The sequence below is a fragment of the Glycine max genome, chromosome 13 (genome assembly GCF_000004515.6).
Source record: "Glycine max cultivar Williams 82 chromosome 13, Glycine_max_v4.0, whole genome shotgun sequence".
Classification (NCBI taxonomy): domain Eukaryota; kingdom Viridiplantae; phylum Streptophyta; class Magnoliopsida; order Fabales; family Fabaceae; genus Glycine; species Glycine max.
Genome location: NC_038249.2, coordinates 2,646,855 through 2,718,943, shown reverse-complemented (window position 1 = coordinate 2,718,943; position 72,089 = coordinate 2,646,855). Strand labels below are relative to the sequence as shown.

Below are 72,089 nucleotides of genomic sequence, written 5' to 3'. Positions count from 1 at the left end.
TCTGTCATGCTTGAATTTCTGCATAGATTTTTCACAACATAATTCATGAAATAATTGGTAACATTAGCTACAACTAACATCAACACTTTGTTCTTCGTAATGTGATCATCATCATTAGATGAAGAGTCATTTGATGTTGATAATGAAAACATCATATAGAAGGAAAACTAAGATCCATAACATAAACAAGGTTCATAACCAAGCAAAACTAGTAAGTGTCGATGATATTCGATAGAGGAAAAACTAAGGAACTTATGCTCAAGTGTCAAACTTGATCCATCTAAGTTATAGTTTAGGCTCTTCTAAAGCAGCAAAGGTAATCATGTTTGCCCTTTTTTTCATAAGTCTAGTAGCTTTGTAAAATAGTTCACTCTCACGCTCAAGTTCTAATAGATCTTTCAACTTTGCTACACATGCAGTAATGCTAGTTGGGTCTTGAGTAGATACACTAGATCCAAATGTTTGAATAACACGATCTAATTGTGAGGAAAGCTTGGTAGAAATCCTAATTATTTTGTCACCCTCTCTTCCTCTCTCCACTTTCCTTTGCCGTAGATGTTGTCTAAGTTGTCATGTCTATCTCAAGCTCATTCACTTCAATCTCAATGTTATCATCAATGTTATCGTTTATCTCTTATGTTCTTGTGTTGAATCCTTCATTTTGTCTTGAATCTTCAGATGGTGCATATGCTGCAAAACCAGCAGCGATAGTACCCTTAAAGAGGAATTCCATTTCAGGTAAAATTTGAGACCTTGCTCTTTTAACTTTGCTACTTCAGGATCCTCCTATAAAATTAAAATAAGAATTATCATATATATATATATATATTTGACATGGGAGCAAAGAAATAAAAATCGAAACAAACGATAAGAGTAAAGAATGGTAACAAAAATGATTGGGAAAAGAATAAAACTTGTTTAAAAAATATAGTTTAAAATTGAAAATTTCCCAAACTAATTCATTTTGAGAAATAAGTTTAGTATTGTATATAGATCATGAAAAAAGAGAGGGAATTATCTCAATAGAATTGAGGTTAAAGCACAACATCTCACATTAATTAGCACGATGTTGTAGCTTAAAATCCTATATTATATGATGACTGATAGATCAAGAATTAGAAAAAAGGTTTGTGTATGACTAAACTCTAGAAAAAACTCCAAGAAAGGATTAAAAAAATATTGCAGAGCAAGGATACACAACACAAGAATTAAAAATTCAATACAATACAAGTACTAAAGTTCTAAACCCCTGCAACCTGCAGTTCTAATATACTGCAAATTGATAGCGACATTGCTATTGGACTTTAATTGGTTGCAAAATTAATGCAATTATAATTCTCTTAAACTATATGGCCTGGCTAGTGAAGCTACGCATAATCAGGATGTCTGATAAACCAATTTAGTTTTTAGGGAAGTTTTAGGTTTTACTAACAGTGGTAATGAGTTAATTGAATATGAGGTTATCTTAAGATCAGGGTGACTTGTTAAAATTGAATGCTCTTTTAGTTTCAGGACTATGATTGTGGAGGTTTAAGGCTAGGATTTAAGCATGAACAATTAGTGCTTTCATACAGAGAAATATAATTATTAGAATTTCTTGATAACAAAACACATCTGGGCAAGTTATTGTTAACAAGTGGATTCAATACCAAAAGAATAGGGGTTGATAAACAACAAAACCGCTCATCAAAAACTAGTCCAAGGTCCTAGGACACACCTTCCATTTTCTAAAGGTGCCAAACAAAGAATTTCATGAAGAAATAACTACAGATCCAGTTCAGTGTCAACTTTGATGCGGAACTAACCTGGAGCTTGTAACACAACTGTCACATGCTTTGAAATAACTTGTAACCTAGTAACTCACTTGTCATTGGTGTGCTATTAATTCTATTATGGACAGCTGTTCGAATAAAGGACTTGGCCTTAGAGGGATGGACTTCCAAATAGGTTGTTCAAGATGGAGTAAAACTGATAACCAAATGAAAAAAAAGATGGAGTAAAGTTGTATTCAAAGAATGATTTTCCCTTGACACCCTAGAAGGCTCGAGACCAAATCCTTCTATCTTGACCAAATGATAACATAACAAAGCAAGAAGACCCAAAATGGACTCTAACTCAAAGGATCCAATATAATTTAAGCAACAAAAAAGTGAAATTCCAAGAAATCGTTGAATCTTGAATTGAGCACTAAATTGTGGACAAGAGTTTTGTTGGGATGAAAGAAGATAAAGTCATGAGAACCCAAACTTAAAGAGGATTCTCCTATTCAATTATTCTTTCTTATATATTATGATCGACCATTAGATTTTCTTGTGTCATTAAGACTTAACTGAATTATGCAAGCACATCCAAATTTAACAGAAGAAGATTGAATAGATGTTTGTAGAGTCCTAGACTACCATAGACTGTCATGTGAAGCACGTCAACATGTGATACAAAATGCAAGTTGCCCTTGAAATTAACTACAAAATTTGTGCTTCTAGAAAAAGTGAACATGGCAATGTCAATGACAAAGAATGGATCAAATTACCAAAGGACAGATACTAAGACAATTAAAGAGATGCATTTGTTGAAATTAAAGAGTGTTACATAAGACTCTACCATCTAGCAGCTAGTAAAAACTACTAGTGTATCAACCTGCATAATATTAGCAAAATAACAACACCAGAAAAATACTACCACCATTAACAACAGAAAGTCAATTTCAGAACACAAATCCCCAAATACAGTAGCATAATCTACTCTATAAACTTTGCATCCAGATCAAGGGATGTAAGGACCAATCGTACAACTAGTACTCACTTTATTTTAGTTGAATAGTACACACCTGAATTTTGGCTTCCCACCATTTATCACTAGTATCAATGGTTTTCTTCTCTCCATCCTAGTCAACACTAGTGTTCTTCCCAATAAGTTTAGTTCATAATTGTCATTCATTTTTTAAAGAATCCCACCTATTTCTAAATTTTTTATATCTATATGTAAAATTTGTTGCCTTATTGAACTTTTCTGCACTATTTGCTCAACTAAGGTTAGTGAAGTGGTTGTGAGGTTTATTTTTAGCATTCACCTCTTCTTCTATGCACACTTTCAGCAGAATCTCAATATTTCATCATACCATTCTACTTTCTTTCTTTTCACAAGAACTTGATTGAGAGACATTTCACTAGCTTAAGAAATAGAAACAATGATAAACATTTATATCTAACATTAATAAATATTTATCATTTAAAATCACATATGCAACACATCATTTATATTTATGCACAATATAAACATTTTAAAATTTCAAAATAAGATTTCATAGAAAAATTTCAAAATAGGACAATGAAACAAAAAACTGATTTGCTTTCAATTAACTTTCAAGAATATTTACTTCCACCTTACAATCTCCACAAGAATATGTTCAAGGGGTCAAAATTCATAATAATTAATGGGACAGACAAAAGCATAATCCTAATCCATAATAATTCAAAATTTAATGAGAATAAAAAAAAATTAATGAAGAATTAGTTAGCCTGTGATGTTAACGAAGAAGAAGAGATGAAAAAGGATGATCCAAAGAGAAATAAAAAAACAAGAAATTGAGGAAGAGAGGATGGAGACACATAACTTGTGAGGAACAAGAGAGAGAAACCAAGACTTGCGCCTTAAGGGTTTAGAAAATGTGGAGGACATGCTTTGTTATTTTAAAATTTTTTGAGGACATTATTGTCCAAGTATAATTTAGGGAACATATTCACAAAAAATAACAATTTCATAAGCTGAAAATTTGAGGTTTAAGAAAAGGTCTACTAAGAGCTTTTACTTTCATAAAAGCTAAAAAAAATTAATTAAACAAACACTCTTAAAAAATAAAAAATACCTTTTTCTAGCAGATAAGATGCTAGAAGGTCTTTTGTTTTGCATCAAAACGGGCCCATATATGAGAATTGTATAATTGCAATGCAAAGAAAACAAAAATTCTGAAAGAGATGCCAAAAAAATGAAAGAAAATAAGGTAAATGCCTGTGGAACATGAGAACCGCACGGGATGGCATGAACCATGCATAGAATGGAACATGGGAGAAGGAGAGTATGGATGTGGGAGAAGAAGAGGATTCCAGGGTGAGATAGATGGTAAGCGAGAGAGACGTGATTGTGTGACTAATGAGACTTTTTCAAATGTTATTATTCAATCCAGAGGAAATTGGTCAATTATACCGTGGTTGTTTATAGAGTATGCAATGATTTTCGTTTAAAGGAAGAGGAAAGAGTATGTATATGTTCGAATAGGATAAAACGTGAAAAACAATTTTGAGGTGAGTGGGCAGTTACACTTTTACCAGTTTAGCTTTTTGTGTATATTTTCTTCTCTTTATTTTATCCTTTAATAGATACGCATAAACATAGACACGGTTGTGCTTGTATGTAAACACAGACATTATCATGTATTTATTTTATTGTTGGAAAAATAATTCTTATATATTTTTTTAAAAACACATTTCAAGTTTTTTGGAATAAAAAAAAATTAAAGGAAGTAGCCAGATAGTTTGGAATTTTAAAACAAAATGAAATGACAATATTTAAGTAATATTGATATATTAAAAAAAAGTTAAGAAAATAGTAAGATGGTGTGAAATCTTAAATTTAAAAAGATATTATTCTTTCTAAATAACAATAGTTAGTTTATGTGGATGATTAAAAGTGTTAGAAAATCTACTTTATCCAATACAGTCATGAATAAATATGAATTTCATAATAGTTGTTTATAATAAAGAAGGAATAAAAGAGAAATTTTAAGAGATATGGAGAGAAAAATAAAAACAAATTTACAACTATTAAATTATCCGTATTAATTAGTAGTTAATACATATAAATCTAAGAATACGAAAACAAAGAAACAATATAAACAAAATTATATTTTAGAAAAAAAATTGATTTCAATTCTAGATAGTATTTGTTAATATAATTGTATAAATAAAAGAGTGGAGAATAGTTAGTAGGTGGTTATTCTTGTTTTACTTGAGGGGGTAAAATAATAAAATGAACATGTAAATCAAAATTTATTTAAAATTTTGTATTCCTCATTTATACATGACTTGTTTTATTTTAGTTTAATTATGGGAAGGTTGTTGAGTGTATTTTTCAATGATAAAATGATCTAACGGTTACCAAAAGTGGTATCCTTTTTATTTATTGTTATAGATGTTGAAGGAAGGAATTGTAGTATTGTGTAAAAGTGAAGACTAAAACAATTATCAAAAGGATATCCCTTTTATATAATGGTATAGACATACAAAGCTCATATATTTTTGTAAAATAATATCATATATAATTTAATATGCATAAATATATTCAATATATTATATAATATGTGTGTATTTCTTAACCTTTTTCTCCGATTTATTTCATATAAATATGTGACGTTTTTCATTACATATGACATGGAATTTAGAAGAAAAAAATATATTATAGATGGCTGATCCTACAATGGGTCCTAATTTGGTAATAGGGGGTTGGGTAATTTAAAAATGGAGTTCAAATTTTATTGTTATTGTAAAAAAAAAAATCTTAATTTGATTTTTTATTTTTCACTACAAATTAATTAAAAATAAAATAACTAACAAAAACTAATTTGTATTATTTAAATACAAACACTATTAGAAAATAAGTTTTTAATGTTGTTATTTTAACATTAGTTATATAAAAATCGATGTTAAAAATAACATCGTGGCATTATTATAAATAAGATGAGTTCCTTAAAATCAGTTTTTAAGAAACCGATGGTTTTTTTAAAAAATGATGTTGTGTGTATATGTTAACACCGATTTTTAAAAAATGGATGTTGTTTTATCAATTATTAACATCAGTTTTTATTAAAATCGATGTTGTATTATTTCTCAAATTAAAAGCCCTAATTCCCTTTTCCTCTTTCACACCTTCAGCTTCCATAACGAACACAGTCCTTTTCTATGGCAAATGTCTGGAAAAGAAATAAGCCCACGAGACTTCTCTCTCCACTGTTCCTTCTCTTCTCCTCGACTCTCATCATCATTTTCTTCTTCACATTCCTCACCTCACACCCCTCAAACCCTTCAAACCCCGCCACCACCCTCACCGCTTTCAACACCAGCCTCTTCTTCAATGCAATCTCACCTTTCAACTGCGTCGCCTCCCCTTAGGCCCACCTCGTCATCGCCAACACTATCGAGGGCGTCCTTTTCTTGCTTAAGCCCCCCAAGAACATCTTGAGATGCTCGAGAAGGCTAGGAGTGAGGGTAAAGATTAATAGTATTTGCTACTTCGATAATGCTAACCCCGAGCTTCTCCGCTACTTTGACAAACTTGACGTCCCTCTCAACTAGCAGAAGTGCCTCACTAGTGACGTCATCCTCAACAACATTTATCACCACAACCCACCATAAAACCCTAAAAAAAGTCGGCATCATTTTCTACTGCATCTCTGAGGCCATTAAGGAGTATCCTGATTTGGTGAGAAAGTATTTGGGAAGAGTTGTCCCCCCCTCTATCTCCATCTATATATATAAACATACATACACCCACATATATATGCTTTATTTATTCTATTTAATGGAATATAGTCTATAAGATCAAATTTTACTACTACACTTATATTTTAACTTGTGCAATACACATGATAAGTTGCTTTTTGTCTTTTCATTTTTTTTTCATAACTGCAAAACACAATATGGCTAATATATCTTCATTTGGGTTGTTGTCAGCATGATTATGACATGTTCTTTTAACATATATGTTCTTGCTCCAGTTAAGGAATTTCGTTTTGAATTTGAAATAAATTTATCATTGTTATTTTCTAAATCTATAGAAAGAAGGATCAAGGATGGTCCACCAAGAAGTAGCTATACCATTTGTCCTTACTCCAGATAAGGAAAGATATAAGCTTTTGTCTGTTACGATTTTTTGGTATGATGGTTTTTTTATTATTATTATTTTTCAATTTGTTGCTTATAGCTTCTGCCAATAGAAGAGCTACAGGAGAGACGTCTTACTAACCCTGGTTTACCAATGTAAGATTTATTGCAAAGAAAAACTTGGTTGATCTAAAAAGGAGGATCTAGAAGGTAAAGCCTTAAATAAATTATTTGTCTTTTTAATGCCTTAGTTTAATTAATTCAGAATATTATGTGTTTTTAATTAGAATAAAATGTTGTTTCTTTTTAGGGTGCATTAATATATTTAAGAAACACTTTTTTTTTAGCTTATAAGTTTATGATAGGGTTATCTCCATAAAATAAGGGAATAGAATTAATATATAATTCAATATATTAAACTGTGCAATTTATTATTTTTAAATTTTTTCCAAAAAACATCGGTTGGTCTAAAACTGATGTTGTATACGACTTTCAACATCAGTTTTTTTAGAACCGATGTAGAAAGAACTTTAGAATACACAATATTGATACCATTTCTACATAAGTTTCGGCCAAAACCAAAATAGATAATGATTTTCAACATCAGTTTTTAAAATCGACATTGAAAATGCATACTTTCAATGACGACCGTTTCAACATCGGTTTTAGAACTGATGTTGAAACTCCTCCAACACCGATGTTAAAGCCCTTTTATGTAGTACTAAAGATGATAAATCACTTTTGCAATGATATTTTGTGTCATTTGCAGGCATTTTCTTGGCAATAGCCATGTTTGGATGCTAGTTTTGTCTTGCAGAAGCAAAGTCGCTTAATTAAATGAAAAAAGTAGAATTTTGTACTTTTATCTAATGATTTGAAGAGTCTGTCACTTGACCACAACTATAATGTGAGTGTATGAATACATGATTTTGATGATGCCAAAGAATAATCAAACAAGGTTGCATTCAAGATTACTTCAACAAACATTCAAAGGTTAAGCATTGCTTAAAAAATAATACAAGGTTGTTTCAACAAACAAGCATTGCTTCAAGATTAATTCAAGATCAAGCTTTGCCTCAAAACAAAGTGTTTCCGAGACATTCAAGGCTCTGGTAATCGATTACTAAGCAGTGTAATCGATAACCAGAAGACAATTTTGAAAAACAACTTTTAAAAAGGATTTTGCATTTGAATTTTTGAACCTATAATTGATTACCAATAACGAAACTTTTGAAATTCAATTTGAAAAGTCATGACCCTTCAAAATATAACTGTGTAATCTATTACTAGAAACCTATAATCGATTACCCGTGAAGAATTTCAGAAAATGCTTTTTGAAAAGACACATCTCTTCAAACTATTTTGAAAAGGCACGAAGGACCTATTTATATGTGTGTCTGACTTCGAAAAGCACGAGAGAGATATTCTAAGAGAACTTCATTGTCAAATGCTCTCTCAACAACTCTTGGGCAAACACTTACAAATCTATTGAGAGTTCATCCAGGAACACCAAATTGTATTATCCACTCTAAAGGAAAGAAATCTTTATGTTCATCTCAGAAAGTAAGTTGTAATCAAGAGACTGGTTGTCTCTTGAATTGTGACTTTCCTGAACACAAGGGAAAAAGATTCCTTTGGTGTTCAGAAGTTGTAAAAAGTTTTTTTACAAAGTTAGTGGAAATCTCAAGTGGATTGCTTGAGGACTGGACGTAGGCACGAGAAGTGGCTGAACCAGTATAAATCGAGTTTGCATTTCTCTCTTCCCTTATCTCGTTTATTTTATTGCAATAATTTTTCCTTGCACATTTAAAAGAACATTGTTAAATTGATTGTTTTATGTTCTTCTTCTGCATTCTAAGCCAATCATTTAAGAAGGGGAGGGGTTAAAAGTTTGTTAGTGAGAATTTTGAAACTTAATTCACCCCTCCCCTCTTAAGTTATTGAGGCCACTTGTCCAACATGTAATACATCCAACATGACCACGATGAGCATGACGACCATGGTAATATGATGACAACCATATATAAATAGCTTTAGCCTTGCCATGATGACTGTAGTGAACTCACTACGGTCATAGTCACATCATGGCGGTCTTAGTGAGCTCATCACACCTCAAAGCTTCAATGTCATAGTTTCTGACTACAATCATGGTGGGTTTTAGCACAACCGTAGTACGCCTCAGATAAGTTTGTATTCTTAGAAAGCTATAAATAAGGGAATTGAAGTTTGTAAATGGACCTTTTTGTCATTTTTACAAATTAGATAACACTTTTGAGGGGTTTAAGGGTTGTAAAGGGTAAGCAACATCACGAGGACACATCATGATCATCGTTCTTCCCTTGTGGTGTATGTTTATGCTAATTTCTTATAGGCTTTCTAATTTTGCCTTAATCATGAGCAACTAGTCACCCTAGTTCGAGGGTTAAGGTGTAACTGTCCAATTGTACCCTTTCTCTGTTCTTAATGAAATTATTTAGTGTTTTATGTTAATTAATTTGTTTCCTTATTTTTATTGTTTATTTGGGAATTGATCAACCCTATACTCAATCCAGCGTACTATGATGATCATCTGTGTATGTTTGGTAGACCTAGGTAAAGAATTTTTTATACCAAATTACATGATTAAACTATTTGGGTAATCTCTAATAGATTAATTAATCTTTAACTGGTCATTCTTGAATTTGATTATATCCTTTGACTTGAATTAGTGTGTTTGTGTGTGTATGGAAATTTATGAGGTTAAGATTGGAGGAAAATTGGTACTAATAAATCATAATTCCTGATTGCTTTCAATATCACTTAAATATTTTTTCTGCAATAGTTTAATTGTTTTTCTACTGAAAACCAAAAACCACAAAAATAATTCAATATTCTTTTAAATTATCTCAAATTTTTAGTTTAATAATTTTGACTATTTGATAATACAACTGGTCTTTAGGTTTGATAATTAAACTTTTAGTCCATTATTATTACTACATAGAATACACTTGTTCGAACACTATTTTTATGCATGTTTAGAATGATTAAATTCTATTAACTTGACTAGATTGAATTTGGATAAAACTATTAAAATGAAAACAATTTAACTTGTATAATTATATGTTTTTAATCATCTTGAACAATTAAGCGTGTTATATCAAATTCATTACTCTCTAACACATGTACTAGTGCAATTTAACAACTGAGAACATGTCTAAGTACATATTCAAATCATAGTTGCAATTGCTATCATTTTCTCAATTCTGGGTGTCCTGCAATATATTAATATCCGAACTACCGCTTGGAAATGAAGCGACAACTGATGATAATTGATAACCAACGGGCAACAAGTGGCAATCACAGAGTTAGACCTAGTGGGGAGAGCACGACTACAAATTACAATTTTTTTTTATAAAAAAATACCCTAAGAAACTGTTAGTGTAGATAAGGCATTTTTTTGTTTTTTTGGCAATTTAAAAATCAAACAATGACCACTCAATCGACAATGAAAAGACACGTGAGATCCAACCCCACCATCACAAAAAAGTATAATCTTTTTCGTGAATTCTCCAAAAGGATCTTCCATCTCGCACTATTTACAAATTCATGCCACTTGCTATTAGATTCTCTCTCTCACACTATGCCTACATCAACAAACTATAGAGTAACGTGTTCACGCGTGGGGCAATTGAACTTTCTCAGACCACCATTAGTTAATTCTATCCAGTTATGAGTTCAACTATGTTTTAATCGATAAAATTATGTTAACTTTTAAAAAAATAACGATTCCAGTAGATAAAAATGAAATTCTTGACTCATGAAAACATGAGTTTGAATTTTGTCTTTAATGTGTGTGATTTGATGGTGAGCAATTTATAAGTAAGTTTAGTGAGTCTTAAAACATATCCAATTTCACATCTATTTTTTTAAAAATGAATTGAATCAATAAGTAGTTATTAAATTTACTTAGATTTGATATAAAGAGATAGCCATAAAGCATACATTTTGATAGTTTATACCACAAAAGACAATGCACAATCGGCCAGACTCGAGCAATTTTAAAAACAGAAAAATAAGTTGTTATTATTTATATGAATATAAAAAGAACAAAAAAAAATTCGTTTCAAAGTTTGATAAAGTCTAAAAGAAATACGCAGCTATTAATTTTATCCTTTGTAGTTGAAATATTTTAAAACAAACCCGATGGTGTTCCGCTAGGTTAAAAGTCTGATGAATACTATAGTTTAAATAATTGATTCAATCTTATTTTTTCTACTATTATGGCAATAAAAATGAAAAAAAAAACACAGTTTTAAACAGTTTTTTACAACTTTAAATAGCTTCTTAAGAAAACTTTATTTTTTCTAAAATAAAAACAGTATATAGTAAACTAATGTTGAAAAACTATGCATTTAAGACCTACAAAATATCCTTTTTTTTACATAAGGACAAAAGCCCAAAAAACAGAAAGGAAAACAACTAGATTGCAGACAAAATGCCTACTACATCAGAAACTAAAGCAACAAAAATACAATGAGAAAGATTATTAAGTAAAAAAATATTTATGTCTTAAGATGAATCACGACTCTTAATTATTTTAATTAGATGTAAACAAATACAAATGTTAAAATGTGTGTCTTATGCTATATCAGAACATGTTTCATAAAGTTTGCATATGATGTTTCAAACAATAGCAAGATGGAATCATAATTTGATATGACATTAAATTAAAGATGACATTTGGGATTTCATTTAATACACTATGTCTAAGATCTATTTTGCAAAGATAGTATCCTAGGATATGTCAAATCCTATGAAAAATAAATGAAGTCAAGCTTTGAAATTCCTTAATCATCATCAAAAGAAGAACTCTACTACACAGACTTGCTCTGACAAAAAAGGAAGTAATTTTTTGTTGTAGTGTTCAATACGTCAGCGACAAAGAGTGGTTTCTCAGCATGACGAAGTACGTGCATTTAATGTTCCAACGACCACATTCTTTAGACACAAGCTTAAGAGATGAAATATGTCCGTTTAGAAACAACGAATACTTGATTGAAGAAGGTCTATATATACTAGAAGCTTTGAAGATATGTATCTTTTTTGTTGATAAGCTCCAATTGCATCATAGGAATTACAAAAAAAAAGGTTTTTTTTGTATACTTATAGTTATTATTTTGAATTCTTTCATTTTTAAGATTTATAAAATTTCTAACATTAGATGGTAACAAGTCTCAAATGTATGTAACTAGAATAAAATTCCAACATTAGATGTAGTGTTCATTCCTCCAAAATAAAACTAGTTACACTCCTAATTCTTCAATCATTGGATGTAGTATTCATTCCTCCAAGTAGGTCGTAAGGGCATTTCCCATCATATCACTTGCATTATCACTTGTATAAACCACAAACCAAAATTTTAAAATAAAGAAGAAATTGATCATTTAAAAATTTACATGCTTATATGGCATATACCTTCTTCATTTGAAGCTATCTCATTAACCAAAGTACTACTTTGTGCAAGAATTTTAGATTTCAAAATACCTGTATCAAATATAACATAATGTAAACAATTAATTATTAAATTAGAAATAAATAGTCATTTAATAGGATAACTAAATTAAGTATTCAAGACATTACCATCAGTTTCAACACTCAATAACCAACTTCTAGTGCACATTAATGTCTCTAAAGTAGTCCAATGAAATCGACTATGATGAGGACTTAAAATCTGGCCACTGGTACTAAAAGCATATTCAAAAGCTACTGTTGATACAAGAATAGCTAAGATATCCTTTGCAATAACTTGAAGTATTGGATACTTGAGACCGTCCAACCTCCACCACCACAAAATATTAAAATTAGTGGATCTTGGTAAAACATCCTCTTCTAAATCCAACTTTGTTTTATCATGAGAACTTTTGGCCTTTTTTTCCTCGAAATATACTTATCAAATTCACATAATTCATCACCTTCAACATTACCACCTTCAGGTATTGGATGGCTATGGAAGGAGTCATCATTCATCTTGAATTGATAATAAGAAAACAAGTCATAACACAACTGCCTAACCTTACTAACTTGAGCAAAATAGTCATGTTCATACAATTTTTCAAAATAATATTGCAACAACTCCATTTTATACCTTGGATCCAAAACAGTAGCAACTCCCATTATATCATGAATCACAATCCAATATTTATCAAATTTGATCAATATCTTTTTTGCCATTTTATGAATCAGTCCATTAGGAGAAGTAACCCACTGCTCGATTGCCAGTTTGATCTCACAAATATTTGAAAAGTATGTTAGTTGTTGGTTGTTTAGTAGCAGAAAATATTTTCGTTACAACATTAAACACTTTCTGTTAGACTAAAATCTCTAACATGTGATGTTACAAACTACAAAACGAAACACGGGTCATTAACAAATATGAAAAACAAAAATCAAAATATATCTCTAGCCATTGCCATGAAGGAGTTGCCTTGTTTTGGTTCTTCGAAGCTCTGACTCTCTTTGAAGATGGTGTATCGGATGAAAATTGAAAGATGTGAGCTCAAAGACCAAACACATGTGCTATATATAGGCATTCTACCATCAAAAATGCATCTAGTAGTCATTACCAGTAATTAGTAGCCGTTACCACCCATTAGTAGTCATTCAATATTTGGCTTTTCAACTCCAAAATTGATGGAACATTGATTTTTCAAAACATACATTCCAAAAATTATTACATTTTCCCACTTGGTCTGAAAGTTTTGACTCATTAATTAAAATAAGTCAATGCTTGATCTTCTTAAGAAATAAACATACGAATCATAGCGATAATTCCTATTATAACGAGTAATATCATCCATGTATTATAACATGCTCAATTTCCCAAGTAGCATACTCAAGGTGGTAATAAAACTTAATGAATAAACCCAATGTTTATTCTTGGTCCATCACATAATTTTTCTCAAATGAATCAATGTGCACCTGAATATGAGAAAATATCCCAATATAAAAGTTTCAACCCTAACCTGTATGTATACAATCATAAAGTGGAACCAAGTCACATTTTTTCTACATGATCCTTGAATTTAAACGGTGGCATGCCCTTAGTCATAGGATCAGCGATCATCAACTTAGTACTTATATGCTCAATGACCACTTTCTTGTCTTTTACTCTTTCTCTAATGGCTAAGTACTTAATGTCGATGTGCTTATTTCGACTTCCTCTTTTGTTATTTTTAGCCATAAAGACAAAAATTGAGTTACCGCAGAAAATTCTCAAAGGCCTTAAAATAGAATCACTTATCTTCAGCCCAAAAATGAAACTCTTAAGCCATACACCATGTGATGTAGGCTCAAAGCAAGAGACAAACTCAGCTTCCAGGGTAGAAGTAGTAGTCAAAGTCTTCTTAACACTTCTCCACAAAATAGCTCCACCAACCATCACGAAAATGTACCCAGATGTTGATTTGCGAGAGTCAACTCAACTAGCAAAGTTTGAGTCTAAATATCCAATCACATCTAGATTGTCTGTCTGTCTACATGAGCATGTAATCTTTGGACCCTTGAAGGTACCTGATCACTTTCTTTTCATGTCTCTCATGGTCAATACCTGGATTACTCTAATATCTTCCTAACATTCCAACTACAAAAGCAATGTCATGCCTTGTGCATACTTGAGCATACTTGAGGCTTCCAACAACTAAAGCATAAGGAATTTTTTCATTTGTTCCCTCTCAAAGTAATTCTTTGGGCATTGGTTCAAATTAAAATGATCACCCTTCACAATGGGAGCGACACTTGGTGAGCAATCTTTCATCCTAAATCTCTCTAAAATTTTGTTAATATAGATTTCATGTGATAGACCTAAAATACCTCGAGGTTTATCTCTATGAATATTAATGTCAATGACATAAGATACATCACCCATATCCTTCATGTCAAAATTCTTAGAGAGAAATTGTTTCACCTCATTTAGCAAACCCTGATTATTGACTGCAAGTAAAATATCATCTACATATGAAACAAGAAAACATATTTTACTCTCATTGACCTTGTGGTATATGCATTGATCCATGGGGTTTTCATCATAACCAAATGAAGAAATTATCCAATGAAACTTAAGGTACCACTGATGGGAGGCTTATTTTAAACCATGTATAGATTTATTAAGCTTGCAAACCAAATGCTCACCACTGCTACAAGAAAAGTCTTTAGGTTGTTTCATATAAAACTCCTCCTCTAAATTACCATTAAGAAAGGTTGTTTTCACATCTATTTGTTGCAAATCAAGGTCAAAATGAGCAACTAATGTCAAGATGACATGAAGAGAATCTTTCTTAGATACAAGAGAAAAATTCTTCATGTAGTCAATTCCTTCTTTTTGAGTAAATCCCTTAGCAACGAGTCTTGTCTTGTATGTCTCAATGTTGCCTAATGAATCCATTTTGGTCTTAAAGATCCATTTACGATCAATGACCTTTGCCCCATTAGGCAACTCTACAAGGTTCCAAACTCCGTTACTCTACATGGAATTCATCTCATCTTTCGTGGCATCATATCATAAATTTGACTCTTTACAACTCATGGCTTGATCAAAAGTTTCAAGATCATTTTTAGCTCCAATATTATAGTCAAATTCTTGCAAATATATAATATAATCACTAGGAATAACTAATTTTCTTACTTTAGTAGACCTCCTTAATGCTACATCAACATTTTCTTGGCGATCATGTTGTTCAACTGGTTGTTCATCATTATCAGGAATTTGATGATCAACTTGATCTACTGGATTATCAGGAATAGGTTGTGGAATACCAGTCATGTGTTGTTCATCATCCCTTTGAACTTGAGGGATATGAATTACAACCAATCTTTCACTTGATGTGGAAGGTTGAGACTCTAATTTCAAAACCTAAGTCCCTCAATTGATCACTCCCACTGATCAAGTCATTTTCAAGAAACTTGGCATTTCTTGATTCCACAGTCCTAGTAATATGATATGGATAGTAAAACCTATAACCTTTAGACCTTTCGACATATCCAATGAAATACCCACTAATAGTCCTCAGGTCAAGTTTCTTATCTTGTGGGTTATATATTCTCACCTTAGACAGACAACCCTAAATGTGCATATGTTTTAAACTCAGTTTCCAACCTTTAAACAATTCAAAAGGTGTCTTTGGGAAAATCTTGGTTGGAACTCGGTTTAATATATACACAGTCATCTTTAGTGCTTTAGCCTACAAGGATTTTGGAAGATTGGAGTTGCTAAGCATACTCCGTATCATGTCCAATAATGCTCGGTTTCTTCTTTCTACCACACCATTATGATTTGGAGAACCAGGCATAGTGTACTAGGCAATAATCCCAAGTTCTTGAAGAAACTTTGCAAAAGGACTAGGTGCTTGTCCATTCTCAATGTATCTACCATAATATTCTCCACCTCTATTTGATCTCACTATTTTTGTTTGCTTGCCAGATTGATTCTCAACTTCAGCCTTAAAGACTTTGAAGGTATCCAATGCTTCATTTTTGTTATGAAGCAAATAAACATTCATATATCGTGAATAATCATCTATAAAGGTGATAACATATTTCTGACCACGTGCATCCATATCTAGACAACAAATATCAGTATGAATTATTTCTAATATGCTTGAACTTCTGTTAGCACCTTTCTTAGACATGTTGGTCTGCTTACCCTTAATGCAGTCCACACAAGTCTTGAAGTCAGCAAAATCTAGAGTATTGAGTACCCCATCTTTCACTAGCCTTTTAATCCTCTCAATGGAGATATGTCCTAATCTACATTGCCATAACATAAAGGAGTTCTCATTAATATTACACCTTTTAATACCAGTTTGAACATGCATTGAACTATAAGTGGCATAATTTTGTAAACCATGAAGATAAAGACCATCAGACAATATATCATTCCCAACACATTCATAATTATAAACGATGTGTCTTTAAAATTAAAGGAATATCCAAAAGGTACAAGTTTGGAAATAGAAATCAAGTTTCGAGAAAAACTTGGCACATAAAAGGTCTTTTATAATTTCAAAATAAAGTTACTACTTAAAGTTAAAATGCAACTTCCAATAACCTCCACAGGTGAGCCTAGCTTATTGCTTGATAAAATGCTTTGCTCACTTCCCACTGGTTTCCTTAGGTTTTGCATACCCTGTAAAGAATTTGCAATATGGATTGTAGATGCAGAATCAATCCACTAGGTATTAATATTAACACTAGCCATATTAGATTCATAACTTACTAATGAGATACATTTCTTCTCAAGCCATTTCTAGAATGTGGGGCAATTCTTCTTCATGTGTCCCTTCTTCTCACTTTGCCACCTTCATAATATTAGCTTGAGGTGGTATTTTACCATTCCCCTTCTAATTAGCTTGAGACTTAGTTGTTTTGTTCTTCCAACAAGCAGTTGCCAGCAATGTACTGTCACCCATCTACATTACAAGCCTTTCTTTTTCCTCAACACACATGGACATTAATTCATTGATAGATCATTTGTCCTTATGTGTGTTGTGGGAAATCTTAAATGATCCATATTCCGGTGGAAGGGTGTTCAAAATGAAGTGCACTAGGAAGAACTCAAACATGTCAACCTCTTGTTTCTTAAGTTGAGCTGAAATATCTCGCATTTGCATTATGTACTCACGCACACCTTTCACACTGGTGAGTCGAAGAAAGGAGAACTTCATGATCAGGGTGCATGCTAAACCCTTGTCTGAAGTGATGAACTGGTCATCAATAGCCTTAAGCAAGTCTCAGACCTTTTCATCTTGGTCGATAGAACCATGTATCTTATCCGAGATTTTGGTTTTAATGAACATCACGTTGAGCTAGTTGGATCATTCCCACTGCTTATATAGCGCAATAGTAGCTGAGCTACTTTCATCAATGATTGCAGGTGGTTTATCTTTCCTTATAGCATAGTCTATGTCCATCCACCCCAATTGCAGAAGAATTTTCTCCTTCCATATCTTATAGGTATCTCCTTTGAGTTAAGGAACATCACATTGAATATAAGAAAAACTAACAGTGTGAGAAGCTACAAAAATGCAAAGGCTTATGTCAAAATTTGAGGCATATTAATATGAATTGTATGTTTTACCGATGTAAACATACTAGAAAATTAAATCTTGTGACATAAAAATTGCCTGTGGGCTAAATTTTTAATTCAATAAGAAACAATTAAACTTTATGATAGAATAATCAAATTACATACTCAAATTCATGTTTTATGGGTACAACATGAAAATAATTTGATTTCCTACCGCAAATATTTACTTTATGATAAAACTGAAAAATTATACATACCTCATGATTCATGTGGGTAATCCATGAAAAATAATGTCATTTTATCCCAATTAATTATACAAATATAATAAGAGTTCATGTGGGATAAAATTCATTATATAAAGTTCAATTAATCACAATATCATGTCTAATTCCTTATATGATCTTTAAACAACTTAATATATAATTTTAATCAAATTATAGATGTCTTGGCTAGTCCATAATTAATCAAAATTATAGAGATCACTTAGACATAAAACTTAATCATACGAGAATAAATCATATTATGCCCTTCAAGATCAAGATATGATACAATGATGAATAAAATTCTCATATATTTTCATAATTGAAACATAATATTATACATTTCATTTCATAATTGATATATATATATATATGCACAAAATGATTTTTTTCCAGAATATATTCATGCATAAAATAAATCAAAACTCCATAAATTGCAAAGGTAAATAGAAACGCATAAGCATATAACATATGAAAAACGAATAAATATCAAAGAATCTTAAACGACCTAGTGGCTCGCGCGAATTCTAGTAACCTATAAGTGGTGCATTTTTTTAACAAACAAAAATACTATTCATCATCTTCAACCTCGGCGGGTCAAACCCAACCCATATATAGACCCAGTCGCTTCTCACTCATTTGGGCACCGTTTTACACGATACCAAATGTTAGACTAAAATCTTTAACTTTTGATGTTACAAACTACAAAATGAAGCACATGTCATTAACAAATACATAAAACAAAAATCAAAATATACCTCTAGCCATTGCCATGAAAGAGCTGTCTTGTTTTGGTTCTTTCAAGCTCTCACTCTCTCTGTAGATGGTGTATCAGACGAAAATTGAAAGATGTGAGCTCAGATACCTAAGCATTCTACCATCAAGAATGCATTTAGTGGTCATTACTATCCATTAGTAGGCATTCAATATTTGACTTTTCAACTCCAAAATTAATGGAGCATTGATTTTTCAAAACATACAGACCAAAAATTATTACACTTTCAACCTCCCACACACATCCTTGGCAAATTGCCACTGTGAAGAACTTGGCAAACAAGTATATTGCGACTCCCGCTGCTTCAACCGAGTAAACACAACTTTATATGATATAGCAATTTGAAGCATTTTATAAGTTGAGTTCCACTTAGTTGGACAATCTAAAACCAAAATCTTAGTGCATGGGATCCTTAATTGTTTCGCTATCTCAAATTTTTCCTTCCTTTTTGGTGTGGCTATCCAAAATGCTACACTATCCCTAATCTTCTCTATCCCATCTTTCACAATTTCCAACCCATCCTTTACAATCAAGTTCAATATGTGTGCACAACAATGCATATGAAGTAAAGTCTCATCCCTTAATAAGTTTCCTAAGTGCAACTTATCTTTAATTTTGTCAATTATTTTTTCATTTGTGCTACGATTATCCAGAGTGATAGTGGACAACTTTGTATCAATGTTCTAATCCATCAAACAGTCAACTAACACATTACAAAGCTTTTTACTTGAGTGAGGAACAGGAACATAAATGAACCTAAACTAATATATAAATAATTTAATCATAATCATACAAAAGTGCAAATAATATATAAATAGTTTAACAGTTTTATCATGCAACAATTCAACAATAATATAAAAATAATTCAAATTTTTTAACATACCTCAAAATTTGACTTTTTAAGTTCCAAGAGGCATCTATATAATGAGCAGTGACGACCATATAACCCATTTTCTTATACAAAGTGCATGACATTTGTTTAAGAAAGAATGACATTTACATGTATATATAATTGGATTTACCTTGTGAAATTTAATTTACTATGAGTGTGACCATGTATTGCATTTGAGTGAATTATTATATGTATTCTTTTTATATTTATATTTTTATATAATCATAGATAGGTAGAATTCATTGTTCATACAAATAACTTATGCTTACAAGGACACAGTAAAATATTGATATATATGGCAAGAAATCAATAACTGTGATACATCCAAAGTGTTTGAAAAATTATTTGATAATTATTTAGAATGATAGTTGATAGTTATGTGTAGGTTGGACATTATTTTCTAGGAAGTGGTGACTATGTATTATATTATGAGAATTGAACATGAGATACCTCCATCTGGAATGAGGATGAGATTTATCATAGATACCTTCATCTAATATGGAGAAGAGATTTGGGATACCTCCATCTATGATGGGGAAGGCAGTGGGATGCCATTGCATGAAATATGACCTCATAGATCCTTTGAAGAATATGAGATCTACAATGGTTCCGGGAACAAAAGAATTGAGTCTTGTGATTTTGGGAATCACTAAGCTGTGTTTGTTATATTTAATTGGATGCGTTGAGGCGTTGCCATTTATTTAAATATTTTTTTATTCAAAATTTCATGAATTATGATTGTTTTTAATGTGATTTTTATTGGTGTGTAAATATATATACATATATAATCTTATTTTCAATTAACTGCGGATACCATGATTGATTTTCCAGATTACTGTGCCGGTTGAAACATTATTTGCGAACTCCTTTTTAGTTGTTTTATTCACTAAGACTATCATCTCATTATAAGTGTTATTTTTAGAGCATGAGAAAAAAGTTGTTAAGTTTTGAGCAGACTTAAAGACATAATTTTCTTAATTACATTTATTTTAGTTTAGTTGGTACTTCAGAATAAGACGTCGGATGCGACTACTTTCGTTATACTTTTAGTATTCATTTAGTTTAGATGCCCATGTTTGGAGGATAATGTTTTCTTTTTGTAAAGACTCATGTATTTGACTTATTTTAATATGCATAAGGCATTTTCAGACTATTATAATTTTGGAATTTCATATTCTTTTTGGTATATTTTACTACCGGTTGTTATTGTAACAAAAGGCATTACATGTAACATGTTTGGGGTAGAGCTTGAGTTAAGGATCCATAAGTGACAATGATAAATACTTGTAACTTGTTGAAGTTAGTGGAATTTGTTGGTTTTCCAATAATTGGACGCAGTCTCGGTGGTTAAGATGAACTAGTATAAATTTCTTGTGCCTTATTTTCTCTTCTATTATTTGAATTGACTTAAAGTTTGAATTTGATCTTTGCTTTCGAAAACTCTATTTGTTTTCTTAAGTTTATTTCATCAGACAATATATTTGTTGTATTCGAAAAAGTTTTTAAGTTGTAATAATCACAATTCAATCCATCTTCTTGTGATATTTGTCTTTACAAGTATCTTCCAACGTAATAATGACCTAAACTGACCGCAAGACATCCTTAACAAGAGAGTCAACTACTTTATTTTGACTTCTAAGAATATGCCTACACTACTAAAAAAAATGTTTTTTATGACAATTCTAAGGGGCTTTTTACGACGGTTTTCAACCGTCTTTGAAACCGCCATTGTGAAAAGTCAAGATTTTCCATGACAGTTCTCAAACCATATTCGAAGGTTCAATTTCTAAGACAATTTTGTCAAGAACCATCTTAGAAATTGTTTTCTTTTAAAAAAATGGATGTTTCTAAACGATTTCTAGGAAAAACCTTCCTAGAAAGTGAACCTTCTTAGACCGTGTTTCGTAGAAACCGTCTAAAAATGTCTTTTTTTAAAATAAAAAATTGAGGATTTTAAGATGATTTTTCAAAAAATTGTCTTAAAATGTTGACATTCTAAAATAATTTTTCAAAGAACCATCTTATAATTTTTTTAAAAATTAAAATAATGAATTATCAGTGGTGGCCTCACAGAAATTACAAAAAAAAATTGAAGTTGAGATTTGGAGATAAAGAGAAAAACGTAATGTATATAAAAGGAAAAAGAAATATAGAATATATGAAAACTTATACTTATCTTAAAATGGATAATGTTGACTTGAAAAAAAATAAAAGCAATTAATAATTTAATATTTTAATTTTTCTTTGATAAATACAAATAACTTTTAACAATAAAATTTACTTTTTATTAAACTTTAAGATGACCAGTATAGCACATGTAAGTGACCTGAAACACATCATAAGATAAATAACATAGAAATTATATATGTATACATAAATTAATCCAACTCTAACCTTGTCTCTTTTGAGAAATTCTTCAAAATGAAATATACATGCAATTTTAATGCTTCTTATTACATTGCGACGGAGCTTAACTGTGTCAAGCTGCAAGACATTCACATAATAAAAATCAAACTTTGATCTCAACCAAATATATTGTTAAGACTTAAAACAAGTGATAATACATTAGGTTATACTATAGATTTTTAAAACACAAAAATTGTGAAATTGAAGGCCCCATCATGGTCCTGCCAAGTGTGAAAGAGGAGAAAATATTATGTTCTAACATGATGTGTTTCAAATAGTAGAAACTTGCCTGAATTGTTCATGTCATACAATGAATCTACTGAAAAAAATTCTTACAAAACTTTATTTAAAGGAAAGATGATATTTGAATACAACATGTCAAATAGTTTTGAAAGTATCAAGTACCCCATTTCTGAGGTAATAAAGAAGTTCCTACAGCTACAAGTAACCAACGCATTCCTTTTCAATACAAGGAACATAAATAATATAAGCTAAATTCTTATAACTAAATAATTATTGCATAGTACAAAAATATAATATAGAAAGAAGAGACCTCATAGACAAACTGGTTCACAGATAAATTATTGGGTACAGAATCGCACCCCATGCATTGAATCTAGATCACAACAATGATATTCAAACATAAGGACAAGAAAGAGGTGTCATAGTTTTAAAGACAAAAATAGCATAGCGTTGAGTTTGTGAGTAAAATTTAGCTACTGCAAACTTAACATGCTCGAAGCACTCCTTTTTTAAATTTGACACAGGATATTATTGAGTGGTATTTGTCAAATCAATCACCACACCAAGCTGCAATCTGAGAGAAAAAAATGTAAAAAGCAATAAAGTTTATGCAAAAAGTCTTTTTGTATGAAACATAACATTTAAATTCTCTAAATTGTTCAGCTAAGGACAAGCAACATAAATTCTAACAGGTAAACAACCAAAAATACGGATCCTTTTTATTATTTTTCCTTGTTTGCTAAAAATCTAGAAATTCCTTTCATTTAGATTACTATTGTTCTTAAAATAAAATTTGAAGAAAATTCAATGATAAAGAAGAACAAAAAACAAAAACAAAAATTTAAATGGAGTATTACATTTTATGAATAAATTCTACTTACTTTTCTCCCTAAAACTCTTTGTTGATGTATCACTTGTTTAAATGAGTATCTTTTACCAGGAGGAATGCAGTCATTGAACGATTCACCAAGTGTAACCTTAGAAGGTATCATGCAAAAAATTTCCTGGCCATATGAAGGGCAATCCAACCACCCTACATGTACATGTACAACCATTGTAATTTGTGACACAAAATGTACTTCAATAATCTTATATATGACTGACACAAAATGCACTTCAATAATCTTGATTTTAACCTTGTCCAGTGTTTGGGTGGTAAGAACATAAAGTGGGGGAGCAACAAGTTAATTTTGACGGGGCAACCATCATTTCTCGTAATAAAGACCTTAATGTGAAAAACTCCATTAAATTGAAAACATTTCATTTTAATATTTGCCCTAATTTTCAAGGGTTGGGGTCATTTGTCTTCTAGTATTCTTCACAACATAATCCTTCACTTCTTCTGATACAGTTGGCACCACCTTAGTCACCTATAGGCAACAATAAAAAATATTTAGTCAAATTATTAGATATCAACTTAAAACCAATTGGTGTTAAGTAAAGTTGTCCAACAAATATATAAGTTGCACCCCAAGAACTGAGACAGGCGATGTGAGACTTCCTAACACCCCCCTCCACAGATGTCTGCCAATACAGGCGAGCCTACTAGAATAGGCAAGAACTGAGTTGGGCTATAGGCCCAGAGATATATACAAAATTAGGGGGGTGAGACTTCCTAACACCCCCATCTACATATATATACCACTCCTAGTCGTGGTCTCTTCTTTCCTGTAGATGAACCAATACAACTTCATGCCTATAGTGATGCTAATTAGGCTGGATCTCCCAACATAAGGAAGTCTACTACTGGTTGGTGTATGTTTTTAGGAGATGCCCCTATCTCCTGGAAATGCAAGAAACATGAATCGATCTCTAAATCCTCTACTGAAGCAGAATATTGATCCATGTATGCTGCATGCTTTGAGATTATTTGGTTACGAGACCTTTTTTCAGAACTTGGTTATTCAAAAGTAACAACAACTCCATTGTATGTTGATAATACAAGTGCCATACAAATTGCAACAAATCCTATATACCATGAAAGAACAAAGCACATAGAGGTCAATTGCCATTCAATTAGAGAAGCCTATGACTGCAGAATCATCACTCTGCCTCATGTCTCAACATTTGTTAAACTAGTCAACATCCTCACCAAATCTTTGACACGTCAACGACATAATTTCCTAGTCAGCAAATTGATGCTTGTAGATTCACCAACATCAATTTGAAGGGGATGTCAATAAGTTTGATAGGCAGATTATTTGTCATTATTTGTGTAGATTTATTGGCCCTTTAAACCAACATATCTTGTATGATTGCATAGCTGTAATTGTGTAATTATATCCATAATTACTTAGCCCAACTGTAGGTTACCATATATAGTTTTTTTTAAGCAAACTTCAAGGCTAGAAATTAGATTGTATCATATTATTTAAATGAGAATTCTCCAAAGGAGAGGACACAATTTTCATCCTAATTTCTCTAAGTTTAACATAAACAAGACTTGCAAGATGTGGTCAGTTTTACTCTGATAAAAATATTTAACTTTTGCCCATCTGGGCTAACTTCTTTAACTTCACGAGTGAGAGTACTTAAAATAGTATCAGGATGAGTCACAATTATTTTGAAAGCCTGCATGGAATGAAGTTTATTCAATAACTACAACAGTCAAAGAAGCAACAAAGAATAAAATATATCCTTACCTCAAAAGCATGACCATATTTGCGATACAATGGCCATCCAATGTGAATATAAAGTTCCTGCACAAAGCCATTTGAATTTAGTTCAATAGAAAAATTGAAATAGTAGTACTAGGAGAAGGAAAATATTTAATTATACAGGTTATACAAAAAAAAATTGATATCTTTTATACAGGAAAATAGACCCCATCACCCACCACCTTCTGGCATTCCATCTTCAGTAGAGTCAAATCCTTGTCATTCTTGCTCTGGTTTGCCAATTCGAACCTCCCTAGGCTTGGCATCCCCAAAGGGGTTCACCTTGGGCCTCGATTTCACCATAACAATGGTCCCCTACAACCCAGTGAAACCAGGACTCAATGAATGGAACGAACGACAATGGAACAACAATCTCAGTGGTGACAATGCTATCGATTTTTGGGTTATACGAACCACATGTTCACCTAAATTAGAAATTGAGATGAGAATAGAGAAAGTTGCAAGAGAAAGAGACAACCTCATCACCTCGACCCCTCTGCACCAAACAACCCTAACCCCTCTGCGCCATAACCTCAATCCAAACAACCCCATAGTGTCCCTTCACCCATCATAGCCATCTTGTAACCCCAACCCCATAATCCCTTTGTGCGATAACCACAACCCCACAACCTCCCTTCACCCTCAATTACGTAGCCTCAGATACGTCGTAACCCCATAACAATCGCTACTCTGTAACCTCACAACACTCAAAATAGATGAGAAAGAGACGTGAGAGATGAGAACGAGACCAAAAATAGATGAGAGGGAGACAAGAGAGAGAGCTTTAGGAATTTGTTTCTTTACTAACTTAAGGTTTCACTCAAAACACTGGGAGGGAAATGAAAAAAAAGACGTGGGTTATTTTTTTTGGGTAGGGAAAGGGCTAGTGCGTTGCTCGATAAGAGAGAGAAAGCAAGAATAATAAGTACCATTCAAAGGCGATTTTGTAAAGCTATCTTTATACAGGGTTCAATTATGACAGTTTTTCAAATAATCTTCCTTAAACTCACAATTCTAAGACAATTATTTGAAAAACGTCTTCATTATTAATGAACTTAATTACAATATTGCCACTGCATTGTCTTCAAAGATGGTTTCTGCCAACTGTCATTGTTTCACCGTCGTAGAAAACACTTTTTTTGTAGTGTTAATGGCGAAAGATATAGACAACCGAGCAAACCTTCTGATATCCAAGACAATTAAATGCATAAGTGTGATCCACCATACCAAAATTTGAGATTAATTGAACAACTTTAGCTGAATTTGATTTCATCATGATATGTGTCCAACCTCTATTCAAAGCTAGTTTCAAGCCATGGAAAATGGCCCAAAGCTCAATACAGAAAAAATTTCATTCCAAGACCAGTTTGAAAACCTATCAAGAACTTTCCATGGTGATCTCCAACAACACCACCACAAGCAGCCTCCATTCGTGCTCGTCGTATAACCCTATTGATGTTCACTTTGAACCAATCCATCTCAAGAGGCGCCCATGATAGAACAAGAGAAGTGAGTACATGGTCACTATAAAGGTTCCCATCCTCCGAGAACCTCACAACACCTTTCCAATACGTAACAAATGCTATCCATCTAAGCTTTCAAAGATAATTCATTTGTCCAAGCACCATTGAAGATGTAATTATTGTGTCTCCTCCAAATCTGGTCTACAATCACAACAAAGAAAATAGGCCACTCAGAATAAACATGGTGACCTTTCCACAAATTCCACATCATCCAAGAAATATGATCACCTGCAAAAAATAAAGTCCAAAATTTTGGGGGTAAGTAAAACTGTCACACAAAAACTGCACAGGAGTATGTTGGATCGAGTGGCCTCAGAATAATTAAAAAGGGGGGGTTGAATTAATTATCCCTAAAACTTTACCAATTAAAAATTACTCTTTTAAGGCTTTTACTTATGTTGTTAAGAGAATATGGAGTAGAAGAGAAACTTAACAGAAAGTAAAAACGGAAATTAAATGCACAGCGGAAAGTAAAAGAGTAGGGAAGAAGGAAACAAACACACAAGAGCTTTTATACTGGTTCGGCAACAACCCGTGCCTACCTCCAGTCCCCAAGCGACCTGCGGTCCTTGAGATTTCTTTCAACCTTGTAAAAAACCTTTTACAAGAAAAGATCCACAAGGGATGTACCCTCCCTTGTTCTCTTTGAACCTAGTGGATGTACCCTCCACTAGAACTGATTCACAAGAGATGTACCCTCTCTTGTTCTCAGTCAAACCCAAGTAGATGTACCATTTACTTGTGCCACAAAGGATGTACCCTCCAATGTGTTAAGACAAAGATCTCAGGCTGTTACACCTTTGATACTTTGTGAATGGGGATACAAAAGAATTCTCAGGCGGTTAAACGTTTGAACGCTTTTGTATTAGGGAATGGGAAGAATCAAAAGAATTCTCAGATTGTGTCATTTTGAATTCTTTGACAAGGGAGAAGGGAGACACAAAAGAATTCAGGCGGTTAGTCCCTTATTCTTTTGGAAAAGAGAGAAGAGAGACACAAAAAGAATTCAGGCGGTTAGTCCTTGGCGAATTCTTTTTGGCAAAGGGAGAAGAGAATGAAAAGATGAATAACACAAGTTTTCAAGGTTTGGAAAACCAGAAAACTTCAGAAAGCTTTTGGTACAAAGAAGAAGAAGAAATTCAAAGAGATTCAAGGCTTGTAAAGGATTGTAAGAGATTTTAATTAAAATGCAAAACAAAGCCTTGCTTTTATAGACTCTTCATGTCTGGTCAAGAAGGCCATTAAGAAGAGTTATAACTTTTAGAAAAACTTAAAACCCATTTGAAAAAGTCAAAACCTTTTTGAAGAGTTACATCTTTAGATTTTTCAGAAACAAACACTGGTAATCGATTACCAAATATGTTTAATCGATTACACAAAGCTTTTGAGTGAAACCATGTGACTCTTCACTTTTAAATTTGAATTTCAACATTCAAGGACACTGGTAATCGATTACCAAAACATTGTAATCGATCACAGCCTTTTGAAAATATTTGGAACGTTGTAAATTCAGTTTGAAAACTTTTTCAAACTCATTTTACTACTGGTAATCGATTACAACAATATGGTAATCGATTACCAGAGAGTAAAAACTCTTTGGTAAAGGTTTTGTCAAAAACTCATGTGCTATTCAAAGTTTTGAAAAACGTTTTAATACTTATCTTGATTGAGTCCTTTCTTTATTCTTGAATCTTGAGTCTTGAATCTTGATCTTGATTCTTGAGATCTTGAATCTTGAATCTTGAATCTTGATTGTAAGCTTTCTTCTTGAGTCTTGAATTCTTCTCAATTCTTGAACTCTTGACTTGTTCTTGATTCACTTGAGATGTTCTTTGATTCACTTGAGTTGTTCTTTGATCTTTTGAGCTTTTTGTTCATCACCTTTGTCATCATCTTTTGTTGTCATCATTGTTATCATCAAATCAATTTTGAATCATTGTTGATTCATCATGAAGCTTTGCTTCCACAGAGTAGTCCCTCCTGGCATGGATAATGGATTCCTCATGCAAATGGCACATAGGGCACCCACTATCTTCAGTTATTCTCATAGCAAATCTCATTTTATTTCTCATCAAACAATCCTTTCCCATTTTCCATAACAAGCCCTTCATCCTTTTTGGGCCTTTCCACCTCCAAATAAGAGCGAAAAAGGAGATTCTAACAAGAGTTGTATTGAAAGCAATAGAGGTATAGGCTAACCTCACTAAAAACTGACCATCTCCAAATTCTTTCCAAGCCACCAAATCACACCCTCCATCGTATGTTGGTGGCATCACTGTCAGGATTCTTTTACAAATATCCAATTCTTATTAAATAGAAAATGTTAGTCAAAAGGATCACAAAATGATAGTATTAAAGTTTATGCTTTCCCATTTAATAAATTTGATGATTATTGTAATAATTTTTTGGTCAAGGATTATAATATTTTTTAAAGATGTGAAAAATGATCAAAATATTGAATTTTAACCGTTATATTTAAGAAATTTAGTTATTCAATAATCATACAAGACTTTGTGAGAAGATATAAGTAGGGGAGTAGGTCAAATCGCTTGTCAGAGGCTTATGGTCTAATCCATTTAAGGCTTAACTTGACTTGTTTAATGAAATGACTAAGATCAAGCTTTTTAAAAAGCCTTTTTGGTTAAATAGGCCAAACCATAATCTTTAAAAGAAACCTATTAAGCCTAACAGACTAGCCTATTTAGGAATTATATTTTTTAATAAAAATATCATTATTAATATGATATATAATATTATAATTATTTTAATGAAATTATAAAATTATTTTAGTGGTTTGAAGACTTGAATCATTTTAATGTCGTGAATAAGTTAATTCCTATAAGCATAAATAGGTAGAAAGAATAAAGATTCTTTTCTTTGGGTGAGACTTAAAAGACTTTGTTAATTTATCACATGTAATATTTGTAGGCAACTTTTGATCGCATCTTGTAGTTTAAAATTGCTTCACCGTTTTTATTAAAAATATTTGGCTTTGTTAAAGAAAAAATAAATAAAAATAAAAATCACTTAATATTGGGTAACATAAGAATAATATGTGAGCCGATGTTTCACACTCTAATATTTTAATGCATAATAATTTTTTATCATTTAAGGAAAATTAAGAACAGAGCAAGCGACTAGGACCTACAAAACAAAATGCCTAATGTTGGAATTCCAAGGTACATTGCACAAACATCACAGACATAAATCAGTACTAAGAAAATATTTTTTATGAATAATCTTATCATTATTTTTATTTATATAAAATCTTTTAAAAATTTCTTTTAGGAATTTATACATGATTTTTTTAATTCCTTTCATAAATTTGTGATAATGTTATTTACGGATACAATATTTACTTGGGTATTTTAAATATAAATCAATGATAGCATTAAATATAAATTAAGGATATGATATTTACTTGTCGTAATTAATTTTTTATATTTTTGCTATCATGATTGAGTGTAAATTTAGCAGCAACATATTCTTTCCATTTATTTGTATGTCTAATATTTTTTTAATTAAATTGATTGACACGATATATTGTAAAACTAATCCCTATTATGAAAATTAATTTAATTAAAATTACATAGACATCCATATGAAATTATTTATGCAAATTGTATTCGGCCCAAAGAAATACACAATTTGGTCAAATAATATTTTGTACTTATGATAATAAATGTGTGATAATTATAAAGTATTTTCATGTGAATAATAGTCAGTACAAAGAAAAACTATTATTTGATAGAATTTGCTATCAATATTTAATCATTGCATTGAGAGTATCAACTACAAATTAATTTATCTAGGAATTAATGTTGTGCTAGGTATCTTGTGATGGGTCTATTCTGCAAAATATTTGCATTATCTGTTATATATATTTTTGTATAACTAAATTATATGTGAAAGTTGTGTTATTTTAAGACCTCTCATTTATTATATTAAATTGTCATGTGTTTTTTTGTTAAATTAATTGAAACAACATGTTGCCAAAGTAGCTTCTGTTGCGTAAGTTGATTTGATTGAATTTACATGGATGTTGCATGGAATTATTCATGCAAATTGTGCTCGGCCCAAAGGAAGACACAATTTGGTAGAATAATTGCATGCTTGCGATGGTAAACATGTGGTGATTATAAATAATGTGATTTTTCATGTGAATAATGAAATGTTCAAAGACAATCATTATTTGACCGGAGTAATCATCATATAAGTTTTCCATGTGAGCAATGAAGTGTCCAAAAACAACTTTTATTTGACAAGACTTATCACCAATGTTTGATCAATGCGTTGCGAGTACCACTTACAATTAGTCTTCTTCAATCCAAAGATTGAGAATTAATGGTGCACTAGGTATCTTATTTGGGTCTTCAAATTTATCATAAAGATTATTTGTGTATTGTATGTTTATTTTCTTTTCTTTAATTGTTATTGCTATTACTACGGTTTAAAATACTCATATTATTTGAATCTCAAAGGTGCATGTATTAGACTTTGAAAAGGGAGTCAGTTGAGAGTTAATGATATTGCCTAATTATTTATTTATTCTAGAAAAGAAATAAGAGAACAAGATAAGAAATTTCTTTTTTGCTTTTGTAGGATTAGGCATATAAAAAAAGGTCTCATTTACACTATTTAGTATGTGAAAATGGTAAACTTCTCATTTTTGTTTGTTTTAAAGTTAATTTAGTTTTGTACCGAAGGATGTTAGTGGGTAGATTTTGGTTCTACTACTCACAAAATCATGTCTATACAATGCTACCTATGGAGTCATCCGCCAAGTGATAATGAAAGATTCTTCTATGTGGACAATGACATAAAGTTATAGTTGGAGCTATGAGAACTTTTGTGTTGCTTTAAAAGACTCAATTTCATTTGAATTTGGTTGAAACATATATTGAGCTATTTATTAAACCAAATTTTATTTCTAATTTGGATATATTTATTTATTTTTGTTCAATTAGAAATAATAAAGTTAGTCTCTCGTGTGATTCAAGTGTTGCAAGTTATGAGTTCTTTTATGGATATTTGAGTGTTCCTATTGCAAACATTTTTTGTGGACAATGTTACCCTAAAATAAAAGGGCTGAAAAATCCTAATGAGTCCTCCGCCAAGTGATAATGAAAGATTCTTCTATGTGGACAATGACATAAAGTTATAGTTGGAGCTATGAGAACTTTTATGTTGCTTTAAAAGACTCAATTTCATTTGAATTTGGTTGAGACATATATTGAGCTATTTATTAAACCAAATTTTATTTCTAATTTGGACAAATTTAGTTATTTTTGTTCAATTAGAAATAATAAAGTTAGTCTCTCGTGTGATTCAAGTGTTGCAAGTTATGAGTTCTTTTATGGATATTTGAGTGTTCCTATTGCAAACATTTTTTGGGTGGTATAAAACTTAAAATTAAATGAGAATTTCATTACTTTATAACATAAACGCTTAAGTCATATCGCTAAATAGAGAATTAGGATGCTTGTGTTATAGGAAATTCTGGATCCTTTATATTGGTTGGAACTTATAGTCTATATTGAGTATATAAAGGGAAAATAAACAAACAAAATGGAATTTAGGTGTTGAAAGAAATAAGGATGTCTTAGAACTAATACATGCATATATTTGTGTTCTATTCCTTATGGATTCATGGAATGAACAAATGTATTTTATTATGTTCATAGATGATTTCTCTTTATTTAAATTATGAGAAGTTTTGGCCTTTAGACATTTAGTCTTTCAAAGATGAAGTTGAACTACTAAGAAAAAAAAAAGAAAATTAAGGTTGTCAAATGTGACTGTGGAGAATATTATGGTATATATGACATAAGGTACAACATTTGGAGTCCCCATGTGTTTTTCTTCAATAATTGTGAAATTGTTTTACAACATGTAATGTTAGGCAAACCTAGCATGGACAAAGTTGCAGAATGATGAAACTAGACTTGTACAAATATGGTAAGAAGTTTAATTCTTCTCTACCAAAGACGCTTTGGGGAAACACATTAAAGAATGAAATTTATATCCTTTTGATGCAATCCTACCCCCCAAGGGAATTCGATAGAAGATTCTAAGAAGATTGGGCCAGAGATGCAAGAGAAGGTCCTAGGGTTCTCATGAGCCTTAGGGTAGATTTCGGGCCCATGGGCTAAGTATGAGCCCAGTTATCTTTGTACATACTAGATTAAGGTATCATTATTTTTGGGCCTTGTATTTAGGGCTCCATAATATAGGTAGGGTACCCTAAAAATGTAGGATTTTTCAGCCCTTGTATTTTAGGGCACATAGACTAGTTTGTGTATTAGGGGTAATTTTGTAATTTCACATGCATTAAATGAATATTTGATGTGTGTGTAGGAAAATAAATTTAATTGAATTGGGAGAAGCCCAATCCAATTAAATTTTAGAGGGGGAGGTGAGCATTTGCTTGCTACACCCCATTGTCACATCATATAGTCACACTTTGTGTATGTTCTTCATGCTTTACATGTCTCATGCCACCTAAGCATACTTAGTGGAGAATCTTGGACTTGATCTTGGATTAGTGGGCTAAACCATAGCTAAAATTCACTAATCATAATTAGTGAAATTTTTGCTCCAAAATTTGGCTCCACAAATTCAATTTCAAATTCAAGTGAAATTTGAATAGAAATTCAAATTTCCCTCCAATTTTGTGTGACACTTAGGCTATAAATAGAAGCCTTGTGTGTGTATCTTTTCAACTTCTTTAGAGGCACTAAATTTCGTGCTCTTCTCTTCCTCTCCCTTCATTCATCTTCTTTTACCTTCAAGCTCTTATCCATGGCTTCCTATGATGATGAGCTTCTTCTAGACTCATTTTCTCCTTGAAGTGGCGTCTCCCCTCTCTCTTCCTTCTCCATTCCGCTATCATTCATCTTCCAAGAAGCAAAGGAATCCATTGATGAAGAAGATCCTAGGCCTACTAGCTCCAATGGAGCTTACATCACCTTTTAGGGTACCAATTAAAGTAGTCATTGCTCTATAGGTATGAGTCGGGAAAATTCCAACATTAGGCATATACACATTTAGGGATGTTCAGTCGAAGCAATGCTTTATAGGCTGCATGAAGGTAAGTTGGACTTAAAGATAATTAGTTATAATTTTTTTTGTTACATTTAAAGCCCTCACATTTATAAGTTTTACAATCCCACTTTAGGTTCATGTTTGAGACATGCAAGAATCCTTGAGGAAATTGAGTTTGGAGGGGAAGGAAACATAATGAGTGTTGTCTTTAAAGAATAATTTGTTATTGACAATAGATAAGCCTTTGTACTTACCATTGTTCAAGAAACGGATATAGTAATTAAATAATGATGTTACTCCCGACATTATTAAAAGACAAGACAACACTAAGATTCCCTTTCAAGCACCACCTAAAGTTCAAACTCAATAACCTCAAGAAGTGTCATCAAGAAGATTCACTAGAGAAAGGAAAAATGTAATTTGATATGATTAAGTTATATTTCTTTAAGAACATGAATATGACATTAGATTGACTGAGAAGTTCTAATTGACCATAGTCAAGTTATGTTGTGCTTTAACTCTCAAGTGGATTGATGTCATAAATGATGTAATAAAATCGATGGTTGAACATGACATTTGGGATATCATCAAATTGCTTGAAAGTGTGAAACCCATAAGTTGTAGATAAATATCTATAGTTGAAAGGGATTCAATGAGTAATTTTGAGATATATAAATATTGTCTTGTCGCCAAAAGTTTTACAAGAAAGAAGACATTGATCACAAAGAAACTTTCTCTCTGATTTCTTAGAAAGACTTTCTTAGGACTATAATGACACTGTATATCATTTTGATAATTGTTTTGCATAGATGGATGTAAAGATTATGTTTCTAAATGGAAATATTGATGAAACAATTTATACGGTGCAACTAGAAAACCTTATTTAAGATGATCTAAAGTCTATGGTATGCAAACTAAAGAAATCCATTTATGCTTTTAAACAAGTCTCTCGTCTATGGTATTACAAAATTCATCATGATTATTTTTTATGGTGTTGAGGTAAATTTGATTGATGATTGTGTGTGCTAAAAGTTCAATGGGAGTAAATTTATTATTTTGGTATTATATGCTGATGACATGCTACTATCATCATGCGACTTATTGTTGCAAAACAGTTATATTATAATTTTTTTTGTTGTCTTGAAATATTTTTTTGTGGGAATCCTAAGGTGATATATGAGTAATCTTGGTATGCAACACTAGAAAGTAGTAAAGCACATTATGTGTTAATTGAAGAGAAGAAGAAACTACATGTTTTCATATCGAAAGTCTAGAAGTTTAGAGATAATTGGGTATTCTGACTTTGATTTTTTCAGAATGTCTTAATAGCAATCACTCCACATAAGGATCCACATTTAACCATGTTGGTGGATTTAATATTTTGCTATGAAACATCATACTAAAATTTATGATTGCTAAATTATTATAACTGATTTACCTGTTGTCGTCAACATTAAGTAGTCATCGGGTGTTTATTGGGACAATATCTTAGCAGTATTATTAAGGATTCAACCAAGTAAAAGTTTGTTGACATAAAGTATTTGGTTGTTAAATAAAAACTTCAGAAAATACAGATTTGCATAGAACATATAGGAACTCATTGCATGCTAGCTGATCCACTTACTAAAGGTATGACACTTAAAGTTTTTCATGAGCACACTGCTCATATGGGTGTAATTCCTGATAGTACCTTAGTTTAGTGGGAGTCTTACTTATGTTCTATATCTTACGATTTACAAACATTTTGTTGTTTGGATTTTCTGAAAAAATAAAGTTAAAATTTATCATTTCATTATAAGCTTGTTTTGTTTGCAATATTTATGATATGTTTGGATTGATCTCTATAAAGAATAAATTTTGGACCAATTGGAGATAGGCATGATTGAGATCACATTGCATGTAATTTCCATGCTGCTTATCCATATTGACCTATGTCATTGAGTGTATTGATGTGGTGGTCATTGGGGTCTAGTTACATTTGTTATAGTGTCAAAAGACGCAGTGATTCCATTATTGATACATGAGATGGACCAGGTTGTTAAGGTGGAAGTCTAAAGGTAAATAGCATACAGATGCGCGATTAAAGATTATTGATATAATTGTTACAATATGTACCCCAAGTGGGAGATTGTTGGAATTTTTTATTCCAATAATTAATGTGGGCTAATATTATAAGACAATTATATTAGCTATTTATCATTAGTAGTTTTATTTTATGTGATCAAATTAAGTGAGTCAGTTAGACATATGGACTTAAATGAGTAGATGTCAGTGTTGGCCCATTAGGGGATATTGAGAACCCTATTAGGTTAACACACTGAAAGCTACGGTCCTCAATATACCGAGTCGTCACACATAGTTTCTTTTCTTTCCATCTGAAGAGTTATGAAGGTCCTATTAAGGAATAAAGAGGTTCCGATTGAGGAAGAATCATGAAGCCACCGGTTACGAATTCAGATTCCGCTACGTTTGTTTGATTAATCATTATGGATCCAGGTATTTATAAAAATTTTCTTGATAATTTAACGTAATTTGTTCATGATGGTTATTGATATTTTATAAGGATCCCTTAAAATTCCAACACCTAAAGCATATGCAACACAAGCAGAATGAATTTGAGAAGGATAAAAGTAAGCAAACTTAATGAGTGTGTAAATCCCTTAGTATCGTATTTGATTCTTACATGTAAAAAAAAAAAACAAGAGTTCCAAACAAGCAAAGAGTCACTTGAGAAGGCTCCAAATTAAACTTAGCTAACCAATTTGCACAATGATTAGCCTCTTTATAAGTTTTCTAGAAGATAATGCTCCAATCTCTTGCTGCCATATCCCGATTGCAGGAAATAAGGGATTGATAATGATGAAACTTCTGGGAATCTTTTTGAATTAGATCGAAGGAGTCTTGCGAGTCGGTTTCACAAATAACATTCTTGAAGTCCAAGTTCCAAGCTTAAGTTATACCATGACAAATAGTTGCAAGCTCAACATGGAAATTATTAGTGCACTTACAAGAACCAGAAAAGCCTTTAATCCACTTACAAAGATGATATCGAATGATAATGCCAAAGCCTGAAGCACTGGAGTTGCCTAGCAAGCTGCCATCAATGTTTATCTTCACGGCTCCAAAAGAAGGAGGATGTCACTGAAACTTGGATACTTGAACAAACGAAAGGAGGACTTAAGGTACCATATATTGTATACTCAAATATGTTTTTTATTCTTAATAAATACTCAATTTTTGTATGTGTTACCTAATAAATTTTTATTTTGTGTTCAGTCCCTACTAAAATAACACTTTTATTTTTTATCTTTGATATTTTGTTTTAGTTTCTGATAAATTAGAAAATTGTGGTTGCTTCCTAATAAATTAGCAAATTTTGTTGTTGTTTTTATTGATAACAAATGAGAAATATTTATCATAAAGTAAACACAAAATTTGTTAATTTATTAGAGGTTAAAAATAAGTGTCAATGACAAAAAATAAAATTGTTATTTTATTAAACAAAACAAAAATTTATTAAAAAATAAATACAAAATCAGATATTTATTAAAGATAAAAACATATTTAAGGATATATTATATATTATATATTATTATATAATAATTTTCTTATACTTCTTAATATAAAATAAATCTTTAAATATACTAATGGATCATATTAAACTTATAAAAATGTCAAATCCAAACCTAAAATATAAACTCTTAATAAATAACATATTTAGATTTAGATTATAAAAATATAAAATAAATAGGCTAGATTTAAATAGAACCCGACCTAATCCATTTCCACTTTATATATAAGATGCTCCAAACTACACTAATTAAAGTAGGCAGCAGGTAATACTCATAAACACATAATTATAGGCATATGGTTACTATATAAATTAAATAATAATTTGGCAAGTGATTGCTGTGGGGTACGAAACCAAGCAAGTACCAACAAATCCATGGATTCTTCGCCGCCGAACTCTGAGAAAAATAAAAAGAAATAGTGAAAAAGGTAACAAGTAAGAAGCAAAACACACTACCATTTGTCCACCTCAGCCCAGCATGTGATGCACTTTTTAGCCAAAGTTCAACCTTTCAATGACCACACATATATATATATATATATATATATATATATATATATTCATTAATTTATATATTTGTTATATAATTCTTTTTTGCAAATAATATGATTGTACAATCACAGGAACACGGATAGATTGAGAAAGTGCACGAAATAGAAATATTTTATAATATTTTCTCATGGGAAGGAGAGAAAAAGGGAATGCCCAACCTTTTCCTTTCACTATGAAAAGGACATGGCCCCACTTGCATTATATTTTTTTCTCCTTTTGTCTGCCCTTTTTATCGCCTTTGCTTATGTCACATTACCTATACACAAACACACACCCTATTTGCATTATTCTTCTTTTCTTTTCATATCTGATCTACATTTATCTATCTTCTCTTCTATCTCAACTTCTCAACACAACACAATACAACAGTCTTATTAGCAGAGCACAAGAGGAGGAGAGAGAAAACCAAAAAAGCAAGAGAGAGAAAGAGAAATCAAGGTGATGTCTGTTCTGCTGAAAAAGTTCAGCTGCTTCTACTTCTACTTATAGGGCTCTTTCTTTGCTTTGCTTTGCTTTCAAGTATTGCATAAACATAAATATAATTTTTTTATTCTGAAAAAGCAAAGCCCTTTTGCTTACCGATCTTGTTCTCTTTGTCTTCCTTGCCGTAAGGTAATTTTCTTGCCTCGTACTTTCTCATCTTTCGTGAAAACCCACGTTTTTGTTTTCTGTGTGTATTTTTTTTATATACAATTTCTGTATTAATTCAAAGTTAATGTTTTTCTGAGCATGGGACTTTTTATGGGGGATCAAGGCAAAGAAAAGTTGAGAATTTTAAGGAACTGTTAATTCTTCTAGTATGTTGTGATTGGATTAGATGTGTTATTCTTGCTGTCTTTGTTTTTTTTTTTTTTTTTTATGTGGGCATATGATTCTGTGTTAGTTAATGGTGTTTCTGAATTTTTGGTTATTTAGCCATAACTTTTTGGTCTTTGAATTTAGGTGTTGTTTTTGTTGATGTTGGAAATGCCCATGTTTGTAGATTAAATGAAATGGTAACTTTGATATGTAAATTTTGATTTAGTGTATGTAATAAATTTTAATTTCAAGTCTGAAGTCCCTCTGGTATTTCTTCTAGTAATTATTATTAGGTGATGTTGTCTCTACTATAATTTTATTATTATTTTGAAAGAATCACTTGCTATTGTATAATTTCGTTCTGATGTGGAAATATTTTTTCGAGTTTGTTAGCTTTTTTTTTCTTTTTCTCGGTCGAATTTACTTTCCCTTTCTATCACTTCAAATCCTGAATATACATCAGATATGGAGGCATACATCGATGCTTTCTTTGCTTTGAACTTTTTCTTAATTTGTTGGTGTTGACTGCAAGTTTTCATAATATTGGTCCCATAATTACTTGCCATAGTATCTATAGTCTATACCATTTATCAGAATTGGCAGCAGTATTCTCATTTTTGTTTGTTTCTTTCCCCTTTTGATGTCTTTATATCACTATGTATATGTTCTCATTAAAGTGTTTAATGTTTTGTTTCTTGGTAGCTGCTGAATTTACAGTATTAAAATCCTGCTTTCTTTGTCACATTGTCTGATGGCTTCTATGTTATATGACACAGAATTCGGCTTCTGCATCTTCAGATAGGGAGGGGGAACTTCTCTATTTTTCACGGCATATTGTGGTTTGTAAAGACTGTTACTAGGTGGAGATTCCTTAATTTACACTAAGGGGCAAGAGAAAAGTGAGTCTAAAGATGGGCTATATATGTGATTTCTGTGGAGACCAGAGATCCATGGTGTACTGCCGCTCTGATGCTGCATGCTTATGTTTGTCTTGTGATCGGAATGTTCATTCTGCTAATGCCCTTTCTAAGCGTCATTCACGCACCCTTTTATGTGAGAGATGCAATTCACAACCTGCCTTTGTAAGGTGTGTTGAAGAGAAAATTTCACTTTGTCAGAATTGTGATTGGTTGGGTCATGGCACCTCTACATCTTCTTCAACACACAAGAGACAGGCAATCAATTGCTACTCTGGCTGCCCTTCAGCGGCTGAACTGTCTTCAATATGGTCATTTGTGTTAGATATCGCTGCCATAAGTGAATCTACATGTGAGCAAGAACTAGGCTTAATGAGTATTAATGAGAACAAGAGTGTTGGGGTTCCTCCAGAGGGCCAGAATGTGTCTGGTTCAGATGAAGTTACTGATCAACCTGCTTTGGACAAGTCTTTGGTTGGTACATCTTCAATGCCTGAATCAAGCTCCAAACCTCGTATTCTGGACCAGCCAGCTAGACCTGCCAATGAATGTCTTTCAAAGGTATGTTTGGTGTCATAGTCTGTGTTTGGATGGGTGTTGGTAAAATTGATTTTGAATGGAATTGATTTTGAAGTGATGTGCTTTATGTTTGGATGTTTTATTATAAAATTAAGTTAGGAGTAAAATTCAGTACAAAATTTTGGATCCAACGTAGAAGCGACTCAAAGTTGCTTCAACCCAGAATCAATTCTGGACCAAACACACACATAATCATTGTCATCATTAATCACACCACCAATGCTAGGTGTAATGGACTTTCTAACAACAGCTCAGGGAATGAAATTGCAAGTTTGCAAGGGATGGCAACTTTGTCTTAATTTGTTTGATGGCTTTAAAATTTTGTTTCCATAGAGAATACTCAAGAGTAATGACAAAATTATTCAATGAATTATGATTCCTTTGGTTCAATTTTAAACTTCTGTGGTTGTTTCATTTTCTATACAACTATTGCTGTATTTAAAGATACTTGCTTTGGTTACTTTATTGTTTCTTGGTTTAAGGTATGTTTTGGTTTTGCAAAAATAATGGTTTTCCTTATTTATTGGTGGCTTGAACTGAAAACAAAAGTGGGCGTATTTCTATCACCACTAGATTAGCTTAGTTAAAAGGAGATCATATATGAATTTTCCGATTTATGTCTTGTTTACTGAAACGAGTTAACAAAATTCTAATGTTCTACATTAAAATTCTCATAATTTCATCATATTATTCACATTGCTAATATCTCATTTTCAATCTGCAGTTATACTGTCCTGCTACAAAATTCCCCGCATTATGTGAAAATGATAATCTGTATGATGATTTCAACATGGATGAAGTGGATCTAAATCTTGAGAACTATGAAGAACTTTTTGGTATGGCCCTCAGTCATTCTGAAGAGCTATTTGAAAATGGTGGAATTGATAGCTTGTTTGGGACAAAAGACATGTCTGCTGGAGATTTCAGTTGTGAGGATGCTATTGCTGCTGAGGTGATAAACTCTAGCCATCTTTTGTCTGTGATAGTCATGGCTTTTTCACCATTGGAGCATCACATGTTATGTTCTGATACTTCATATGATGTTCTTGTCTATTCACAAATGTGCATTTGTTTTCTCCTTGATCATCTGGTTTTCTGAACATTTTAATTATTAACATAAATATTTAGAATTAGGGCCTATGTTCAGCTTCAGTCTCAACTGGGATTTTTAGGCAAGTTGCATTATAAGTGTGCTCCGTTGTGATTTTAATTACCTCTGCCCTATTATTTGATCAAGAATTTATGTATGTGTTTGATTTTATTTTTGTTTTTCAAAACTATTTTGCAAAATAGCTTTTGAAACTATTTTTAAGAATAATAGAAAAAAAATTGTTTGATCAGGTGATTTCAAAAACAGAATTAAAAGGATAAGGAGAAGTTGTTATGGCTTATTTGCACATTTGCCACTGTGAAAACAAAAGTGCAATTTTGAAAACATCTTATGTTCTGATTTTCTTGATTCTTTTTTGTTTTAAACAAAATTGGAGTGCAAAGGCATCACAAATTCCAACTATGTTGGCACCTCAGCCTCAGTGTGCTGATTTTCTTGATTTCAAAACTGGCTTTAATAAACTGTTTTTATAATAAAAAACCCAAACAAACCTTATTAAATCAGTTTTTTTTTTTTTTTTCTGTTTTGAAAAATAGAAAACTGTTTTTAAAAATGACAATCAAACAGCCCTTAGGTCACTTCTTGTCCTCTGTCTCTCTCCATCTCTGCCTTTTCATAGTATACTTTCTTTATAAATATTTTAATAAAATATTTAGCTCAGTTAGTATGCGTGCCTTTCTTGTCTATTTTATTTCAACTTAGGCTGTTTGCATTGGAATGTGATTCGTGGTCTACACTGCTGTAATATGAATGCATTGCGTTATACATATACATCTTTGCAAGTTGAAGTTGCTGGACAGTGTTGAGCTGCACCACCTTCTGTCTCTTATTGCAAGCCATTATGGTGAATTAAGAGAACAATAAAATGAAGTTACTCAAAGTCTTTGACAACTTCATTGTAGCTGATTTACTCCCTTCGATAAATTTTAAGTGGAGTGATGATGGTAATAATGGAGTGAGATGAATGGTAAAATGAAGGAAAAAAGAAATCTCTTCTGCCTTTGCATGTGACTATCTTTTGTGTATTTGAGTAATATTGATGCTATGCTTATACTTGATGTACGAATCTGGTTCTTTGGTCTTCTGAAAATGATGAAAGATTGACAATTATTGTGGTTATATGCCATGTTTAACTAAGGTCTTTAAAACACTTTTTTCTCCCCTAATCTTTCTGGGACCGGATTTTTTTCTTGGTAAGCTTCATATATGTGGTAATTAAGCAGTGTAATAGCTAATAGTTTAATGCTAAAGGAAGAATATTGGAAGGTAGGGTCAGATTAATGGCTTCATTCTAGCGAAATTAGCATCTGTTACAATATTAGCACTTGATCAACTGTAATTATGTTGATCAGATAATGATTAGACTATAGAATAGCAACTAATTACCCCTTTGATGTCATTTGTTAGCTTCTAATTACCCCTTCGGTACTCCATTCATTGATTATAATCAAGCTATAAATCCAGTATGCAGCCCACTGCCTTTATACAAAATTTCTCTTAACAATTCTTTTTGAACACATGCAATATTCTTAACTTAATAATTCTTCTGAAAATTGATCAAACTGATATTGCAATAGCAAACTGTTAGACATTCATCAGTCTCCAGTATTAGCTTAGGCTTTTGGGAGAGTTGACCCCTGACATGGCATGAAAGCCTTTATGAGTCTATGACCAAGTGGTCAAGAGTTCAAATAATGCTGTTCCCGTTCTTCAAAATAAAAGTGGAACTTCAACACATGGTTCAAAGCTCACAAAGGGCTCCTAGGTGAGGGACGTGTTTGATGTAAAAACCATTCTTGAGCCTCCACCTGATGGATTAAGCTTTTAGTAGGGTTGGTCGTCGACAAAAACAATCAAAGTGCAAATACTGATGTTAAATACTGATTGTATGGAATTTGCATAATGTTAAAAGAAATAACACAATATATCAGTTTATATTCATTCCTTAAATCTTAATTTTTATTTGAAGTGGAACATATATTTTGTTCATCTACATATGGTGCATACATTCAAGTGTTAAGAATGAGATGTTCACTGTACAGTGTGATGCATGCTTACAATGTGTTAGTTGCACTGGACATAGCATTTTAATTTCTTTTGTGGGGAATTGTGTTGGTTAACATTTCTTTCATGCCATACTTATTTTCAGATCTAACTTTATGTCCAGGGGTCGTCGGTTGGACAGGTCAATGTAATGCAACCAGCTTGCAGCAATGCAGCATCTGCAGATTCCATTTTGAGTACTAAAACTGAACCAATTCTTTGTTTTACGGGAAGGCAAGCTCAATCAAACCTTTCTTTTTCTGGCGTTACCGGAGACAGTAGTGCTGGAGACTATCAAGACTGTGGGGCTTCTTCAATGCTTCTCATGGGAGAACCTCCTTGGTTTGCTCCTTGTCCTGAGAATTCCCTACAATCAGCCAACCGTAGTAATGCTGTCATGCGGTACAAGGAAAAGAAGAAGACACGGATGTAAGTGATTGCAATAATACTTTTTAAATTAAATCATGTTTGCTCTAAGTTGACTGAACATCCATTATTGTTATCTTATTAGGTTTGACAAAAAAGTGAGGTATGCCTCTCGCAAGGCAAGGGCTGATGTCAGAAGGCGCGTGAAAGGCCGGTTTGTCAAAGCTGGTGACGTCTACGATTATGATCCTTTGAGCACAACCAGAAGCTTCTGAATGTACAGCTTTTAACCATGTTTTATAAAAGGAAACAGTCATATAGTTGCAAAAGAAAAACAGTTTCCTTAAAAAAATGGATGAAAATTTGATGCATTCTTTGTTCCTCCAATGACAAGCTATCTGATTTTTATCACAGGAGGGGCCTTGATTGATGTTCTTCAAGGAGGAAAAGGGCTGTGTTTAACAGTGTAAGCTCGGGATCCGGAGCCGACTCTTTGTCCTTCACTGTGAAGGATGTCCAACTTGTGATGATGATGTTATCACAAAGTGCCCCCTTCAGGAAAATGGTGTTTGGATTGCCTTTCTGTTAAAGCTTGGCAATTTCTGCTGCATAATTCTTTTCCAAGAATTTAAAAAGCCTTCTAAGTTCTTTGACCTTAACCATACTTCCATGTCTGTGATGTGGTCATGTAAACTCCCCCTCTGCTATATAGTCACATGTACAAATGCCTGAGATGGCATGATAAGTGGCTTACTTTTAACAGTTCCAGATAAACTACAAAGGTTGTAAATTGTAATATTTGGCTTTGACATGTATAGCACACAGTCTACATATATAATTTTACCCAACTCTTTTATGTAATCAGACAAAAATTGTAAATTCAATCTCTCATGTATAGAATAGGATACTATGCATGTTGATGGTAGTCTATATATATATTGGACATGGACCGATACAAGTTTTGTCTGTGACTTGGTATTTTATTTGGGTGCATTGATGCACTTAGATTATGTTATTTCAATTGACCAAAAATATTGTAATTTTCTAATTTATTTTAATGCTTTAATTTCCTTATAGTTTTTAAATTTGTCTCTTTTAGTCCCTATAGTTAATAAGTGAATTTTTTAGTTTTTGAAGATTACATTTTAATTTTCAAAAGATCCTCATCATTAAACTTTTTTTTAATTCCGTTAGTTAAAATTTTTTAATGGTAAAGACCTTTTGAGAATTAAAATGTAAATTTTAAAGACTAAAAAATTCAATTATTAACTATAAAAACTAAAAAGGATAAATTTAAAAATTATAGGAATTAAATGGATAATTAAACATATTTTAATTTATACACAACCTTGTACAAGCAAGACTCTATGCCAAGGAAATCACAGGATCAATGATTATTGGCTTTTGGTTAAAATAACGAGGGAGAAAAATAAGATGGAAATATTAATTTTACTGTTTGTTTGAGAGAAAAAATGAAGAAATTTTAGATTTACCAAAATACTTTCTCTTCGAAGTAGGATGAAATAAGAGGGAAATTATTTTTATCTTTCCAAATACAATTTTTTTCTACTCTCTCTTTCATTCCTACTCTCTCTTAATTCTTTTCACTATATTTCACTTCCAATCCAAATAAAGCATCAATTCTGTAGAACTAGACTAATTTATTAAAATTAATAAAACAATTTTTATACGTTTTCGAATAATAGTAATAATAATAATATTGTTGACACATTGCAAGAATAAGTAGCAGAAGTTTTCTGTCAAGAATTTAATTGCTTAATGGATTTAAAATATCCCCATATTCGACACAAGGTGAAATGAGAGATAATAAAACTTGCTGCACTCCTATTATTATTTCATGCACTACTTATTGCATTATAAAAAGTCCATTCTAAAAATGTAATTTTCATTCTAGAATAGGCTTTCGATAATACAATGGGAAGTGTGGGAAGAAAGTGGGATTGCAGCAATAGCCGTTTGGTATAGGAAAAACTGAAAAAGTGAGGCAATTGCTTCCTATATCTCCGGATTTGCTTCTTGCACCTTTTTAATCTTATGGAAAGTTTAATCCAAAATATAATTTTACATTATGGATTAGCTTTTTTAGAATGTAATCCAGAATGTAAATTTTTACATTTCAGAATGATTAGTCTAGAATGTAAATTACATTCCGGAGTAGGGGGCAGGAAGCAATTCCCAAAGAGTGAAATGAATGAGCCTTTTGTAATGAAAGCTGTTATTTTCAATCTTATGAAAATGCTCAGCTCCTAATTTATAGCCATTTCATTTTCAACTATAAATATTGCAACGATGACGTGGTAACTGTCTAATTGGGAAGAAGAGAGAAGAAGAACATGTTAAAACAAGTAGAGTTATCACTTATCAATATTCCAACTCCAATTCAAAAGGGCAACGCCAACCCATTTTCAATTTTTTCAAATAAACAATTTTACTTTGAATTATATATGAATGGTTTTGGCTATGTTTTTTTTTTCTTTGACAAAAACCTGCTCATCTCATTTCATTCATAATAAAATAGTGAATACAATTAGGAATGATATCAAAATAATGAGGACTAACATCAAATCTAGATGTCTTTGTTAAACAATAAGCAACTGGATTTGTTTGTCGACGTACAAACTGTATAAAAGAATTTTCAATAGCTATAACGGAATCATCATAGGTTTTCTTGGTAGTTCAAGAGTAATTCACTACCTAGACACAATTGTTGCCTTACTTCACTATGTATCAATTCAATCATTATGATATTGTAGCCTCAACGTCGATACCTTTTTAATAGCAATGAGAAGAGCTTGAGCTTGAGCCTCCTGTGGCTTTAAGGATGTTGGACAATGGCAAACTGAAGCCACAATTGTTTCACTGTGATGTCCCACAACGGAAATATAATATTCCTTTTCTTTATTCCCAAATTTACTAACTGATTTTAATCAGTTTTGATTGTTATTCTTTTAACAAATATTTCCTTTTTTTAATGCTCTTGATTAGCTATAAACCAAATAGCATAACCTCCACTTTATTAGCAATTCTCTAACGGTCAATTTGTTAAATGTGTAGCTAATAATAATGATTTGTGGACAGGAAAAGAAAAAGACGTTTTTCATTGTTTTGCTATTAAAAGAGGACTGTCATAGTCTTGCAAGGGCAGAAAATAATTTTCAATTCTTTTCTTATTATCTACTTCTAAAATTCTGGGCAATTGTTCTGTGATTTCCATAGCCTAAGGCCACGAGTGCACGTGTTCATAGGCTCGTTGTGTTAACCTTGGGGAGCAGTCGGCAAACTAGATTGCATCAAGGTCTAGCCGAATTTTGCTTTCAAGGCAGTGATTTTTCACGGCACAACAAACCTTCAATCTGTGTTATATTTTTTTTGTTTTGTACTTCTGACTTCTAGTTTTTTCCAACAACGGAAACAACCATTGTGATCCCTGATACATGCAACAACTTCATTAAAAAGTCATATGTTGCGGCTTTTCCCATGCAAGAGCATGTTGGCTCGAATTATCATGAAGAACTGGGGCATTTGTGGACTGTGCTGACCTCCAATCATGTAGGAATTGAGTAGCCAAATGAATCAAAAGACTCACAGGTTTGTGAACATTATCCCATAGCTTTTTTTTTTCCCGTAAAGAATGTAAAGTATATTAAACTCAAAAGATTATAGTGTAAATGGGACATACCCCGCAGCAAGCAAAACAATAGGCACCCTAACACGCGAATGTTTATAAACAAGGAATTTGATCTTGTTAATTATATTAATTACAGAAAAAGGTGAATTCTCAAAAAGTAAAAGGTTCCTAGATATCCAGGTGCAGTAAACTGCAATTGCCAAAGCCAAGCACCGAAATTTGCCCCAAGTACCAGAGGTGGCTCTACCACAAATACGGGAATTGATAGTGCACTGTAATGAAATTGTTTGCCTGTGGAGAGGAATCCAATCACGGATATTGGCCCAGACTTGGAGGGAGATTCTGCAGGAAAAGAACAAATGAGCATGGGATTTTGCTTTAGTTCTGCACAAAGGACAGAGTAGACCCTTGTTCAAGAAAGCAGCTCGGTCTAAAGTGAGCAGATGGTTCTTGGTAGCAAGCCATAAGATAAAAGACATCTTGGAAGGAATGGCAGGATTCCAAACAACAGAATTCCAATTGACAGCAGGCTTGACCCCTCTAATGTAGTCATAAGCCTTCCCAGCAAGCAACTGCTCATTGCTATTCCAAGAGTTGAGAGTTTGCTTGGCAGCCTCCACATTATCTTCTTTGATGGTAATAATGTCCCTAATGTGTATGATCTTCTTAATCAAAACTGAATCTGAAGCTGAACTAATGAAGTCCCAAACATTGCCTCCTTTAAAATAATTATGGTGGACCTATTGGACCCAAAGAGAGTCCTTTTTTGAATGAAAGTCTCAAAGAATACGGGAAAAGAGAGCAAGGTTCCAGTTTTTTAGGTTGAAGAGTCCCAATCCCCCCTCTTTCTTGGGGGAACAAATATTAGACCAAGCTACTAAGGGCTTGTTTTTACCCACCTCAGCTTTGCCCCAAAGAAAGTTGCGGTAGGAAACATTGATACGGTCTAGAACGAATTGAGGTAAAGGAAAGATATCCGTCCAAAAGTTGGCAATTCCCTGAATGACAGCTCTAATTAGCTCCACCTTCCCTGCATAGGAGAGAGTTTTGCTGCTCCAACCCTGGATAAGGCTTGTAATCTAAGAAAGCAGGGGAGCATAGTGACAGACATTGAGTCTGGAAGATAAAAGAGGAACATCCAAGTATCTAAAAGGGAAATAGCTCAAACTAAATCCAGTGAGCTGCTGGATATTTGAAAGAACATCTTGGTCCACTCCCACTGAGTAAATGGATGACTTGTTGGTGTTGATAGATAGCCCCAAAACATTACAAAAGTGCTGGAGCTTGGCAAATATAGTTGAAACTGAAGGCAAGTCTCCTCTGGACAGGAGCATAATGTCATCTGCGAAGGCCAAGTGTGAAAGTTGAACAACATCACAAGTTGGGTGAAACTTAAAGTTGATGTTATCCTTGAGGCTTTGAAGATCACAGGAAAAATATTCCAGACAGAGAACAAAGAGGTAAGGGAAAAGAGGATCCCCTTGCCTTAATCCATGTTGACCTTTGAAATGACCATAGATAGATCCATTGACCACCACACTAAAAGAAGTGGTAGTGATACATTCCATAATCCAGGAACAAAACTGAGTTGGGAAACCCATAGACTTAAGCATCCAATCCAGGAACTCCCAAGAAATGGAATTGTATGCCTTATGTAAATCAATCTTCAAGAGGCATCTAGGAGAAATTCTCTTGCGAGCATATTTGCGAAGGAGCTCTTGAATAAGGAAAATGTTGTTCATCATTTTCCAATTCTTTAGAAACGCAGATTGGGATGCACCAATAATATGCTCCAACACTGGGGCTATTCAGTTGGCCAAAATCTTAGAAATAATCTTGTACAACAAATTGCAACAAGAGATCGGTCTAAAATGGTTCACTTGGGATGCTTGGTCAGACTTTGGAATGAGAGCAATAAGAGCATGATTGATTTGTTTTAGTAGTTTTGCTAACATAAAGAACTCATTGACAGCAACAAAAATGTCATCCCCTATGATGTTCCAAGCCTTCTTAAAGAATAAGGCATTGTAGCCATCAGGACCCGACGCTTTATTGTTGCCCATCCCTAAAATAACATTCCAGACATCTTGCTTGGTGATGGGGCTAAGTAAAGAGGCAAAGCAATCAATGGGAACTTTAGGACCCGAGTTGCAGACTACTAAAGAGGTTCTCCTGAGCACTAAATAAAGCCTTGGAATAATTGACAAAGGCATTAGCAATTTCGGATTGAGAGGATGTGTTTTGACTGTTATCCAACTTTATTGCAGCAATAAAAAGATTGTGCATGTTATGCTTAATTAAAGCGTGGAAAAACTTGGAACACTTGTTTGCTTGCAAAAGGTACTTGTTTTTTATGAGCTAAGCTACATTCCTTGACTCTGCTTTCCTGAGCAGGATAACCTAACCTCTTGTACGGTTAACCTGCATGAGAAGGGATGAATCAAGAGGATTCTACTGGAGGGAATTGAGCAGTCTATTATATTCGGCTTCAGCTTGTTCCACCTGGTAAGCAATGTGACTGAATTCTTGTTTAAAGATAAGCTTCAAAGGAGCTTTAAGAGTTTTCAGTCTCTTGCAAACTTTAAACATGCAACATCCAGAAACTTGATGACTCCAGCCATCTGAAACAATGCTTAGAAAATTTGGGTGATCCATAATTGCATTATTAAATTTAAAGGGGGAATTACCTCTGGGCATCAACACCTCTGTGGTCACCACTAAAGGAGTGTGGTCAAATTGATTCAAAACCCACCACTTCACAAGAAGACTTTTCAAAGGATTTGAGTCAGAGCTTATTGCAGAGGGCCCGGTCTAGTTTGCTCCAAACTCTACCATTAGTCCAGGTATACATGGACCCATGACTGTTAAGGTTCCCCAGCCCAGGCTCAGAACAACAGGCAGCAAAATCCTGCATCTCATAAGCACTGATGTCAATGCTATTGAAACAGTCATTGGGAGAGAGGATACTGTTGAATCTCCTATAAGGAGCCAGGGGCAATTCAGAGAAGCACTAATGCTGCTCAGGTTAATCCACAAGGACCTTCTAGCCATCACTGAGTGGAGACCGTATATGAAGGAAACTTGGAACTGCTTGCTTGTTACTTTACAGACAATGGAGCAGTGAATCAACAAAGCAGAGGATTGCAAGACCTAAAGAGTAACTTTATCAAATTTCCAAAGGATGAGAATCCGACCAACATTGTGAGAAGCAAAGTTAAGAGAGAAATTCCAATCTCCAAACTTTCTTTTCAAGGTGTTCTCCTCTGATATAGTATTCAACTTTGTTTCCAGAATAGCCATCACATTAACTCCCTTGTTATGAAGGAATTTTTGCATCGCATGATGCTTCAGAGGCAAATTAAAGCCTCTGATGTTCCAAGAAGCGATGATCATTGGTTTGGACGAGAAGGAACCTCCCCGACACGATTTCTTATTTTGTGAGACGCTCCTTTCTCTAACTCTAACTGAATCTGCTTACTAAGAGATCCATGTTGTATTTGCACTTTCTTCCCTATTTTTCAAGATTTGGTTTTTACCCGAGCAAACCCATCACCAGGATCTTTAGTTGAGTCCTGATGCAAAGAACTTTTGGAAGTCTCAACTCCAGAAATATCAAAAGGAGTTTGGAGAGCAAGAATATTATCATATGCTTGTGGCTGCTGCATGCAAGGTTGAGTGGATAGTCCAATCTGGTCTTCTTTGGGTTTTCCAAAGGGATTAGTAGGATTGGTCTTTGTAAAAGCTACCACCTCAGCATCTTGAGATTGAACAGAGGGTGAACCTGTTGTAGGCCCTTCTGATGTGGTTGTTTTGTTATCTTGCTTAACTATAGAAACAACTTTGCACTTTGCTAATCGATGCCCAATCATTTTGCAGCGAGTACAAAAGGATGGCCTATTCTTGTATTCAATCTTCTGGATGAAGGTCTGACCGATGGGAAGTTTGAAGCAGACCTCTTCGATAAGATCTAAGGAGGCATCAACTTCCACCAGTGCTCTAGAAAAGGAAATAGATCCCTTAGAGGCAGTGAGGTAGTCTGTACGTATGGGGGAATCTTGGACAGAATTTTTCCTAGAGCTTGGGGATTCCATAACTCTAAGGGAAGGTTCCGGAGTTTAACCCAGACTGGTATTTTGCTCAGTTCCTCATTACCAAAATCGAAGAAAGATGGCATGACTTTCAGCAAAAGGGGCCTTTGGAAGATGAAGTTGGGGCCTACAGATAGCACATGATTCATATCATCTCCTGAATCGAATTTGAATGCAAGCCAATCGCTTTCATGGGTAGAATATGAGAACTTTACGCCCCATTTCTGACAGCATTCCAACAGGGCTTTTTTTCCTGGGAAACGGCCTGCTACATAGCCTATAAGGCTGTGTCCCCACGCCTTTTCCAGGGGCTAAAAATCATCTTCATCAAGCAACACTACATCTTCAGGAGATAGAGGGGAAAATTTCAGGCCAAATCCCTTGGAAGGCTTTCTGCTGTCCTTGAACAGATTAATCCAAGGCGTGGAAGCCTCTCCATTGCCAACTTGAGGATTAGAATCAGAGCCACTAGAAGGAGAGGTGTCTTCTTCCGTGGACGAGTCGTCTTCTCCGAGACTACAGGAGTCATTTGGGGATGTTTCAGTATCTGCGGGACAGCCAGGCATTTCAACAAACACTTGGTGTACTGGAACTCTGGTTGATGCAGAAAATGACCCAGGCTTTTTATCGAACACCTAGGGTGCAGTATTTTCCTGTGAAGCCAGACAAGCAGATGGAGCGTCTTGTCCTCCAGCAATGCCCCAGACAAACCAGTAGAGTGAGACACCTGAGTTTCACCTGACCTAGAAGTCGTACCCATTAATGATGACTTGGTAACTTTTTTCGTTTTCTGGCCTTTGGCTTTTCCCATCAGGTGCCTAACAAGGTTTGCAGGCTATCATCTACTGGAAATAGGCTAAAAATCCAAGGCCCCAAGAAGAGTGGAAGGAGTGTAGAAGGAGAATCTCTGCCTAGGCACAGGCTACGGCATGAGTGTCCTGGTTAGATCAAGAACGACGAGAATAATTCCTAGTCAACAATTGTGGCTGGAGAGAAAGATTATCAGAACCACCAGTGTCACGTGAAGCCTGAACGCAATAAACACCAAAACAAAGCAGCTATTGTTGATTTTGACTATGTTTAGCATCTCATTTTAGCTAATCTTTAACTTTTTTTCTTACTAACTGATTTTTTTTAACTTTATTAATAGTATTTGATAAAAAAAAAGTAGTAACTTAGTGTTTTTTGAGACGATACTTCAACTCATGTTTTCTTAAAATTTTAACTTTTAGTTTTTTTTTATTTCCTTTTATCCTTAAAATAATTATGAGATTATTTTTTTTATTTTTTCTCTCAAGATAAGATTTTAATATATATTTTCTTTTTCTCTTATTCCACTCCTAAGGTAGGATTTTGTTATTTTTATCATCTTTTACATAAGACAAGGTTCTCTTATTTTTTTCCTTTTATTGGATAATAAGTTTTTTTTAATCATTTTAAGATATTTTTGTGTATTGCACTATTTATTTTAATCATTATACTATTTACAATTACAATATTTTATTTTTTTTATTTCAAGATTATACTTTAAGATATCCATATTGGTAGCTAGGTTTTTTTTCTTATATTGCACTATTTATTTTAACTTTTGCACCAATTAACATAATGAAATATGATGTCTACTTCAAAGTTTTCTATTTTTTCTTTATTTTAAAATCATTTTAAAATTGATTGAAAATATTTTAAAATATAATATAAGATAAATAGTAGAATACACAATACAAAAAATATAATAATTAAAATTATTGATCTACAAATAAAAAATAGAAGAGTTTAAAATTAATTAAAACTAAAATTATAAAAACACTAAAGTATATTGTTACGAATAACACAAAATTTACATAAAATACCATATAATTAAACATGCCTGTTTCTATTATTTTATGTTTATTGAATATTTTAATACTTATAATTTTATCAAATACTTTAATTTAATAAATTAGTTAAATAATTTTTAGCTAATAATTAACTTTCTAACTTTTGAATTACTTTTGTTAAACATAGTCTCAAATTATTTACATAATGCACATAACTGTTTCTCACTTGTAATTTCCTAGTTTTTTTTTTTGCACAAATGACAAATATGCACTCTTACCTGTAGAGCATTTTAAGGATATGTACCAGCCAAATTAATTTATTAGAAATTGTATTATTTAAAAGTTAAGCAAAAAGTAGGAGAAATGATCCTCTTATGAGAATTTCACTTTTATTTTTTGTGAAAATCTACACCATCAAATTTTCATGTTTTTTAATATTTAATTTTCTCTTTCTTATTTTTAATTAAAGGCTAAATTTTATGATAAAAATATCACATGAGGAGACCCAAACTCACAAAAGTAATATGTTAAAGAGGTAGTTTCACTAAATCAAAATAAAAGACGCAAGATAAAAACTTTGGATGGACCTAATACTGATAGTAGTAATGCAGGAATTTTCCATTTATTGTTAAGATACTATATAATATAAAAACTCCAAATTGAAAGGCAGAGGCTTACATCAAAAGTTAGAATAATATTATTAGCAATGCTAGATATTCGAATTTACATTGATATCAAGTAACAAAAGTTTGCTTTTTCTCAAAAAAAGGAAAAAACAAAAGATTACGGGTAAGGTAGCAGTCTTAAGAATTACCCAAAAAAATTAACAGTAAATTAGCAATCATTATACAATTTATTAGAGGTTTTTATTCATTTAAATTGTTTAATCATATATATGCCACTCATCAGACCATATTTTTTAGCCAAATTCAGGACTTGCTTAAAATGCCTGACTATTTAACAAAGAGACCGAAAGTTTCCCTAAAAAAAAAAAAAAGCAAAGAGAACGAACGTAAGGGACACTATTAATTATCAGTTCACAATCGGTTATCCAAAATCAACTACCGCATCACATTATTTTAGAAAGATGTTATGATAAGATCGCCTAATTGATAAGTAAATACTCTCTATGTGATCGATGTAAACCAAAATCTAAAAGAGTATATTTTAAGTTAAATATAGACTATCCTTGAGTTGATTTATCAAATTTAGTACTAAAGAATAATCAATAGTACAAAATACCATAAATTTGAAAAACCTCATGTTCTCAATGCAATAAAATGATAAATAAATGATCAATCCTGAAATTATGGTTCGTTAATATTTTAGTCTCCTAGAGTTAACAAAATTTAAAAAATATTTCAAAAATTACAACTTATTATTAGGGATGAGAACAGGGCCGGTCTACAGGGGCTTACGACCTGACTTACATAAAGTCTGACCTGAACTCACCTATTTAATTAAAAGGTTAGACTCAAACTTTTTAAAAAGTCTATTAAATTAAATAGACCAGGCTTAGGCTTACAAAAAAGTCGTATTATATATATATATATATATATATATATATATATATATATATATATATATATATATATATATATATATATATATATATATATACTTATATTATTTTTTGGGTACCAATATATACTTATATTAATTTTTGGGTACAATTAATTTTTTTTAAATTATCATACTTTGATTACACATTACTGCTCCATAACTTCTATTCCTATAATTAAGTAAGACTTTAATTAAATTTTAGGTGTGAGTCATGTGCCCTTTATATTTCTCATTATTTTTATTGACTTTTCTTTTCCTTTAATGTGAATAAGACTTTTAAAAAGACTATCAGACATTTAATGTGAAGAAGACTTTTAAAAAGATTATCATGTTAGGCTAGACTTTTAAAAGGTCAGGAACCAAAATAAAAGTCTTTGATAGGCTATAGGCCAGAAAGACCACCAGACCTTTAATGTGAAGAAGACTTTTAAAAAGATTATCATGTCAGGCTAGACTTTTAAAAAGGTCAGGCTGAACCAAAATAAAAAAACCTTTGATAGGCTATAGGCCAGACTCAGGTCTCAAAAATTCTTCGTAAACTAGGCTCAGACCATTCAAAGTCTGATCTGACCTGGCCTATTCCCATCCTTACTTATTACTCACTTTAGTTTAAAGTTTATTTTATAATGTGTGACTTGATAATATTAAAATATATACAAGGTTAAAAGGAAAATAAATGCTTAAATTTGAAAACTTAAATAAAATAAATTATAGTTTCAGATTTTTTTTAATGTTTTAAATAAAAAAAAAAAGTTAAAGTGCGTACAAGCGAGTGATAATTTCAAAGATTATATTTATCATTTACTTTAAAATAATTGAGTACATAGACATGGAAGGAGGGTGTAAGCATACGAGGATGCTTTGCATATGTCATATATGAAATAACATAATTAATGAAGCATCTCTAATAAGTGAATTTTTAATTATTCGAGCTTACATTTTAATTCCCAAAAATTCTTTATCATTAAATTTTTTTTAACTTGTTGGATAAAGAATTTTAAATATAAACTTTAAGGGATAAAAAATTTATTTATCAAAAAAGATAAGTTTAAAAATTATAAATATAGTAATTAAACCTAAAAATCAATAAATTAATAATTAATATGTGTATATATAAAAAAAAAAGCAGACTTACACCAACACCAATACGCAGAAGATGAAATTAATGTCAAGTGGTTTTACATCGTTATTAACAATGAGTCTCATGTTTAATTTTTTTTCTTTTTTTCTTTTCCATGAGATGATTTGATGACCTGTGCACTCAACGCTTACTAGTGGTATTCATTCATTGAACCTTGACCTTTCAACGGTCTTTTTTGTTCTATTTCCTTGCTTGTTGCTACTCCTCCCATTTGCTTCTTATCTCTTCCATTTTGTCCTTTGCTTCTGCATTATCTGTTAGGAAATTAATATTAAGAAAGTAAAGCTTAGATTTTCCACTTCACAATATGAATTATGAAGCAGCTATCAGATTCCACACACACACACACACAAAAAAAAAAGCAACCAGATTTTGGAAATAATCTGAATTTTTTACACCCGGATTAATTTATATTAGTTAATCGAAACCGCGTCATTGCTGCAATTATGACTTATTCATCACAATAATTTAGAAGCTTTATCACATTTGTTATTTTATTTTTCTCTCCTTATTTTATTTTTCCTATCAAGTGTGCATGCAGCCATGATGGCTGCAAAATTATACATTTTATTTTGAAAATAGGGTGAATACAGAGAAATTTTTAACTACATACTTTTTAAATATTTATTTGAATTTATGAGTTTAATAATCATAAAACGACATGGTAAAATAATTTTATCTTACTAATCAATCAAAAATTTTTATTTTTATTAATAAAAATTATTGTTATTATAAATTTTAATATAATTATTGTAAAAGTTAATAAACTTATTATATATAAAAAAAATTGAATGAATGATGATTTTTTCACTAGTGCATCAAGTATTTTATTTATTTATTTATTAGACAAGCAAAACTCTAATATTATTAAAGGAATATAAGGGTAACCCTTATGTATCATGTGATCCTAATAACAATGATACCTTACAAGTTAAATACGTTGAAAAGGACTAAAACACTAATTAGAAAGTGAGATACACTTCTAGTTTTGAAGAAAATCATGGCCATGATTTGATTTTGGTGTATCCTAATGGTATTTGTTATTCTAAGACTAATTATATATATATATATATATATATATATATATATATATATATATATATATATTATTTTCCTTATTTACATATCAACGTCTAAGACTTCTAAGACTTTCAAGAGGACTAGTAGAGACATAGGGCTTGTGTAGATGACTTTGGGCCTCATAGGCTTGTTGCAATGTACTAAATTTGTTGATTTTTTCGCTTTGTGCATCTGATAATAGCCTTGTGTTTGTTATACATGTATTTCTCTAATCAAACAAACCATATAGTGAAAAAATCATGTTGTTTCATCCTAACCCTTTTAATTAATCTTCTTCCCTGTTAGTGAACCTCGAGGATATACAAAAAATGTACTCCAGCATCCTTAAGCAATACTACATTGAATTGTAACCAATATTATGGGTAGGGGTGTACGGGTTGGTTTTGATGAAATTCAGAATTCAATCTAATTAAATTTGATTGATTTGATTTTCACAATTTTTTTTAAATCCAACCTAACCTAATTCGTTTTTGAACGGTTTGATTTGATTCGAACTAACGAGTTATCCATTTAAATTTAATATTTTCTTAGAACTACTACTTTATGTCATGATTCATCCAAATATTCAATACAATTAACATAATATTATCAAATGTTTGATAATATTATACTTGATTTTGATCGGTTCGTTTTAATTGGACCTGTAAATCTAAACATATGACTTAATCTGTATATGAATGGTTTTGATTGATTTAGTTTAATTTTGATCCAAATACATAAATGATCAAATCCAAATTGTTCGGATCGGGTTGAGTCAATTCGAATTCAAGGTGATTCGTATTCATGAATATCCCTAAAAAAACAACATTCACGCATCTCTAGTCATTTTAAATTTTAATTTATTTTTATGAGTCCTGAGTGTTATATAAGATTTAAGAATTTTCATCTTTTTTTATTCTAACGAAGAAATTCAATATGAGTGATTCTTAACTTATGTTTAGTAGGTCACACGATAGACTCCAAATTTTATATTTTATTTAAATTGATTTTTAATCTAAACTGCAATAATTATTCATATAAATTTTAATTAGAAACAACAAATACATAAAGAAATAAAATATTAACAAGTTAATTTATTTATATTTATCAATAAAATTTAAAAAGTTGTTTTTTTATTTTCTTTTGCTAACGACGAATAATACAAAGCAACAAAACAACTAAGAGACGGACAGAAAGTCACAACTTAGAAGCTCTAAAATAGAAAAAGGTGAGTGATCCCACTGTAAATCCGCATCTTGTCCCGTAGAACCCCAACTAGCAAGTGTATCAGCAATGCCGTTGCACTCCATAAACACAACAACCAGACTAACTCGCCAATTCTTCAACACAACAATCTGATTCACACTACAAAATCTGTGCCCTCTCTCTAAAACCACCAAAACTGTCCTCTTATCTGTTGGTGAAAATTTCTCCAATATGAATGAATTATATAAGTAATTATATAAATAAATTCAACATCAACACTTTAATTTAAAATTTTAAAATTTATATTTATAAATTTTATGATATTTAATCTTCACATTCTTATTCAATATGTAATTTTACCTCACTCTTATATTTGAATGAATCACACTCTTATTTATTGATTTTTTTGTCCGTCATGCTAATTATACGATAATTATAATAAGATGAAAGATTTAGTAGATTATCTCTCTAATTATGTCTAACTAAATTTTAATATCTCATAAATCAATTAAACAAAACTCATACATCAAGGTGAAACTTAAATAATGTCAGTGATATTTAAAGTAATTCAAACGAAATCCTCATGATTTTAAAAATAAGTATATTAAGCATACACATATAAGGAGCTCTACAATGATGATTTACTTGTCTAAATGAGGAAGTTGTTAAAGAAACTAAGAATCGTTTATTGGTTAAGAAACAAGCCACGTTGTTTATGTGATATTCATGACTCATTGATTCATGAATTATCTGTAGAGCAATGTTGAAAATAGAAGTCAAACCTTTATTTTACTGCATATAAATCAAATCTTATTAACTGAACTTCATGTCTTTTGATAATGCAAGGACAATTAATTTAAGTTTCTTTCGTAAAATCATACACCTGAAATTAAGAAAAAAATGTTATTGTGTGCAGCTTTATCTTGTTATACGAAATGGACAAGAATCTTGCAGATATGCAACAAAAGTGGTTCGTCCATATATTTAATATGAAGGGGACATGACTTGACGTTTGGTTCATGATTCCCAACTATGCAATTGTAATAGTCCTAGTTTAGAAACAAGTGTCACCCATGTGCCACTTGTACAAGAGTGTCACTGATTAAAATTGCTGAATAAGGCCCCTACAATCATACATTTTGCCAAAGAATCATTTAGAAAAAGACACGTATGCAATGGCATTTATGGGGTGTTGTCTTATAATAATTTAGGTTTGGGGTCCCCCACCCCTCCATCTCCTTTGCTTTTATGTGACATTGTTCTCTAAATTATGCAATCGATCACGTGAGCAAGTGCCTTGAGTTCATAGGGCACCTCATGGGATAATTTTCTCAAAGATGGTCAATGACATAAATGAAAAAAAAAAAGTCGAACAAGTAATGACTAGCTAATAGATTTAATTTTATGTAATAAATTTAAGTTTAAGTGGCCAGCCTATTTAGACTTAAAAAGATTTTTTAAATATCCTAAAGCTTGAACTTTTTAACCAAATAAAATTTTATAAAAGTCTATTCTAATCTTAACATAATGAAGATTAGACTATAGGTTTGTATTGAGTGGCCTAATCCGCTCTTTCTATTCCTAAATATCTTTAAAAAAAATTATATTATTATATTAAAAATTATGTTTGAAATAATTTATAATGAATGATTATCAGTTACATTAACATTGCAGTAAATAAACTCTTATATTATTATTTCTGTAAAAAATAATATTTATTTTTTAAAAAAATGTTTTTCTCTCTTTAAAGATTTATCTTTCCTATTTTTTTAATATTTATCATTGTTAGTTACTCCCTCTTTAAAACTTTTCAAGAGACAAAATGCATTTTGGTTTGACATTTCACCATTCAAATTGAGGTTCACTTCTCATCCAAAGTTGTCCTTGTATGTTTAACAAATAATCTTTTACAATTGAGTTGAAGGTGATTTTCATTCAAATTAAGTTCAAAACTACTAATTTCACAAAGAAGCATACTTGACTGATTTCAACTATTAATTTAGGGTTATTGTATTGGTATATTAATTTTTCTTTCATTTTATCTTCATTCATTTTTTTATCCCTTTCTTTCTTTTTCATCATATAATTTATTATAATTATTACTTGTTTTCTAGGCTTAATTGTGATTTTGGTGTATCCTAATCATAGGACTCTTGTTTGCATTATAACACCCCTTGTTATCATTACAAATCATCTTACTATTTTTTGATTTAAGGAATAAATTGATTTTAATTTATAAAGCATCCTTTCCAAAATAAGGGTAAATTTGTCTTTCCATTACAACGCCATTAATTGAAACTCAAAACGAAGCTCATCCTTATTAATACATCATTCATTTAATGAAACGACTTAATTTATAAAACAACAAATACACATTAAACAATTAAAACACAGTAGAACTTTGTTTAAAACATCCTCAAATTCATCATTTTGTAATTCTAATACACAAGACATAAATGCACATTTACATCATTGAAATTGAATACATTATAAGTTCGAGTCACATACAAGAAAATGCTACAACATAATATTAAAACTTAGTTTATCCCTTTTATATACAAGAAAACAACTAAAACTCAACATTTATTGACTCAATGAAAATTCGAAATACCAAATGAAACCTATGAAACTTCCTGATAAGAATCTTCTACTTTCTCTTGGAACATTCGTTCACATCAAACAACGCTTGTCATAACCTTTCAATCCCATCTTCGTCATTCACACAGAGGGCCATTATCTTCCTATGAAAAATAAATTGTATGGAGTGAGGCTTTCGCCTCTCTAAAACCACACACAAAATAGACCTTACGGTCTCACAACATCCTACTAACCACTACGTTAACGTTGTGGTTGTTGATGCATTGCATTTTACTTGATTGTTAGGTATCGTTTTAGTTTGAATTAGTTGTATAATTTGTTGTTTAGGTCTTAGTTTTACATTATTTCTATTTGTTCTCAACTTTTTGTCAAACATGTTAAGCGTTTTGTGTTTCTTTTGTGCATGGTTGTTTTTACTTGTTTTTAAGGTGCAGAAAGAGTCATTCTAATGCATATCGGTCTTTAGGGACCTAGTCGTGGCTTTTAAGAGGCATTTTAGACTGAAGAAGGAAGTTTTCTCTTGGCCAAAATCCGCACGGACATTTTATTCTTTCAAATTTCAGGTGCTTTTTTGTTTTGGTCCAACAATTAAAAATTTATTAATTTTTAGTCCATATTTTTAATTCCTTAAATTCGCTAAATTTTATTTTTAGTCCATCAATTTTATGTTAGAATACTAGAAGTCTTTCAATTTAGTCCTCAAGTTGACTCGGAGGGATTAATTAAAAGTATCATTCTACAGAGACTAAAAATAATAAATTTTAAATTGGAGACCAAACTCAAAAGTGTTTTAAATTTAAAGGAAAAAAATATATTTAAGTTATAAAAAAATAGAGAAAATAAATAATAAATATGATATGTGGTAAGGAAAAAAAGAAGAGAAAATGAAAATATGTTTATAATAACTCCCATCCTTTACTTTGAATAGTTAAAAGTTTAAAAATTAATTAAATTTGATGTAAAGTACTGAAATAAATTATTATTTAAAATAAATTATTATTTTAAACTTATAAATAAACTATTAAATTATTATTTTATGAATATCTCAATAAGTTGAGCATCTTCTACTTGTGAGAAGAAAAAACCAACTGACTATTAAGTTATCTAATAGTAGCACATAAATATTTTTATGTGCGTTCCCTTCACACATTGCTACTGTTATGTACCAGAGTGATCACGCCCCTTCACAACCCATCATAATTAATTAGGCACTAAATTTTTTCATACACACAAACATGTCTATCACCTGTCACCTATCACCCATTCCACACACAACCCGCAAAATATAATATCCCCACTTGTGGTCCTCTGCATGGATAACTAATTCCAAAAACAACATGAATCTTGCAATTAGGAAATACTCTATCACTTAATTATATTATATGATTATGAGTTTGTTTTCTGACTTATACATATAAAAAAAAATATTAAAAGAGATTAATCTTTTAAACAGATTTCAATATCTGGAAAAATTAGTCACATTCAACATTACATACCAACTCACAAACATATAAAATGTATTTTACATGAGAAAACAATTCATGCAAATATCCTTGTCATCACCGAGACACCATCCTTGCTTGCATTTCTATAAAAAACCTTTTGTCCTTTCTATCGCTGCATAACTCAAGCCAATTAATTATGCTACATGCCTACATCTACATTCTTTTTCCTTGAGCCTATCAATATATGCTTGTCATTATACCCTTCTTTGCCTTTTTACCACCATACTCCATTTTCTCCCTTACATTGTTCCCCACACGCTTTTGGATTTATTATCCAGCATCCACTCCATATAGTATATATTATTATTAATATATTAAATAACAAAAAATAACTTTATATTTAATTTGGAATTATTTAAATTAATTGTGAAATATTTATGTAGGACTTATTCACTGTACAACATAATGATGAATATAAATTTTTTCATATAATTTAAATATTGAGTATAACAAAATTGTAAATAATAAAAAATTTAGATGACTTTCTTGTTACTATTACTTTATTAAAATGATTAAGTATATTATATTGAATTCAATATTACACCTACATTTAAATGTTACTATAATTTTGATATATTAATTAAATTATTCTAAAATGATATTTTAAAAAAATATTATTTTCTAATACTTTAACATTTAAGAATTAAAAGCTCTGAGATTTAATTTGACTATATAATTTTTTGAATAATTTAAAACACAAATTATTAAATTAGATGTAAATTATTGAAATCAAGTATGACTTTAAATAAATTATTATTTTAATCTTTAATAGACCATCTACATTTCATTAACACTTTGGGAAGATGTGTAGGTAGTTTAATGTTATCTTGCACTTATTTAATATTATTATTTATTCATAAATTATTTTTTGAATGATATTTTGTATGAGTTTTTGTATCATTTTGTATGTATTTTTTTTTACCGAACTCATGTTTGAACACTAGTATTATATTATAAAAATACAATCACTCAATTGAGTGAAAGAGTTAGAAATTGTATGATTTTAGAATGATTCTAAGACTTTGCATTTGATCACGACCGTATTAAACAACACGATCACAATAAGATGATAATAGTCCTCCCCACTAAAGTCAACAATCCGACAACGACTATGGTAAATTCATCACGTATGTGGTCAACCATGAGGGTTGTAGTTGATCCACAATGTCTCGGAGCTTCAGCATCACTTTCGATCATGGTCGTAGTAGATTTTAGCACGATCCAATGCATCTTTTCTGATATTAGGAAGCTATATATAGGTCTCTAGACTTTGTAAAATATATTACTTATATAATTTTGTAAAATGTTTGTTTTATTTTGTTTTTGATTTTTAATGTAACAAGATTTTTTTTTTGTTAAGCTTAATGGTTAGTTCCAACAATATTTGATTTGTTGAGAGATTCTTTTTTTGCAAGTTCCACTCACACATTGGGAGGGAGTATATTTGTTGGTTTAGTATTCAAGTTGCTGTAGTCTTTTCTTAACGGGCTTAACAAGATTGTTGGGTTGTGTCTATATGTATCTCTCTCCTCCTTTAGCCAAAAAGACACAAGCAGACAAACAATTTGTTTTTTTTTTTTGCTAAATTTCTTCTCTTCCTTTTCTTATAAGAAATTATTTTTTGAGAGCAAGAGCATTGGTGTTCAGAAGGTTTGGGAATTCTTTCGTTGTACACGATAAGAACCAATGGGTTGTCATATCTTGTGAGAGGAGTGCAATCAGATTTTTCTACTAGTACAGTGGGACATTTTCTCTCTAAGGATAACATTTGTGCACTTCAACCCAAACTATTTAAAATTTATCCCTTAAAATTATTTTTCTTTGTGCTTATTGTATATTATATTACGTTATTAATCCATGTTATGTCATATTCTGGAGTTACTTTACTACTGTTGTTCTCTTATTTAGTTTAAGGCTTAACATCTTCTTCTCATTTATTTATTTTATTTTTTATAACAGTCTTCGAGAGAAAAATCTACTTTCTTCTTGCATAGTCTTTTTTGCATTAGCATTATGTTTTATCAAAATATTTGTCATGGATATGATTAAGTCCCTTTCTAGTAAGCCTGAAAATTTATGGATGAAAACACAATGTATTATGCTCCATTAAAAATATTTTTATTATATTATTTTATTTCTTTAAATTTTAAATTAGTGGGAGATTGTTGGAAAATATTTTCTTATAATTTAAAATTTAAAATTAAAAAATATTTATTTATAAACTATGTTTTTAAAGATAAAATGCTTTTAGAATTAGTTTTTGTGAAAAACTAAAAGTATCCCACTACTTCTATTCCTATATGTTAGGAAGTCATCTTTTACTTGGTCAATTTCCTTTATGAACGTTACAAGTCTTTAGCATTAGGAAGTTTGTTGTTCGATTTTTATTGTTTGTTTCTTGATGTTATTGCTGAAGTATTTTGTTGCTGCATTGGTGATTGGTTGTCTCTATATATGTAGCTCCTTCCTAAAAAAAAATAAACACATGAAAATATAACACACAAAGCAATAAAATGAACACAACTCAAACAGTAAATATTTTACCTATCTCTTTACAAAATTCTACTATTATTTAAAATATGTTTTGGGAGTATAACACATGCGTTAGGAGAAGGTCAAGTGAAGCTAGAACTATCTTGAAGGTCAAGTGAAGCTAGAGCTATCTTTATGGAATTTTCTTGTTTTGGGTGGAGTCGATCACATTTCTGATATTAGGAAAAAATTTAATAAGTATTTTCTTGTTAGTTCAACAAGGATACAAGATTGTTTTTGAGTCCAATAGAGTTGTTATTACTAGACATGTTTTTATTGGTAAATGCTACATTTATGATGGTCTGTTTAAGTTAAGTCTTATGCCTCTTTCTATTAATAGAATATCTTGCATTTCTTCTTTTGTTGCAAATGTTCAATGTTCTATATAATATGTGACATGTTAGGCTTGAACATGTGAATTTGAATTCTATCAAAAGAATGATGTCTCTTAATCTTATTCCTAAATCTTCCATTGATTTAAAACAAAAATGTGAAACATGTATTCAAGCAAAGCAACCTAGAAAGGGTTTTACTACATGTATTGAAAGAGAAACTAACTTTCTTGAATTGATTCATAGTGATGTACGTGATAGTAATGATGTGTTAGCACGTGATGATAAGAGATACTTTATTACTTTCATTGATGATTTCTTCAAATATTGTTATGTGTATTTAGTTAATCACAAAAGTGAGTTATTTGATAAGTTCAAAGTAGAAAATTAATTAGAAAGAAAAATTAAAATTCTACGTTCTGATAGAGATGAAGAATACACATCTTTAGACATTAGTAATTTTTTTTGAAATGCATGGTATTATTCATGAAGTGGCACCTCCGTATGCTCCTCAATCTAATGGTAAGAATCGTACCTTGCTTGATATGGTGAATGCTATGCTTGTAAGTTATGGTTTGCCAAAAAATATGTGCGGTGAAGCTTTATATTTTGCATGTCAAATTCTCAATAGGGTACCTTATAAAATTTTTGAAAAAACCCCTTATGAGCTATGGAGAAAAAGAGAATCAAATCTGAAATATTTTAAAGTGTGAGGTGTCTAGCAAAGGTTAATACCCCTATAAATAAGAAAAGGAAAATTGGACTAAAAACTGTTGATTGTGTTTTTTTTATATTCTTTGCATAATACTACTTATAGATTTTTGGTTGTTAATTCAGAAGTGTCCCAAATTTCTAATGATACTATTATGGAATCTAGGGATGTCACTTTCTTTGAAAAAAAAAATTCCTTTGAAAATAAATTGTCTAAATCTGTTTGTAATACTTCTTGTTCTAATTTATCATCTTGTAGTAATGCTAATAAGGACATTGTTTTTGAACCTAGGAGGAGTAAAATATCTAAAAAAGTTAAGGATTTTGGTTCTGAATTTTGCTCTTTTCTACTTGAAGATGATCCTAAAACTTATGGTGAGGCCATGAGGTCTATTGATGCAACTTTTTGGAAAGAAGTTATTAATGATTAAATGAGTTCTCTTTAAACTAAGAAAGTTTGGTTTCTTATTGATCTTCCCCTAGTTGTAAAAGTATAGGTTGTAAGTGGGTTTTCCGAAAGAAACTAAGAACAAATGGATCTATAGAAAAATTTAAGGCAAGACTTGTTGTGATTGGTTATAAACAAAAAGAAGGTGTAGATTTCTTTGATACATATTCTCTTGTTTATAAAGTTACTACTATTACCTTGTGTTTGGATGAAGGATTTAAATAAGACAATTCATTTTTTAAGTGAATTTGAAATACTCCTATTATAATTCAGTTGTTTGGATACGGAATTTTAAAGAATTTAAATTTACATCAATTTTTAAAAGAATTTTAATAGAGTAAAATAGTAGGAATTGAAATTCCACCTAATTGGTAAGAATTTCAAATTCTCTCCTCTCACACACAGTAACCCTTCGTTCTCTCTTTCACACCCTATCTTACACCTTATCTTTGATTACGAAAACCATGAGCAGTGCCATTAGAAACACTTCCGCGTCGGAGGTAATTGCTGAACGAGGATCCGAATCCAAGGCGGTGAAGTGAATGTTGTGGTGGCAAGAACTTGTGGCACTAGTGCGAAGGCCGTGAGGATGACGTAGACGAAGATGGCAGTGACGGTGGGGCGCTTCCAATTGTTGTCGCTGCGGAGGGCTACAAAAATGTCGGCGGTGTAGTAGACGAGGACAAAGATCTTGCTACTGAATGCCCATGCGATGCCGAGAAGGCCAACGCCGTTGCATGGTCCGATCTGATTTTTATGGTCAATGACGGTGGAGATGGTGACGTAGAGGAAGAGAAGTGTGGCGATAAACTCAGCAATGAGGGCTCTGTAGAAGGACTAGAGCTTAATCTCGACCAAGTCGATGAGGGGGGCTGGTGGAGGGTCTACGTAGTCTTCCCTCTGCTGGCTCATTTCCTTCGATATTCTCTCTCTCTTGTAGGAACAACAAATGGAATGAGAGTGGATGAGGTGGGAGAGAAGGGTTGATGCTTTTTTATGCGAAAGGAAAAGAAATAGTAATAAGTTGAGTGTGGTTGGGATTAGACAAGAGCAACTTTGAAATGAAAAATAAAGAGTTGGAAAGGACAAGGTTGAACAACATGACCATGTGAGCACTAATCATCTAATGGGTAGCCACCACAGAGGTAGGCTACCCTTCATCTAGTCATGTTAGCTTGCCAACCCCAACCCCTATTACAATGCTCATTTCACTTTCTCTCTCATTTATTACTATTATTATTTTTCCTTCTAAAAAAAGACTATATAATGAAAAGGTTTCTAATATCTGAAAGCAGAGATAGAGAAAACCATAGAAATATCTCACCATAAACAATACCTCTAAATACCAAGTCAAATCAAATCAAATTTCAAAGTTTCTGTTGAGTAAAAGGATGATCCGGTCCTTCCTGGTCAATGGTCTCTCACCTCAACCAAATGTTTCCATTGTGGTCCCTATCCAGCCAAACACATACATGTCATAACTCATAACGTGCAACTATTTCTTTGAAACAAAAAGAAAAAGCAATGCTATCATTCATGCCCCAATGCACATTCATCCCTTTTCAGTAAAATTATTCTAAATATTTAAATGTTTAAAAATGACTAATATTTATTTTTATTTAATATTAAAATTTTAATTTTAAATAAATATTTTGAAATGAAATTTTGAATTTCATTGAAATTGAATTAATTTATCCAAACTAGGAAATTAAAATACAAAAAATAGAATTGCTTCATCCAAACAAAATATTTACAAAATGAAAACATTTTCAATCAAGGCAATTAAAATGTTGTGTATTTGAATTTTCTAGAAATTTTCAAATCCTTCATCCAAACACAAGGTTAGAGTTTTTAATTGCACTTGCTTGTGTTTTTAATTTGGAAATTCATCAAATGGATATAAAAACTTATTTTTTAAATGGTGAATTAGAAGAAGAAATTTATATGAGCCAACCTGAAGGCTTTGTAGAATTGGGTAAAGAAAATAAAGTTTGCAAACTTGTTAAATCTTTATATGGTTTGAAACAAGCTCCAAAGCAATGGTACGAAATATTTGATCAAGTTGTTCTTTCATATGGTTTTGAAATCAATAATAGTGATAAATGTGTGTATGTGAAACAATTTGATGATAGTGGATGTGTCATTTTATGTTTGTATGTGGATGACATATTGATATTTGGTAGTAATATGCATTTCATAAATGATGTGAAGTCTTTATTGTCTAGTAATTTTGATATGAAGGACCTTGGTCTTGTAGATATGATTTTGGGTATTAAGCTTATAAAGAAAAATGATGACATGGTTTTAACCCAATCAAATTATGTTGAAAAGCTATTGAAGAAGTTTAATTATTTTGATATGAAACTTGTTTCTACTCCTTATGACTCATCCATTAAGTTAAATAAAAATTTGAGTAAAGGAATTTATTCTCATAAATATTCTCAAATTATTGGTTCTTTGTTGTATTTGACAAACTTCTCTAGGCCTGACATTGCATATGTAGTTGGTAGATTAGGAAGGTATACTAATAATCTTGATTATCCTCATTGGATTGCATTAGAAAGGGTTTTTAGATATTTAAAAGGAACCATTATTATACATGTTTTCCTACAGTAATTGAGGGGTTTAGTCATGCAAATTGGATTTCTGATTCTGATGAAACAGAATCGACAAGTGGTTATATCTTTACTTTAGTTGGTGGTGCAGTATCATGAAAATCTTCTAAACAAACTATTATTTCACGTTTTACCATGGAAGTAGAAATTATTGTTTTAGATACTGCTACTAGTGAGGATGAGTTTCTTAAAAATTTGTTATGTGATTTGCCATTATTGAATAAGCCTATACCTCCTATTTCAATGCATTGTGATAATCAAGTTGTTATATCTAAAGTTACTAGCAAAAACTTTAATGAAAAAAGAAGACTATTAAGAGTGAGACATAAGTCTATCAGAAATTTGATTTCTCATGGTGTTATTTCTCTTGACTTTGGCCGGTTAGAAAACAATATTGCGGATCCGCTTAGAAAAGGGTTGGTGCGCCAACAAGTATTTGAATCGTTAAGGGGAATGAGACTAAAGCTCATTATTTAGTTACAACAATGGACACCCGTCTCCGTGTGATTGATGATCCCATGAATGGAGTTTAACGGGTAACAACTAAATTATTTGTTGACTAAAGTATACCAAAATAAAATTTTGCAAAATTGTTCCGTTTCTTATTCCTATGACGATGTGTATTATAAATTCAGGCAATATTAAGGTTGCGGTATTTACATATGTGTATTTTTTTTTTTGTATAAAAAATTACCTCTTAATGAATCCAATGACAATTATTGTAGGGGTGTGGGTCACAAACCACTCTTTGAGGATTCACCTAGTGAGTGTGGTTGTGGGGTCTCTAAGTGACACTCATGAACAAGATACATGCTCAAGGCCATGTAACGTGCAACCACTGATTAGAACCTAAATGAACACCAATATTATAGGGGTTGTGTACTAAAGTTCGGTTAAAGGTGTAATTCAAAACAATTAAGTATATACATTTTTCTCAGGTGAAAGATCATAAACACCAGGTATAATAAGGCTCAAACCCAGAAGGTTCCTTATACTGAACATACTATTTCTTTTATGTTTTTATACAAATTGTGTTTTAAAATATTTTAAAATTTTAAATTATGTGGGGGAATGCTAGTAAATATTTATTTTATTCTATTTTGACCAAAAAGACACAAGCAGAAAAATAATTTGCTTTTCTATATAATTTTCTTCTATTCATTTTCTTATAAAAAAATATTTTTTTGAGCGCAAGAGCATTGATGTTGAGGGGATCCTTTCGCTGCACACGATTGAAACCAATGGGTTGTTGTATCTTGGGAGAGGAGTGCAATATGATTTTTCTACCAGTGCAGTGAGGGTGTTCTCTATCTAAGGATAACATTTACGTATTTCAACTCAGGCTATTTAAAATTTCTCCCTTTAAATTATTTTTCTTTGTACTCATTGTATATTATATTGCATTATTAATTCATATTTTGTCATATTCTAAAATTACCTTGCTATTGTTGTTTTCTTATTTAGTTTAAGGCTTTGCATCTTCGTTTCATTTATTCCTTTCATTTTATTTTTTCTAACAGATTTTACCTTGATCTAGTGCGTCTTTTCGGATTGATATCTTTAGGAAGCTATATATAGGTATCTAGACTTTGTAAAAACAATCTTTTTATTCACCTTTATCATTTTATGAATTTCAAAGAACCTTGAGGGCTTTTGAGAGCTGGGAAGCGTGGAAAACATCATGAGGACGAATCGTGATCATCATTTCTACCTTATTGGTATGTCTATGTTTATTTTGTATAGGATTACTAGTTTTACTTTGATCATAAACGACTAGTCCCCTAATCTGAGGTTATGATGTAACTGTCTAATTGTGCTCTTCTCCCTTTCTTAATGGAATTCCTCATTGTTTTATGTTAAGTAATTATTTTCTTTATCTTTATTATGTATTTGGAAACTATCATTATAATACTTAATCGATTGCATAATAGTGATCATCTGCATGTAATTGGTAGATTTTGGTAGAGAATATTTTACACAAATTGCATATCAAATTGTTTGGGTAATCTCCGATAGATTAGTTAATCTTTAATTGATAATCCCTAAAATTGATATCCTTTGACTTGAATTGATAGACCCATGATCATTGGGTATTGATTTAAGGCAAAGAACATGCTCTGAACTTGATGATAGACTTTGGTTGATTTTGGGGATCGGTAATTAATTGGGGAAGAAATTTCATTCGGATTGAGATTGGGAGAAAATTGGTACTAGTGAATCGTAACCCTTGGTCACTTTTATCATCCCTCAATCTCTCTTTGCATTAGTTTATTTATTTTCTTCTCAAAACCAAAAACCATAAAAATTTAAATCCTTTTTTAATCACCTCAATTTTTAGTTTAATAAATTTATTAATTGAGAATACAACTGGTCCTTTGGATTCGATATCCGAACTTTCGAATTCATTGGGTAAAGTACACTTGCTCTATCTATCTATCTAATATAGGAATCTTAGAAAGATAATTAGTCTATTCATAAGAGGAGATGAGATCATATGAAAAATATAACCGATTCTTTCCTTAGCTTGGGCTAGTGACCATCCATGGAAAGTTTCAAGTTTAATATCGATGTTTTAACACCAAATGCAATAAATCTTAGTGTAATGTTTGGTGTATTGGTTTTATTTGAAAAGGAAGTGTGTGCGAGTTGTTTATTTCAAAGAATAGATTGGATCCAACCAAATTGCACTTTTTAGTTATAACTAATAAAATGTGCATAATTCTATAAATTACTTCTAAAATAATTTAACCTTTTCAATAATTTAAGAAAAAATATTTAAGAATTACAACATATCGCAATTTATTGGTAATTCATTTTGATTCTCAATTAACCAATAATTTTGAGTCTTACATATTTTACGCATCACTTATTTTTTTTAGTGTAGGTATTTTTTTCTTCCTAACATAATCATGCAAGTGAATCATACAAAAGTATATTATTAGTTGTGATAAATAAGAGTGATATTTTTTTATGTATTTCATAACTTTGCTATGGAATATTTTTAATGATATTAGTTGATAGTATATGTCATAAGTGTATTAAAATTAACATAACATAAAATAAAATGTAAAAAAATACATTTTAATTTGTAGTAAAATTATATATTTTAAAGGAAATAATAATTTTATATAAGATGTATATTATTTTCATTTAA

At 31.5% G+C, this 72,089-nt stretch overlaps 2 protein-coding genes across 4 annotated transcripts; one reads left to right on the top strand and one right to left on the bottom strand.

Annotated features, from left to right (window-relative positions):
• The first annotated feature begins 38,079 nt into the window (after positions 1-38,079).
• Positions 38,080-44,601, top strand: LOC100800832 (zinc finger protein CONSTANS-LIKE 9). 3 transcript variants are annotated; one of them, XM_006593813.3, is made up of 6 exons: positions 38,080-38,295; positions 39,432-40,133; positions 40,876-41,103; positions 43,430-43,734; positions 43,817-43,948; positions 44,086-44,601. In XM_006593813.3, exons 2-5 carry the CDS (start codon positions 39,567-39,569, stop codon positions 43,944-43,946), a joined length of 1,230 nt encoding a protein of 409 aa, XP_006593876.1. In that variant the 5' UTR covers positions 38,080-38,295; positions 39,432-39,566; the 3' UTR covers positions 43,947-43,948; positions 44,086-44,601. The 3 variants fall into 3 exon arrangements, with proteins under 3 accessions (XP_006593876.1, XP_003542186.1, XP_014621873.1); XM_003542138.4 differs by having other exon boundaries at positions 38,080-38,469; XM_014766387.2 differs by lacking the exon at positions 38,080-38,295 and adding an exon at positions 38,485-38,654.
• Positions 44,602-47,349: 2,748 nt separating this feature from the next.
• Positions 47,350-49,065, bottom strand: LOC102668530 (uncharacterized). Its single transcript, XM_006595248.1, has 3 exons — positions 48,523-49,065; positions 48,220-48,399; positions 47,350-48,060 (listed from the first exon to the last, which is right to left on the bottom strand). The coding sequence occupies exons 1-3, from the start codon at positions 49,063-49,065 to the stop codon at positions 47,350-47,352; spliced, it is 1,434 nt and encodes a 477-aa protein (XP_006595311.1).
• Positions 49,066-72,089: the final 23,024 nt, after the last annotated feature.

Coding starts and splice junctions, on each gene's coding strand:
- LOC100800832 (XM_006593813.3), top strand. CDS start 39,567: ATGGGCTATATATGTGATTTCTGTGGAGACCAGAGATCCATGGTGTAC. Junction 40,134..40,875: donor CCAATGAATGTCTTTCAAAG/GTATGTTTGGTG, acceptor TTCAATCTGCAG/TTATACTGTCCTGCTACAAA. Junction 41,104..43,429: donor AGGATGCTATTGCTGCTGAG/GTGATAAACTCT, acceptor CTTTATGTCCAG/GGGTCGTCGGTTGGACAGGT.
- LOC102668530 (XM_006595248.1), bottom strand. CDS start 49,065: ATGATGAACAACATTTTCCTTATTCAAGAGCTCCTTCGCAAATATGCT. Junction 48,400..48,522: donor CAGTGGGAGTGGACCAAGAT/GTTCTTTCAAAT, acceptor CTGCTTTCTTAG/ATTACAAGCCTTATCCAGGG. Junction 48,061..48,219: donor TTCTTTGGGGCAAAGCTGAG/GTGGGTAAAAAC, acceptor TGGGTCCAATAG/GTCCACCATAATTATTTTAA.